Raw genomic sequence first — 72089 nt, 5'->3', positions numbered from 1 at the left:
AGACAGGGTGGCATTATGCCACTGCAAACTGGGCAATAAGACTCTGAAATTGAATATATGGAACTTTGGATAAAGGGGAAAGTCTGAAAAAGAACAGGTGATGGGATCCTGATCAAGAGAGGAAAAATATAACAGGCCAGTTGGATCATTCTTGCAATTCAGATAAGGATGTAAGAACCTAAGAGCAACTCTAGCTTCCATTAAACTCAGTAGCTGTTTTGCCATGGCTCTTAACAGAGCAAGTGTTACAGCCATTAGAGGCCAGGTTTTGCCCCTTTCCACGTTGTTGAGAAAACTCCAACTGACTTTAGATAATGAGAAATTGTTGCTCATTTTGTAACACAGAAATAATGTTTAGCCTGTTTGTTTTGTGTAAAAACTGCTACAAGAGTAGAGCCAAAATATAAAAGGAACAATGAGTTGAAAAAGCAATTCAGTGAAACTGTGGAGCTGCTTTAATATTTATATGTTAAAACTTTCTTTTGAAATAGTCTCACTGAGCTTACATGGGTTGTTTGAAGATAAAAAGAAGACTAAGGGTGGCATTTTCAGCAGGGATTTCCTTCTCAAGTCAATTGGATTTCCACACTGGCAGGTCAGGGAAGTGCTGTATAGAGAAAGCATAATCTAAACCAAAGCCCGTTTACAACCCCCAGTCCAGTGGGAGTCCTTCCCCAATGTCAATTGCTTCAGACAAAAATTTTAAAGGTCATCATTTCTATAATTTTTCTATGGCTGACTGCAGTGATACATCTAATTACTGATATTACTCTGACCAGTAATAAAAACACATTGATAGTTACAGTTTAGTGTGTAAGAATCTTGGAAAAGCTATTCCAGACACCTTGAATTGTTCTTGATCTTGTTTGTTAAAATTATCCCATAAATAATCAAGGCTTCCAAAGACAGGTCAAAACACAATTCAGTTCCAGGCACACAGCTGGACTATCAGGCAACCCTTCAGCAGGGAGATGAGGATCCTGGTGTGTTTCATGGTCATGAAATATATTGTGAACAATACTTTGCCTGATTATTTTTTTAAAGCAGGCATTGGGGTACAGTTGGAGAAATCATCTTATTGCAGGACTTTTCCAGGCCAGTTTGGAATGCTGTTTCATTTATACCCTCGCAGACATCACAAGTTCATTTAAGCCACATACATGTTTCAGTTCCCCTAGACTGATTTATTCAAATATTTTTTCTAAAAAAAAAAGGAGAAATCAGCACTCAAGAACTGCTTGGAAGATGAACTTTTACATAGTAACACCCTTACAGGTGTCTCTGATCCAACTGGAATAGGGGAAACCTCTTTGGAAGCTAGAACTCAGTGGGAGGGTATTACTGAGTTTATCTGAATTAGTGCAGTGAAGAGATTCCTCGGAAAAACCCGGCTCAGAGAACACTTTCAGATATATTTAAAACTTACATTTTCTTATTTTACAACTTGCTTTTGTAGTAGGTAATCTGAGCTGGTAGTCCACATCACCTTGTTTCTCAGGCACACAGAATAAAGAAGTCTGTCAGGCCATGAAAGCATGGTTGTTGGTTGCAGGGTTCATTGGAGGGGAATGCAGAGTACCACTTAGAATGAGAAGTATTCCTCAGAGAGCCTAGGTTCACCAGGAGGCACTTTGGGGGGGGGTGTGGAGGACAGTTACTGCTCTCCCATGGAAGGCACGTAACAGGCTGGTGGGTCTATCTTGCTCTGGACATTACTTGACTGCAGTGCTATGCACACTACCATGCAGACTTGTCCAGTAAAGCTCTAGCTGGGGCTGGAAGGAAGGAAATCAATGAATCACCAAGAATCAGTGCACAGCCCTTCCTGCTTTCTTTTGAGAGGTTTCGTTAAGCTTCTGACTAATGAAAGAACTGAAAAAACACATAAGTCCCTGGTAGTTACTATGGGGCTCTGCTTTTAAGCAAATCATAGGTGGGGTGTTTTCACAATTGTAATAATGTTTGCTGTTATAACTTCCTTTGCTGCAATATTAAACCACTCTTTAATCTCCACCAAATCAGCCACTTTAACAAAGAACAAACTCATCTTGCATTTCAGCTACTGCAGTTATCTTCCGTTAAGTAGTTCTTATCAGTTTACTAACTTTATTTTACCAACAAGGATGGGGAAACTAAAGCCAGGATGTGGCCATCCCTGAATTTGTGATCTGAATTTTGCACACATGACAATGCTCCAAGGGGAAACCTTGAAAATTGATCTGCAAAGTTTCTTAACTTTGTACTTGGGCACAAGTGTGTACTAAAACCTGTGGAGCAACTGTGTATGGTTGAGCTCTTGAAAATACAGCTTCAACAGCACATTGCATTTATTCAATTAATCTTTGTTTTCTCACACTATTGTCCTCATCTTGGTTTCTTCATCACCCTGCTAGTTCTGCTGCAGGGGATTTCAGAGGGTCAGCAGTTCTAGGAGATAAACCCAAAGCCATTCTACAAAGTAGGAGCTCAACTCTCCTCTGAAAATGTTTTCACCTTTTATCTAAGGGATATTTAAGGGATTAAGCTCAAATCAGTTGCGTTTTAGTCTTTGTTTTGTAATCTTTCTCAGACCTGTCAGCAAAAACATTTTCCACTTTACTCACTGAGTGGCTACAGTCTCAAGAAAGCTTCTTCCTCATGCTATTTTTAGTGCCCCTTTGGATTAATTCACTACCTCTCTATGATCAGTCAACATTATTATCCCACAGTCCATGTTGCAATCCTGCAGAGAGTGGTTTACATGAATTCCTTTAGACATACAAGTCTTACATTAAATTCAATTAAGGAATTCAGAAAGATTCTTATTCTTTGTAAAATTATTCAAATGTAATCACTAAAAAAAAATTCCAGGCACAAAAATACATAGTATGTTCACTCTGAGAACTCCAGAGACAAAAGCTGCCGTGGTCTGTAAGGAATGAATTAAGACAAATCAGTGCAAGGTGTTCAGAGAATAACCTAAAAGGACATTAAAAAGCTGTCCTAATGAAAATAAAAATCAGCTTCTAAAAGGGGTTAGTAAAATGGTTACAGCTTTTGCATATAGGCGAGGCTTGAGAAAATAGGGTAATTACATTTTTATTTGAAAAGAGGACTTTCTAGGAATAGAGTTACACATTTGGTTTTGATTTGTGCTTCTGGTTTGGCTTTGGCTTTGGCTTAAGATTTAGCCTAGGCTTTGGTTTCAAGCATAGCTATACCCTGGAATTATGCTTTCTGTGTTCCAGAGGGTCTTGACAAGGAAAACAGAACCTCTTTAAAAGTAGCCAATTAAAATAGTTTATTTTTATTTTTATCTTTCAATTCCCTGTAGGTCATCCTGTTACCAGTTACATAGTAGAGACAAATCCACTTCTTCAGCAGAGAAAAGGCAGGTAGTTTCAGCTGCTGCAGTGTATGAGGTCCCTGGTCAGGGGTCCCTTGTCCTGCAGGAGGTGGGAATGGTGCCACTGCATGGGCTGAAAGCTACGTGACAGCCCGTGGAGCCCTACTGGAGGCTAGGCAGACAGATAGGCCACAAATGGCTTTTGCACAGATTATGAGAGGGAAGGAAGGAAGCAATTTGCCAAATGCAGCAAGACCTGAGACAACTTCACAAGAAGCTGGAAGGAGGAAAGGAAGCAAGGCTGTGGTCCCAGAGTTGTTCTGGTGCTTGGGGCTCTGCCACTGGCCCTGCCATCCTTCCTCTCTTCCACCTACAGCAGTGGTGAAATTTGGAGTTGCATCTAAAATGGAACTAGCAAATTAGAGCCTTTCTGATTTGGTGTTTGACCTGGAAGTAAAACTCTAATAGTAACTGAAAATCCTAGCGCTCTTATTTATCCTTGGTTGAGAATGTATGGCTAAGATTTCAGACTTGAGAGACTAAATTAGGCTCCTAAACCCCACATTTAGGTGCCTAAATTAGCCACTTTCCCAGAACCTGCTGGGTGATTACCAGTAGCAAAGATCAAGCTACTAATCTTGCTGGCTAAAAAGGATTTAGGACTCTAACATTAGACACCCACTTTTGAAGCATGCTGACGTTAAGTTTTAGCTCATTCCTGATTTATACATTTTTATTTTTGTGAAGTTTTTTCCATATGCAAGCCTGAGACTCCTCTGGATGTCTCGTGTTAATAGATAGTGTTTGCAAAACATTTGCCATCCCACAGCCTGTTGTCAAACATTGCAGGAGCTCAGACATATTGGCTGAACTCTGCCAGCAGTTGTCCCTGCTTTTACTGACCAAGGAAATGCATTTGGCAAAAGGTGATAACTGCATTAAGCTGAAGGAGGACTTTAGCAGTAGAATAGCCCCAGCTTTTCCACATCTGAAGTAATTTTCCATAGTAACTTGAGCAGGAATATCAGCCAGCTACAGAAGTGTGAGCACTATCTTCATTTTTCTCTCCTGGCCAATTATTTCTCTTGTTTTTATGATCTCCAAGAGAATAATTTGGCTAGTGAGACCTTAGATATGTAGGTTTGCCAGGTAGTCATATGGTCAGGACTCACTCTAGCTGAGAGTATACTGCACTGCCTGTTGTATAAATGAGGAAAAATGTTACTTGTTACCAGTGCAGGTACAAAGGGGAGAAGTGAAATTTGAGTATGGAAAGATGCAACAGAGGGGGAAAAAACAAACAGAAGCGATGTTGCAGGTAAATGGAAGGCATGTCAAAACCGTTAAGAACTGTGAAACAAAATGTTAGAAGTCTCACAGTACTGAAAGCAAGACAAAAAGCAATTGTTCAGCTGAGTCTTTAGCTCCATGGTATTATGGGAGGTGCACAAATCAGGGAAAACTGGCCGCATCAGTGGAAGTGTCTCCCTGTTAATTACCATGACGAGTTTATATGCAACGGGGTACTCTTGTTACTCTAACAGTTGGGCACTCAGGTATCTGCAGGTCACATTAGCAAGGTCATGTGTGGTTATAGGTGACAGCTGATTCCTGTATAGGAGCAGCTGAGTTGCAGAAGGGCAATATCAGGTGCTTTGGTTGACACGTAGATCGCATCTGTCTTACCTTTTAAAGTAAGTGTGATGTGTGTTTCTTGTTCCATGTCCTGCAATTTGTATTGCCTATACTCGCTTGTTTTCATGCGCAGTGAATGTCACAGGCCAATGATTCAGCAAGTACACAACAACTCGATCCTAGATCTGATGTGATGGAAAATTCCTGTTGTTGGTAGTATTGTTTCAAACTTGCAGGTTCCGTTCTGTCCCATAAATTGGGCTAATGCCCAATGGAAATACAGATAATCCCTATTCCATGTAGTTCCCACTCTGAGTGAGGCCAACATACTAATACATACGGAAATACAATATGAGGCTGGAGTAGGATGCAGGAGATTTGCAGAAAATAGAAATACAGGACTTCTATTCACATGCTACAGTTCCTTCTTCAGGGCCTGATTCTATGAACACTTGCATGTATCACTTTGCATGTTAAGATGTCCAGATGAATTTAATAGGAATAATCATTATGCACTCAAAGTACAGATTCGTTAACCTGTCACTAAAATAAGTGTAGAATAGGTGTGAACAGAATTTTCTAAAGTGATCAGCCCTAATTCTGCTCACTGAAAATGGTGAAAGGTTGGGTTTGGATTTTTTAATTGACTTCACTGGAAGCACAATTAGGCCGGTCTGGAAGGGTTTGAAGAATCTGTCCTGTAACTTTGGCTAGAGAGCAGGCCTGGCCTAGCTTGAGCGCAGATCTGGTCTGGCTGAACAGCAGAAAATATTATTTTCAGTTAAATTCCTCAGCAAATAGTGCTATTTACTCTCCAAAATATGTACTGAAAGGATATATATTGCCAGCTCTGAGAATGATCAAATGTTAAAAAAATTCTGTATCAAATAGATCTTTCAATAAAAAGTAGAAAAACTTACTAAATAGTCAGCTTGATAAATAGTATTCCATCAGCTCTACTGTTTGAAAGATTTTGTGGAAAAAAAAAATCCATTTTAGAAGAGGGAATGAAATAAAAATACAGCCTGAAAGAAGCATATTTCCAATGCAATTGTAAATGTTGTCAGTAACCAGCAATCTAGCCTGGATGAAGACACCTCCCAGTCATTGTTATTCTTGAAGAATTTTGTGACTCTTCCTGTTGTTTTGCTGTGGGTGGCTCAGTGACTCACCCCAGGGCCTCCCAGCCAAATGACAGGATCCCAGGGAAATGAAAGTCTTTTTAATACCAATTGCTACCGAGGGATCGAAGTGCAGGATCACCCCCCTCCCACACCACCAAGAGCAAGGAGTGATTACTATAAACTACTCGATCAAAGTAGGGAGACCACAGAGGAGGGGCTGGCTGTGGGTTGTCAATGAGGTATTGCTCTGCTTGCCCCTTGCTCATCGGTATTCTGCTGGAGCAGTACTAATGTCTAGATATTACTTCCTGAAATATATGTGTGCTTTCCGATGCTTTTTTCTTTCAAGTACTGAGCTGATCCAGTCTTAGTGATAGAGCAGATCAGGTTATATAGTTATTTCCAGCAGCTATAAGCTATGCTGAAACAGCCTCTTGTAAAGCTCTGTTGTACAATGAAGATGACTGAAAAGGGTTATTCCAATTAAATTAAATAAAAATCTTAGGTTTCTTCAATGAGTACTTGAACAATTGCCAACCCTTTAGATTTCTCTCAATGTGGATGAAGCTATTCTGCAAAATTGAATTTTCTGTCAGTACAGTAATACTTCTGCAAAAAAGGAGTTTGGTGCTATCGTTACATTTACTTCAGTAAATGTGATGATGCAACATGTGACTTCACAGCTTTTGGCTGTTTTTGTTAGCTCATGAATTTGATAGTCTGTGTCTGAGGAATTGCCACCTCAGCTAGCCCTTGATAGACTTTGCATTTCATCTTGTTATTCTGATGGACTAACCCCCAGGCTCTTCAGCTGTGGTCTGTGCACTCAGGCTGAAAATGGGCCTCCATATCTGTAGGTGATGACAGAAGTTAGGTAACCAATGGATTAATAAGTTGATAAATGATACATTTTCCATGTAACTCTACCTCATAGATAAATGATAAAATTTCCATGAAATTCTACCTCATAGACTCTCAGGATAGCAAGGGCCCTACAGAAATGGGAGTCAAATCTCTGTCACAAACCATGGTGCGTTATCTCGGACAGATACTTAACCTGTTTTTACATGCTCCTAGTGATGGCGATACTCCCTGTCTTCAGCCAAACTATTCAAATAGTGCTTACTTCCTTCATGAATTTGATTAGGGTACTCAGCCTGAAACTGTAGTTGTGTGGACTGCATTGTCCCAGACTTGCCATTGTTCCTCCCTTCTTTTCCCATCCCTCAAGAAACAAAAATAACTAGTCTGTAGAAGCAACTGATGTTCACCTACTATTCCCAGCACTGAACAGAAATGAAAGCAAAGTATTAACTTCAGTATCTGAAGTGCTGAACTTCAGAGTGTAACTCCAGCTGATTTACTGGAGCTCACTGGGGTTTTGCTTCTCAGCTGAGCCATAAGGATTAACCTGACCCAACTGTAAAGGAAAATATGTTGTCCTAACTTGTCAGGGCATAATATGTAGGTTGTATGTGGTCCTGTTCTTCATGAAGAGATGTAAGAGAGAAGCAATTTTTAAAAACTATTATTTGCCTAGCCATCTTCTCACGGTAGCCCAAACTTATTTGTATAGGTCTTGACTCCAAATCAGCATTCTTTAATGTTAAATTGAGATATGGTATTGTTGCTGCAAACACCCATGGTGCTAATGTCCCAGCGCATAGTTTTTTAACTCCAAATATATGACAGTGTATACAATTAAGTTAATTAAAAAAGACGATTGGCATAATATGTAGTAGTTTATTAACAGCTTTTTGTTACTACAAGCATTTTCCATTGCACTGAACATTTCTAACTACAGTATGTGGCAGCACAGAATGCTGGTAGTCCATGTTTATCCATTGTTTGGTTGGGTTTTTTTCCCTTCAAAAAGTTTTAGTCCTATCCCAGCTGTCTGGAACAAAAATTTAGATGAGTGTAAGCAGAGATGAATGTGAATCGGTGCATTCCTGATGGCAAACTGTCCAGCAATGTAACAAATTAACAAAAGCATGTACATATGAACATTTTTGTGCATTTTCCAGCTATCTGTGGATGATCTAAAATACCTGCTTTTAGCAGGTGCCCAAGATGCTTTTATTTTCAGTTGGCTACTTATTGCCTATTACATGCTGTGGAAAGCATTTAGTCCTTTCTGTATTGCTGAATAAATTGGAAAGTAGAAATGCAGAGAACAGGAAAATGTTAATGATATCTGTGAAGAGGCAGATATGCAGTCTGCTATGAAACTGAAATGCTGGGGGTATATTTTGGCACAGGGATTTTACCCACTTTTCTTGGCAATGTTGTTTCCTTATCAGACCGGACATGCATTGTATTTTGCATGTGTCAAAAAGTGCTTGCCAGCAGGACTCATTCTGATAGCAACAACAGGAAGTCTGAAATACACCAAAGGAATGAAGGCTTGGGAAGCCAGACACTGAGGAACGGCAGTAACAGCTATTCTGGATTAGGAGGTTAAGCCACAAAGAGTTCAAGCCTATCAATGCTGGAAGTTGGATTGGAGGAGACGGTAGATAGCTGGAAAAAAAAAAACAACCACGAGGCAAAATGCCAAGCAGAGAGGAGTCATCTTAAGTTTGAGAGCGGTTCTGGGCAACAAAATGTCTCCTAGACATTGTCTTGGAGCATAACTTAGTCTCAAATTCATAATATGTGAATTCTGGCTTCTTGTTACAAGTTCCAGAAAAAGCTGATCATTATGAATTGTCTCTACCTCACTTTCTTGATGGAGTAAGAGATGCAGGAAATGAGTGTGCTGGCCCAGCAGTTCCTGCATACTCTCTATCTGCCCAACATTAAATTCTGTGCAGCTGCCAAATCTCCTGTAACTCTCCCTTTTTCCAGCCCCACGTCCTGCAGCTCAGCAGCTCCCAGGGTCCTCTAAGAAGTAGCCCAAGCCCCTTACATCTCACAACATTGACAAACAGAAACAAAACTGGGCAATGAGGAATCTGGACACATTTTTCTTCAGTGAATCCTTTTATGAGTGGATGGAAACATAGGTTTGTAATAGATGCTGGGATACTAACACAGCCATAGTATTGGCTGCTGAGATAGCTATAATACTTTTATTTAAGTACAATAGGCTCTTTATAATCAGATATTTTATAATCCTCTAAGATGTTCTTTTCTGGCACTAGTGGTCTGAAAACAAAGCCGACGCTGTTAAAAACTATAGCTTAGACAGATCAACGCAGAGAGTATCCCCTCATGGAACCGATGAGAAACCTGATACATTTTTCCACTGCTTGTGCAGAGGAAACCAAATGGAAAAGAGAAGCCACAGAAACTCAGCTTGGCAGAAGCTTAATGTCCAACAACATCTTGCCCAGGAAAACTGACAAGTACAGTTGGAACAGAAAGTACATCTTGCTTTTCAGTACTGAGGTCCACTGCAGTCTCATACTGCTGCCTATTTTTTAACCAGGCCCAAGAAGAATGAGCTCACTGCAGTTTACCACAACAAAGACGAGATACATGTCTGGATAGATAGTGGCTGGATTTATTCATCCTTTTGGAAAATTAAGGCATGGTTCAAACACATACTTCTGTTTTGTTTCCTCTGAGACAGCCAACCATATAATCATTCCATGCATTTCAAATAACATGAGAAACTGAGACTGACTCACTGTTTCCCATTTCATTAGCTCAGGACAGGATGCAAAGCCTATAAACACATTCTGTGTGAGTCTTTATATGACATGAAGTTCCTTGCTCTAAGTTTGCAAGCCCACTTTTTTTATATCCCTAGAATAACTGTTTATGGTCTCTCTCTTCCAGCTCTCCTGACTCCCTGTACGTAAGCATGGAATATGTCTTGAGGCAGCAGTACCTTTCCCTCCATAGCTTTCTTCTTTCTGCTACTATAGTTATGCTTAAGCTTCTCTCTGACCAGCAAGATTGAAACATCTACGCACCAGTAACTCACCAATACAGAAAGAATGGACCTAGAATGCTGTCCTTAGAAGGACCTTGGCTGTTGAGTAGCACATTGCAACTCCAAGTGAAGATCTCACAAAATCAAGGGGCAATGACAGGGTGACTAGTCAATAAAAACAGCCAAGTACAACTTTTCAAGCACCTAATCTAGATCTGAGTAACTCCTGAAGCCAGTGAATCCAGCTATAGGGTGTACTGGTGTCCTTCCATTAAAATATATTGTCTACTGGATTAGGAAATAAGGACCGAGCACAAAAATGAGATTGCCTTAATTGATACCCAAGACTCAAGAGGTGGTGAAATAAACTGGCTCAGGATGGAAATACAGTTTTGGGAACAGTAACATGAAGCCCATAAGTGCAGAGCCCTCTTTCTATCTCATGTTTTGCTAGCAGCAGCAATGGGAGAGTACAGTAAGAGAGAGATGGAGAGGTAGCTTGGGAGCATAAATTTGCTGCATGCTTTTGACAGTGACATGGATCTACTGAATACCGCAAACATACAACATCCTTTGAGATCTGGCACTCTAGCAGAGTGGCAACTATATTTCTACAAATATGGTCCCGACTTGGTATCAATTGCAAGTGAATAAACATTGAGCCAGTTCCTTCAAACATATTTTCACTCCCTGTAATACATCAATAGAGTGCCAGGTATGAAAGAGTAGGAAAACGATGCTCTGCAGTAGTGGATATCCTTACAGAGTCTGTTGCTATTGCAAATAAACAATATTCAAGCCTGATTAGCTAGAGTTGCAGTAATTCTATTAGATCTGGCCTTGAAAATACGTTTTGTAAAAAGAGTACTCGATACAGACTAAATGCATTTTGGTCTTTAGTGCCTACTTAAAGAGATCTCAGCACTTAAAGATTTAGTGGAATTTTTCACATTAGTGGCTGGCTCTGCATCAAATCAATGAGATTTAAGCATTTCTGTGCTACAAAGAAAAGGTGGCTATTCTGGTTTTTTAAGCACTTCAATACATTTGTGAGACTGATCTTTCATATTTTTAATATTATTGTGTGCAGAGGAATTTGAGTACTGACATTTCTATTTGCTGAGATGTTCCCATAAAAAATTCAGAAAAAAATATGTACATTTAAAAATGTCCCTCAGCGTGAATTCTCAGAGTAATTTCTATACACAACTATCAAAATATCTTGGTTTCGTATTGCTATATTCAAGTTCTTTGGAGTTCTAATGTATATTAAAATTTTAATATATGTAATAGACTAAACCAAGCACTTTTAAAAACAGTTTTAAAAAGAACAGAAAGTGTAACTAAACAATGTATTTCTATGCTGTTACAACTGCATTTTTCAATGTAAATTTACCCTGCTTATGGGAGTATAACCAAATGTACAGGTAATTCATAGACAATTTCTGATAAAATATCACTAGATATATTTGCTGAAATACAGATGTAGCAAACAATGGGAGTTTGAGATTAGCATGCTCTCTCTTTTTCTATCATTCTTCTATAAGAGTTAGAGCAACCATCAGTGGAAGGGCTAGCAAGCATCAGTGGGAAAGGCCAGCAAATTTAGTCACTGTGTTTCTTCACTTTATGAAATCATCAAAAATGGCATATCTTTTGTATCTTTTTACTTTTACTTTTGTAAAGACTTTGACAAATCTGCTCTTTGCACTCACATTGGAAATTGCCAGTGGCCCACAGCAAGGCAGTGTGGCTGTCCATATTATTTCTTGTTTTATGCAGTGGTGCTTCAAGAATATTGAACTATATGTAACATTTTTACATTCTTTAAATCTGAAGGGGATTAACTGAACCTCACAGGAGAACTGTGCATAAAAAGGCAATGTTTTGCTCCAAGCAATGTGAACTAAGAAAGAATATATAAATATAGCCTGAGATGAATAAATCTGTAACTGCAAATCCACTGTGGCAATAAATGGTTTCCCTTTAATAATGAAATACCATACTGGCAAAAATAAATATATAACTCAGGCTACCCCAACCATTATTGGACTACAAAATAACCATATTTTAAAACAGAGAGCCTTTCATTCTCTAGAGTGCACTTTGGTCATGATTCAAATTTTCTTCTGCAACTGGGAGGGCTAAAATCTTACTTGAAAAAATGTGGAAACTGAGACTGTCACACAGTCACTTGTTCTGGGGCTTGAAGTGAAACTCCAGATATTCCAGCACTGTCAGTAATACCACAGTTGGCAGCAGTACTGATGACCAAATTTCTCTTTATAAAACAAAGCACACGTTGGCACTGCAGCTAAGTTTCTTGGTTTGAGGAAAGAAAGAAAAATATTTATTCAATAAAGGAAACCTTATTTGCCGGTAGGGAGGAAAAGAGAAGATTCCTGTTCAGTGAACATGTAGAATAATAATCTTTTGTTACAAAGATTGATGGAATTTTTTTAAAACCTTAAATTATTTCTTTTTAAAGGGAAAAAAATGTTTCCATTGATAAGAGTAGTGAGGGTCTCTCTTCTGCAGCTCAGATATTCCAAGCCTGAAGCTACAACTCACCTTTGGCCAGAGTTTTTCTTTCAGCAAGTTATTCGAGCTGCTCCCCTTCTATTCCCATTATTTCTTACTGTGCATGCTGCTGCTATCCATACTGAGTTTGATCTAGCAAAAGTTAGCTGCCTTTGATGTTGATGTTGGTGAGTATCTTAGAAGGGCACAGTTCTTGCCATGCTTCAGGGAGGCAGTAAGTTGCTTTAGGACACTCTGAGATACAACTCGAGTTGCATGACATGGTGTAAGGCAAGGACACTTGACCCTTTGTCTTTCTTTCCCTCCCAATCCCTTGCATGAGGTTGGGAGCTTTTTCCACACTTGGGTAGCTACTGCAGGGCTGCAGCACTTTGTGCCCTTTCTGCCTTCAGTGAGTTGCAGGTAACCACCACAGTCATCACCTTCAGCAGCAGCAGCACACTGAGGACCCCTTGGGATACTGCTACTCAGATGGACAGCACTGAACTAAATCAATACTCTCTTAGGCATTCAGATAGTTTCTCTGGGTCTCAAAACCCAAGGAAGCGATCCTCTCCTCAGGCCTCTTAGATTTTGCAGAGGTTTCATTTCAGCCAATAAATAATATTCCTTTCTGTATCCTTCTTCAGAATTAACACTTCAGGTGGTGGTTTGGAAATGCAGTAAATAAAAGGTTAGAGTCCCTGTTATCATATCAGAAACAGCACTAACCTGGGATGAATTCAGTCTCCGCGTTCAGATTTATCTTTTTGCTTGAAGGCTTTCTGCTGCAGCAGTTACTGCTTTTCTAGCCCATTCTAACTTTAGGTCCTACGTCGGCACAAAACTAGCATAAAAACAGAGCACTGGCACTAACTCCCTGCCATATGCTTCAATCAACTTGACAAAAGTGTCATTGTGTGGCCCACCTCTACTCTGAGTCAAGTTTGTATTACTGTGTGATCCTTTACAGTGATGGTGAAAACATAGGCTCACTAAGGAGAACTTACATGTTTGCATCTCTCATGGATACAAATACCTAAGTTTGTCCAAATGAAGTGCCAGAAATTGTCTACCATCAGATTTCTATTGAGCACCAGCTTCTGTCACCTGCAATAGGCAGAGGATGTGCATAGCCTTAAGATGTAGAAATATAATTTTAACTAAACAAAAGCTATTCCACACACGATGCTGAGCTGCTACCGGTTTCCTCATCCCATGAATAAAACAGTACTGTTGTTGGAAGCACTGTGGCTTAGCTCCTGGGAGTTCCTGCATGTGAAGCCATTCCAAAACTTTCTCTTATAGCAAGAAACAGTCATGAAGAAAAAAAATATCTTAATTACTGCAATAAGTAAGGTTGACTATTTAATAAGTCAGACTGTTTGTGAGGTCAATTTTTCCACCAAATTTTCCTCAGAGTTGACAGAGAGGGAGATGAGCAAACATACTGCACAACATTCTCATAGTGGTTGAAGTTTTGTGATTCATTGCCATCAGCTGCCTTGAATCGTTAAGGCAGAGAGCATAAGAGTATTACAAGATCATGCTTTGATAGCCTTTAACTCTAGACCTCTGCTTGGGTTTCTTCCACAGAAGTCAGAGAAATGGCTGTGAGAAGGTCAGATACCCAAGTTTCCCAGATCAATGAGTCCTGAGGAGAACAGAGTGATTCTGTACTGGCTTATTAGACAGCCCAGGTAAGAAGCTCACTCTGGGGACTGTATTCCCATCCCATGATACAGCAGGTTCCTATACAGAAGAACAAAAAAACCTTTCTGTTACTAATGGAGCAGACACATTCAAGGTTAGTTGCAACTTTTAAATTTGGAAAAAAAAAAAACAAAACCACCCAGTTTTTGTTTAAAGAAAAAAACTACAACCCCCAGTGCTAACTCTGCATAGCCCAGAGCCTCTCTCTGCTGGGGCGCCTTTCTGGAGTAGCTTCCTGACGCTGTGCTGGTGGTATCTTGCATCCTCTCAGTTGCAAGATGGCAGCTCTCAGGGAGGCTTTCTCTGTCTTTAATGTGAAGCAGCTGTGATTTTCACCAAGGCCACTTTACCCAACACAAAGAAGAGCCAGGTGAGGGCTCCTGTTGCTTGTTTTGCTCCTCTGTTCCTGCCTGCATTATCCCCCACTACCCAGGCTCCTCACTGCTCATAAATGTCCCCTTTAAAAGTATCCCCAGCTACAGTATGAAAGTTGGTGATGTATAGCATATTCTAAAGAAAGATTTGCCTCTGTTCAAAAACCATCCTGACCTCGTGGCCGAAGAAGAACAAAATAATGTACTAACAAAAACACAGTTCACTGCCAAAGAAAAGGAGTTCCTGTAAGGACTGAAACAATAAATCTCCGTACTGAACTCCCAGAGGGAGTATGTTGTGTTTCCTCCTGTTCTTTATCAAAGTCCCCAAAATAAGCAGGAATGGGCAGTGACTAGGCACAGTCTCTACACACCTTTTTCCATGGAGTAATTAAGGCCTGCCTCAGAGTGAGAGAGCACTCCCTGCCCAGCTGTGTAAGGGAGAGCTGACAGCACCACCACCATCAAGCATGAAGATCCTGGGGATTGCCTTCTTTTTCCTAGCTGTACTCTGTGTTTGCACTGTAGGAGGTAAGTTCTTTGGCTTTTTTGGATAGACTTGTCACATCTGTGGGGTGTTTTGTGAGCAAAAGCTTAGCTGTCAGTAGCTGGATGCTTTTTTTTTTTTTTTTCAGTTCAGTGATTGAAAGACTGTGTGTTGGAGGAGAAGAAGGTAGTAACTGGTAGTTGAGTTATATGTGTTCTGTGAAAAACTTTCCTGCCATTGTATTTTTGTGACAGCTCTCTTTCTAGGTGTCATGAAGCTCCTCAATCTGAAAGTTAAAAGCAGAGGTATATTTACAAAGGTTTTCTGTTCTGTTTTTCTTCTTTGAAATAAAGCATCTTTTTTAGAGAGGGCTTTAAGGGGAGGGAATTGAAATGTCTGTCAAATTCTGCAAATAATGCCTTTGCAAACCAAATCTATCCTGATGGATTTCCCTGGCACTATACCAGCAGTAAGTTTGGCCGAGGGTATCTCTCAGAAATTGTCTTAGTTTTGCTCCCAGAGATATAGGGGCTTACAGCATTTATTGAGTGTCAAATAATGAGGGATTCAAGCCTAGGGGTGATATTAGTTAGACTGCAATATCTTTTAAAAATTATTCTCAAATGCACAGATTTAATCAAGCTTTGTGGCGTTCGTATAGTCATTGAACTGCTGTTTTCATTATTCTTCAGCTTGAAAGATCCTGCTTTTAAAGTGGAATTAACTAGTAAAATCTGAAAGGGTGAGAGAAACTGTAATAAGGGCCAGAATCTATCATCACGTTTGTAAAAAGATACATTTGAAGTCAAATCTGCTTTTTATCTGTCATTTCATTTGCTGGCCCTCTGGTGTGAATACTTATAACCAAATCTTCCACAAATGCCTATAAGGGATTTTATGAATCAGAAGTTTAAAAATTGATAAAGCTAGATTAACTGGTCTAAAAAAAGTTAATCAACTTTTGCTCAGATTATGGGTTAAAATCTAAGAATGTCTCTTGTGGTGTAGCTTGTTCTATTGCTTGGGCCCACTGCTGTTAGAAAAAAAAAAATCAATAAAGGAGATTAAAAATAAAATTGTGCCACAGAAAGAACTGCTTTTAAAACTATGTTAAGTAAGTACAAGCCCCGAAAGTCTGTGCTGAGGTACTATTTATTCTCTGTCTGCTACTTCTAGTAAAAATAGCCTTCCTGTCATTGTTAAACATTTAATTTCACAACTTCTGAAAAGCAAAGTGGAGTTGGATCAAAAGGAGCATATTTAGCACAACAGTCCATAAAGCTTATCAGAAAGCAACATGCAAAGGTGGGAGGAATTCTGTCAATTTTATACAATCCTTTCTTTAAAAAGGATTTTCCCTCCTCTGCGTGATATGAACAGGGCAGAACTGATGACAGTGAATAAGCAAATTTTATGTAGGATATATTTGCTCTGAACAATTTTGGTTCTGTAAAAGTGGGGTTTTTTTTAATGCTTTATTGCAAGGTAGACATGGTAGTGAAATTCTGTTGGTAAATTCACATTAGAAAATTAAGAATACGTGTTGGGAAATTTGGAGTATGTCTCTGTTTACCTCATGAAAGTAAAAGTATGTAATCTGGTCAAGCTTCCTCCAGGCTACCCCATGCATCGACCTGTTAAGGCAGAAGCAGTTTTATTGTCTGTTATATGAGACTGGACCAAAGTCTTTGGCTTTCCACTGTTTGTGATCTCTAAAGTGGCCTGGACATCCGGGCTGCAACAGTATCTTATAATCTGAAGAGAGGAATGGATGGTAAGGAGTCTGACAGCAGTCTCCCTCATGCTCAGTCTCCCTTTTCTGAACATTGGAGACAGCAGCAACACATCTCTCCAGTAGCTTAGAAACACTTTTAGTAATTTAAAATTATGCTCAGCAAAATTTCAGAAGGTCAAATCACCCCCCAGTGTTTTAATGCTCAGTCCCCCAGGTTTTGAGGTAGTTTGTCTTCAAAGCTTACTGAGACAAGTAACATGGGGGCTTGCAGCCTCTTCACATAATACACACAAGATGCTTTTCTTTTTATTTTTTCTAAATCATGCAGAAGTGGACAAGGGTGTTTCCATTGTGGTTAGTAAAGAACATACCAAATCTCCTGTGGATCTTCCACATTTCATGCCTTCAGCCTGTGTGCTGGTGGTGCTTTCTTAGTAATTTTCTAATTCATCTTGGGATCTTGCATCCTCAGAAGTCACTAATATTTTGGTGGGATCTACCCTCTGTCAATTTACTAGAGGCTCAGTTACGTACAGATGTGGAGGCCAATAGCCTCTTGACAACTTGTCCCTCCTCTCAAGGTTTTTCTCAACCCTTTGAGAGCTAAATGACATGCTTAAAGCAGGAGTTCCTTTATATTCCTCTCAAGGTGTTCAGTCCTCCTGGCATATTGCCCTTTATTATTACCTGCTCCAAAGCGTACCTCAAATAGAGATGCTTTCTGGGTTTGTTCATAGCATTTCCAGCTTTAAATAACAGACAGCACTGAAATGGGTCAAGGAATATATTGCCAAATGACAGTAATCAAATATAAATGCTTTTGAGTCTGTGTCAAGATGGAGTTACTTTTAAAATGTGTACAGATTAAGTTAGTTTTTCTAAAATATGGGGGGATAGGAATTGGCATGTGCTTATAATGTAAGTGCTTAGAGGTTACATCTTCCTGTGCCTTGGCCTTGTAACACAGCATGGCTATGGCTACATAGCATAGCTACATCTTGTAGCACACTGCAGCTTCCTTCCCACTCAGGCACCCAGGTTTCTTTCTTTCAGAAATGATAGGAGAAAAGAGTGAGGTTGTGCTTCTCTTAGCATCAGTCTGGATGCATTCAGGTTATGCGCTCAGATGTAGGAGCTGGAACATACTGCCTCGCATTGTAGATGTACAGTGGGTGGGTTTATTAACATCTGATTAGTGACCCCTGTTGACAGCTAGCAGTACCTTTCTCCAAGAGTGCTCTTGTCCAAATTGATGGCACTACAAAAAAACAAGGGTGCTTTTCATTTTGGAAAGGTAGGAACAGATCTTGGCATTGAGAACCTGGTCCAAAGGCCACTGAAGCAATTTGGAGCTGTTGCATCAGCCCTAAGTTACGTCCTTCCCAACCCCATTCCCCATTAGGGGGATGCTGTGGAGCCTGAGACATCATCACAACCCTACAACACAGCCGATTAATCCCAGCTCCCAGGCTGATAGCTTGAGAAATGTTCCACTGAACCAGGGCTCCTGTAGTGATTACATACATTTGCCACTGACTGAATTCTGCTCTTATCAATGTTAACTAGAGGAGATGGATAGCCTTTTCTTTTTCCATCTTCTGTGCTCTCAGCTCACAAGCCTTCAAGTCTTTTAAAAAAATAATTTTTAAAATTAAGTGCCAACTAAACCATTTTGAGCAGTTAAAGCTTTTGAGCATGGTCTCCCTTCATTCTGGGTTATTATTCATGGCTGTGCTCTGGGAGAGACAAGCAAGGCACAAACTGTCACAGTCAGATCATTGTCTCATCTCTGAAAATTTGAATAATGTGCATAGGCTTTAGATTACCAGCTGCTTTTTCACACTGCTAGCTTGCTTGAACCCAAGCTTTTAATGTCTTGAGAGTTTGCCTGTTGTGAAAAAAAAAAAAAAAAAGGGGGTTGGGTGTTTCCACTGTTCCTAGCAGTTTGCAAGACTAGCTTTCTCAAAAATCAAATTGTAGTGCTAGAGCTTACCATAGCATTTTACTGAGGTTTTTTTCCTGTACAGATTTTTTTTTTAATTTCCTTTTTTTTTTTTTCCCTGCTGCCCCATTCCTTTCATTCATTAGAGCTTTCTCATATTGGGACAGTTTTGCACAATGGATTTTAAAGGTGTATTTATTAGTGGGCAGAAGAAAACTGCTTGTTCTAGCCCCAAACCCAAATGCAATTTTGCTGCATTTACTGAGCATAGAAGCAGATGGCTCGATACCTGCTTGATAAGGAGATTATGATTTGCAGCCAAAGTAAATGGAAACTGATTTTGAAGGGCAAGCTGCCTGCAGCATTCGGCTCCAAACCTGGGAATATATAATGTCATATAACATGCCCAACAAACGGTTGTCTTTTCTGAAAATTTACCAGAATGTTTTCTCTTTTATTTAGCTGTTTCTTTTATCTGGATTAAACCCTAGAGTTCTTATTAATCTTTACTCCTTTATAAATTAGGATACAAGATCTGCTGAGACTTATGTTTTGGTTTGGTTTTGTTGGTTTTTTCGAAATAGGAAACGACCTTGAATTTGGTCTCCAATTGTTTATACATTTAAGTCCTGTGTGAACAATCTGCAAAAACACAAATTAAAAATAATCTTTAAGAAACTCTTAACCTAGGGAAGGGAGTATTTTTAACTAGTATCTTTCGGTAGCCAGGCTAACTTCACAGTCTAAAGATGAGTAAGGCCCCACAGTAAAATCACATGAGAAAGACATCCTTATTACTTGTGTTCCTCTTGAAGTGGAGGGCAGGGTGTTTGTTTGTATTTTTTAGTGAGACAACTGAAGAAAGACCCTTTAATGGCTTTATTTTGCAATTCTGTAAACAGAGACACAATGCTGGATTTGTGTGTGTAGCAGCTGTTATTTCCAAATACAAGAATTAAAGACCTGGCTCCCCTAGAAGACAAACATTTACTTTTGGTTTCAGCTAGCACTCTAAAAATAGGCGTCCCAGATTTAAACAGAAAAGTCGAAACCCTGAGTCACACTGTCCTGCCATGCAAGCCACTGTCATTGTCCCAGAACCAGAGCTATCAGGTAGCAATACCTTGACATTCATCTTGTGAAAGTGGATCCTTGGATGCCCTAACAGTGGCATGCTGTATCAGCCAGACCTACCTGCAATAGGAAAAGTGATTTGACACAATTTAGTATGATGCTATCTCTATGCTGTGCCTTCTGAATCTACCTCTGCTTGTGAGAAAGCTGCGCTCTGATGATCACTTGCTGATACAATGGCTCTAAGGGAACAAAATTCAGCAGGTGTGATCTTCTGGGGTATTGTCCCGTTGCAGGTGAGGTAGAAAGGGTGTAGGAAGCCCTCCGATGACACCTGCACGTGTACTAGAGGCAGGTCTGGAGGGGTCCAAATTAATTCCAAATAATTTTTTTTTTTCTCTGCAGCCAGGCTAGACAACGACCTCTTTCAGGCCAGACTAACTAGCTAATACTCCAAAGGTTACGTTTCAAACTAATAGCAGGGCAACGATTTTCTGACTGCTTTTATGTGGAAAGTAGATGCTTGCCTGACTTTGGTACAGGTGAAAATCCTGGCCTATTTACCAACAGAGTACTTTTACAAGAATTTTTAATCTTTTTTTCCAATGGCACTAACATGCTTCTAGGTGTTAGCTGCATGTTGTAGATAGCAACGCATCTCAGGTTGCTGAAACCACAGAGCAAGCGGCACATAGTTTTGCATCATATTTATCCGCTGTAACCTTTCTGCCTTGTCTTATCACTCTAATGAAATTCTGCATTTTGCTGGGATGGGAGCACTACACCAGCCTTGCTGTCTGAAGATTTCTACAAGATATGTAATCTCTCTAAAAAGTACATTCAGTTTGTCTTAATGTGTGATTTCTCAGTGTGGTACTTGGTTTGAAGAGTGTCAATGTAATCAAAACTTTTGGGTTAAATCAATTAAATCCCTGATTATATTAATGAGATGTTTATGCTTCCTGCAGATTTCTTCTTTTACAGTCCTTAGCAGGAGATTAATGTTGTATTTGGGCTTGACAGGTTCGGCTGTTGAAGCCACAGCTGATCAGAATGGCAAAAGTTTTGGATTTTAGTTAGTCTGAGGAAAACAGTGCCTGGAGATTTACTAACCTTCCTGGCCAAGGATTTGCATTATTTTCCTGTGTAAAATACCTTACTTATTTGTTGAGGCATGTTTCATTGCATGATGATTATTCGAAGTGATCAGAGCTCCATATATTCCTTCATTTTTTACTAGTTTTCCTACTTCTTCGCATGCTCAACATTGAGTCTAGGCTTTTAGTTTGAAATACAGTGTTGATAACCTTCTAAATGTTAATGTGCGTGGTGTTATCTATCCCAGTGTGAGGACAGTCTGAAATCATCTTTCTTTGACAGATGAATTACCCTTCCCCATCTCAGCATGGGTTGTATATCACAGAAATATAGATGATGTAAATATCAGTGTTTGCAGACTCATTCAAAGGCTGTGGAAGCAAAAATATCACCAAACATTGTTGGGTGAAATAGCAAAAAAGTTGAGGATTGCTCTAGCAAGAAATGAGATATTCAAATGTTTTCACCCCGAAATGCCCCATGTCATGTATCATAGAGAGGGGCGACTTCGGACATGATACATGACTAATGGCTAATGCTTCCACTGCCATTCAAAGTCCCCCAAAACCAAAATCCGGGCGCTTTTTTTTCCCCCCCCCCCCCAGGAATTACAGATTCTCTGAAACTTCTACCAAGTTGTCCGAAACTTATTTCCCCTTGACTCCTACAGATGGTCATAAAGGCAGAAGTCTGTGGCATGTCGAAAAAAATAATTGGGGACAGCATGCAATTTGATTGCAGTTACTAATTTCTGCACAGACCTGTTAAAACCTCTTTCTGAAAACTACTGAATTCTTTGAATTATGGAGCTTTCTGAACATCCTATGGAATTTAACTGTGCTTTTCCACAAAACACATATGTCTTGGAAAATGTAGCGAACACCAAAAGCTGGCTGCCCAGACAAGCTATTAAAGTAGAGCAGCTTTAGGTTCTCTTTAGGAAGTTGGTTTGTTTTTTTTTTTTTCTTATAACAGTAGTGTATTAATATATTTTCTGTGGTTCAGAAGGCAGCAAACATATTTACCAAACTGTTGGTCTTCACTGGCAGCAACTTGCTAGAATAGTTTCCAATATGTAACAAGAAGAAGAGATCTATGACAAATAACCCAATCCCCAAGATGTGGGAATGAGAGCAAGGGAAGGACACAGCACAGGTGTTAGAGGCGAAAACCTCCTGGTGCAAGGACTGTTTGTCAGTTCTCTGCACATTTTATCGTGTCTCGTTCAAATGGCTTCAGAGGAATCTATTATTTCCCTTTGCATGCCATTTCCCATGCTAATGGAGTCATGTGGCTAGTGTGTCTTAATGCTGTTGAATTTAGGTGAACTAGTGCACAATTTATCTTACTGGCTTGGTGATACTTTCTTGTAGTGCACTGTCTGCTTCCTCCCTAATCGCTTTCACCTTGCATTTCCAAGAACTGGCAGAAAACAGTTTTCAGGTGGAAAATGGGGATTGGTCATTTATGGAAGAAATGGCCAAGGGAGAAGAAGAGTAGACGGGTTTGAGTAGGAATGGAACAACTCATTCACAATAATTGCAGTTGTCAAGGGGAATAAAATTACACTAATTGCCAACAAAAGTACAAGTGATGTCTATAGCTGTTCACCAACATGAGATGATCAGCTCCCAGCTCACCATGACTTCCCAGTGCACTGGCTGGGACCTGGGATTTTGACAAGCCTGAGCATCCTCAACATGGTGCACTTTCTGCTCCCCTAGGAAGCTGATTATCAGTGCTGGCGTGGCTATTGCAGCAGTTCCCACTGCTCTTTGATAGTGTAGGTTCTCAGTGGTGACCCTCTGCTTCAAGTGCTCTCCTATTAACAACTTTCGGTTTTTAATAGGAATACTTTGGAACGTAAACCACGTGAGAAAAGCATTTCAGTTTTGCATCTGAATTTAGCAGTTGCATCAGACTGGTAGAAATTCAAAGTAGCATGAGTATTCAATCAGCTTGGCAAGATACTCCCAGACAAGGCGGTCTTCGTCAGCTGTATCTGCCAGTTACAGAAATCGGATATTTTCAAAGTATATCTTTCATCTTTGCGTATAATATAACTTCAGTGAGATTGTACTCCACTTCTTGCAAAGCCCATTTTGGTCTTTCCCTTCGGGATATTCTGTACCATTTAACCTTTGTTCTAGGCAATGTGGAGAAGATGAAGAGGGACCCAATTGAGCATGGGATTACATTAATTATAGAAGCAATTTACAGTGTTTCCACGGAAGTTTTCTGACAGGAACAGGTTTTTGATGCTCCAGAGGCTTTCAGAGCTTTCTCAGGAATAGAGTGGCATGGGTGGGTGTGGCTGAAATGGGTGTCTAGGCTGATCCCGGATGTGCTAAAAATAAATACATCATAGCAGGCACTGCAGTGACCCCTTCCTGAATTATACAATTAGTCATATTGCTGGAGATGCATTTGGATCACAAACGTTGAGCAGAACAACTATGATTTTACTAACTGCTGCAGCATGTTGCAGAGGAGAGCTACCGACTGACCTGGGCTCAGCTTCCCCTCTGGCTGTTTTATATCAGCCCTACCCAAACACACTCTTTCCTGGGAAACAAAAATAGGCTTGCAAATAGCATGGTAAGGAAGAAGCACTGTAAGCATTACCCGGAGAAGGATGTACTTTTCTCTCCGCCTTTGGGTGGGGGTGACTTACACCAACGGTCCTGTTCTTCCCTGTTGCAGGGGAAGGGGCTCTCCTTTCTTTCTTTTTCTTGTTCTACTCAGAAATGCACAATATGTAAAAAGTTCTGTCTATATAAAACTTCACCCATTAAAGACATTTTCAAATTGATTTAACATGACTAACACAAAGGGGGTGGTGGTTTGTTTTTCATACTATAAAATAACCCTTAATAACTCCTACTTTTAGCTTACACATGGACAGAGAAATATATCACCATCAAAAGGTGACAATCTGGTGGTTTAAATAGCTTTAAAGGGTTTAATTAAAACCTATTAAATAGGTTTAACAGGTTTAAATAAAAGGAACTGTGGAGCTTGAAGCCTTTGTCCAAGGCAGGCTGGAGTGCTGATGAGCATGCTGAGCACATTTATTATTTTATGGAGTGCAAACAATGTGCTCATCCCTCTGTAGTACACAGTAATAAAGATATCCACCATGCTTCACATAGAAGCAGAAAGTGCCCTGAGAAAGCTTGTGATTAAAAACCCTTGATAGGGAGTTTGCATTTCTTCTGAGTCAATAAAAGAAACCATGAAGCTGGCTGGTAAGTGCCCAGATTTCGATGTCCACACATGCAGAGAGGCAAAGCATGCTGTGCTTGGGTTATTTCAGATACTCAGTAAAACACGAGGGCACTCATCCAACCCTTCTCGTTACTGTTTTTGTTGAGGGGGAGCCCTCAACAACCCACAGCCATGTTAGCTGAGGCCGGTCCTCTGGCAGCTGCTTTTTCAGTATTTCTCTGTGTGGTGGCTCCCTATGCAAGAGCTGTTTGCTGGGTGCTTTGAACAGGATTTGTGGAAACAGTGCTGTTTGCTTTGGGAATTAGTAATTCCCAGCAGCTCTCTGCTAGTGCTAGGTGTTAGGTCATGTTAGCCACATGCCTGGGAAAGCAGGAGGAGCACTGGGGAAGTGCTGGCACCAAAGCTGCATTTCCTGCCTTTTCCCCTTCCTCTGCTGGAGAAATTGCAGCAGCTCCCTCCCTTTCCTTCCTCTCCTCAGCTCTTGCTGCCGGGTGCATCCAACCCACCCAGTCTGCGTTTCCTCTGCAGAGCCGAAGTCCCACGTTGCCCCAGTTGCTGCTGTCCATTCCCAGGCCACACTGGAGCAGCCCTGTCCCTGTCTCCCTTTCCAGCTACAGGGCTTTGCATTTTTGGTCTCCCTTCCCTAATGTCTTCCTCTGTCTTCTGTTTTCAGGTTCTTTTGCTTTCTGCAGGGAGGGTGCTACGCCCTCTGGCCCAGGAGCTTCTCCTTCCTGCCTTGCTGTCTTCCCCCATGCTTCATGTTTCTTCCCACTCTTTTATAGCAGGTCTTCTCTGTCCTGTGACACCAGCCTGCAAACCAGGACCAGGAGCTACAGTGGGGAAGTAGAAAGTTAAACTTAAATGTAAGATCTCAACATGTAGGATTTGTATAGTATGTTTTTGGTTTGCTGCTGAAGACAGGCATGACTGAAAGGAAGGTAACAGCTTGGCAAACAGGAGGTGGTTTCCCACCTCCCTAGGCAGTGGGAGTCATGGGGTTCCAGCTGGTTGGCATCAGGCAGCAAAGAACACGGCCTCTCTCCCTCTCCTTATGGTTTTTAGCACTGCCTGTAGTATCCAAGTACATCTCACAGGGGTTCACCTTAAACATGACCTGTGTAACTTTGTCAGGGTCCACACAGTCTTTCCACTCGCTGTTGTAAGATACACACAACGGAGGAAATCCTGAGGAGGAACTTAATGCAGAAGGCTGCATTAAGAGCATTTTCAGAAGTGGAAAAGCAATTCTGACTTGTGATGACATTGCAGTGGCGGTAATCCAGCATGGGACCCCCATTAGGGATGCGGCTTTTCTTTCACCAAGTGCTGTCACAGCGTTGAACAGTTGTGGGCAGATACAATCACAAACACAGCTGAATGTATGTGTGAGGCATGCCATACCTTGTATTGCTTTAGCATACTGAAGAAATATGATGAAGACATGAAGGTTGTGTATTTTTGAGTTTGCTTCAAATTAATGAAGTTTGCGAATGGCTTTGTTTAACATCCTTCACTACACACTGTTATCAGCTCCAGACATTCACTGGATTACATCAGAACCTTGATTCCCACTTAAAATCTTGCTGCTATGACTATAGAGGAAAGATTTAACATATGAGTCCTTAAGGATTAAATGTACTATAAGGAGTATTACTTTTATCAAATTAATTCTTTTAGAACAAAATATCTGCAGGCTTTTAATACTTTATTTTTTAAAAAATTCTGGAATGTTTAATTTATAGATTTTGTATTTGTGATTTTAGAGATTTTGAACAGGAAGAAAGGAATTGATGGTTTTGAACAATACTGTTAAAATTTCACTTAAGCCTCTTCTAACAGTAAATCCCAAATGGAAGTTTTAGTGATTCGGAAGCATCTATGCTTCCTCTAAGATTTTTTGCAGTGCTTGCTGTTTTTCTAAATAATTTGCATAGGATGGGTTAGTAATTTTTAGCCAACCAGCAACTAACCTATGACAAAAATTCAACACTGTTTTTTGATTTTGGGGAAGTTTCATGTCACAATTTCAGTCTTAACAAAATACTTGAGATGAAATTGAAAATACCACAGGGAAGACAGTTCTTAAGATTTATCAAAATACTGTAGATAAACTCCTCTGCTCTTAGAAACATACCTGTCTTGAACCTGCAGATTTTCTGGCAATGCATTTCTCTAGGTAGCTCATATTTGTGCAATTAGAATGTGGAGGGGAAAAAAAAGCTGTATGTAGTGCAAATAAAATAAACTGCAGAAATGCAGAGGGAGGACTGAAATAACAACAGTTATCTAAAATTAATCCCATTCCTTGCTCTGTCCTACATTACAGCTTTCTGCAGTATTTTCAGAGGGTTGATTCTGCACTGAACACATGCTTCAGACAAACCAAAATATTGAAAAAGCTGAGATCAGTTGCAAATGCAAACTTTGCCGCTTGTATCCATATTATTATTATTCTATAAAATCCAAATGATATAAACTGCAAATGCAGTTGAGATTTGACCTGCAAATATCTGTTTCTTGCATAACTCTGTTAATGCTGGAGTGTGGTGCCATTGTGTGTTGCAGTTTGTAGTCCTCTAGAAAATAAGAACATATTATTATTATTCTTTTATCAGTTGGAAAATGGGAAACAAGGGGTGTCTGTGTGGCAAAATGCATAGAAATACCCAAACTGATCTGAATGAGGCAGATTAAGTTCCAGAAGCTCCATCTAAACTAATTAAACCGTATTGTTCTACATAGACATTCCAGGGAGGATGGAGTAATCTCTACTCTGCAGTTGTAGCCATTTATCTCATTTGTGATGATATATCCAGGAAAGCGATAAACCGGCAAGCTCACACACTATTTATGGTAGCACAGTACTGCAGTGTGGATGTCACAGACATGCAGGAAACTGGGTAGATCCTTGGAGAACTGGCCAACACTGTATCATTACAAACCAGCCATAAGCATAGGTGGCAGCTACTTTAAACTATCTTTATATGTATCTCGGCAGAATATCATTCTGAAGCTGTTCAGAAAACTGAGCCTGGGTTTTCTGAACACTGCTTGTAGCACTCGGCTTTCCTCGGCTCAGCTGGAAGTGCAACCTGGGCGTCCACAAAACATTACTGAGAAGGAAAGCCCAAGAGCATCTAAATGCTAAACCTCACCAGGTAGAAGGAATTAAACCTTAAGTTTGATCCCTAAATGAATGCATTCAGGTGCACTTGAGTTCTGTTTGGAGGACTTGAGTAGGGTTTGAGCAGTGCCTAAGACTTGGTTTTGCTCTATGCATATGGGAGCGGTATTTATGCAATGACAGGTTGATGGGAGTTGAACTACTCATCTAGGCAAACCATGGTTTTTTTTCTTTGGAGGATGTGTGAACACTTACACAAAATGCATTACAAAAGAAAAAAGAAATTTATCTCAAGGTTTAGGGTAGAAGGTCATGAACTGGGAAAGAAAGATGGGTGAGGAGTGAAAACAGAAACAAGAGAAGTATAAGAACTACACTGGGCCTGGGAAAAGATCAGAGAAGAGAATGAAGAGATGAAGCAGCAATATATGAAAGAGAAAACATAATAGACAACAGAGCTCCAAGGTAAGAGTAAACAGGTTGTGTATATTGCCAGGCAGCAGTTATCTACCGGGAACTCTGAGAATATCAGTACCAGCTTTTCTCACAAGGACAGCTATAACTTTCTCCAGAAGGGACAAAACATCAGATGAAGAGTACAGTCTTACCATGGATACTGCTGGAGCAACTGTTACAGGAGGCTCTGTCATGGTCGTGGGGGCTGGAAGAATTATCATTTTGCTTCCTGGAAAAAGATCAGTATTTATTTCTGATCATGTGGAAAGACAGCAAGAAAACAACTTTGATTTCTCCATGTCTTGTGTATAATGGCAAAGGCACAGGGTCACACAAACAATGATAATATCACATAATATGCAATAAACAACAATATAACAACACCACCTGTAGAGTCTGCTTTATAGCCTTGAAGCAGGGAATGTACAGGTTTCTTCAGGACACGTCTTTGGTAATTGCTCCCAGCTACAGCCTTTTGGGTATTGGTCTGGTTTTGAGCAGGAATATTTTACTTCCTCATCAGGAAAATGGTTAAAATGCTAGTTCCTGGCTGTTACGCCATCAGCTTGACACAGGCATCAAAATCCTGCAGAGTTTCTAGTCCAAATTTCTTTTGTCCATTACCTCTAGTTTCATCCTCAGTGGACTTAATGAAGTTTATTCCTTTGTCTTTGCTGCAGTCAATCACTTACTTGAGTGCTGTTATCATGTCTTCCGTTAATCTTCCCCTCTCTGGGCTAAACAAATGCAATTTTTGCCATCCTTCCTGAGAGGTTATTTTTTTCAAGACTGCTGATGATTTTTATGGTTCTCCATTAACCCCCCTACCTCCAGGCATCCACACTCTTCTCAACACCCTTCCTAAACTGGACCAAGTACTTCAGCTGTGGCCTAACCAGTGCTCATCTGAATGGAGGGATTTTAATATGAACGTATGCTTCTGTCTACCTAGTGCAAGGTCAAGTGAAAAAATGTCAGACAGACCATTTCACTCACTCTTTCTGTAATGATAGTGACTTTTCCATGAAAATAATCTATTTTCAAAATCAGATATTGATGTCAAACCAGACAGCATTTAAATTAAGTAATTCATGTAATGAATATAATCAATGTATATTTTGAACAATCTATTAGTCTTTAAAAATGTTTTTGTTTTGGCTTTCTGGCATCCACTTTTGTATTAGCTGTTTCATTTAGTGTTGTAAACTTAGTTGCTTGTGCCCTGTGTATCCTGTAGTGTATAAACAGAACTACTGATTTAATATCATGCAGTCATTTCTGTTTTTTTTTCTCTCTTGATTATAGCAATAACAGGCACCTAATTAACACAAGGTCAAAACCAGCTTATCTTAGTCTTCCCAGTGTAAAGGTAAAAATAATGAGAGAGAGAGGGAAGAAATTATGAGACCTCCAAGCTCAGACCTTGGAGACTGAAACCTACATCAAAACCTGCAGTTTGAGGACGATTGTGGCTGTTGGTCAGCCCTGGCTGAATTCAGGAACTCCTTCTGAATTTTAAAAAAGAAAGTTCAGTATTTCAGTTCTTTCATTTTTAAATCATGTCTGAAGACCAGATACAAATGATTGTACTGTTGCTTTAATTTTAGAACAAATGTACCATTTAAATCCAAGCCATAAAAGACAATAAAGGGAAATTCTGTGAACCTGAAAGAAAAAAAAAAAAAAAGACAAACAACCCAACAGTTACTGGTTTTTTTCATTTTGGCCTTGTGGCCATGGGTCAAAAGTTTTTCAAGCTCTTCTTAATTCGTTCTTGTTTTTCCCTGCCACCCTTATTGTCTTACTGTCTCTGGGCCTTCCTGCCCTTCCCCTCTCGTCTTCTTCCTGTTCTGTAATCTTTCTCCCAGTTCTGATTTCTTCTCATCTTATCTGCTTTTAGACATTTTTTTTTTTCTTTTTGGATTTTACCACCACCATCCCTTTATTCAGCCCAGTGTCACATCTGAGCACCTTTTAGCTCCATGCATGTTCTCCAGACACAAGGGTGCTACATCACAGGTCACCTATGCTGTTTTGGCTGAGTTTATTGCTAGCAAGCATGGCATATGAGAGAGGTTTGTGTGGGGGAGCAATTGCTGGGTAGATTTTGGCTACTCCCACATCAGAGTACATTGAGGTGCTTTTGTATCAAAGGGATCACTGCATCTAAATTTGCTGAAAACCACGCAATTGTAACTACTTGCTTGTTCATCATCTGAGGCTGCAGCCAACCTGACATGAGCAGAAAAATGAATCTTTCTGTCTCTCTCTTTGTCTAGCAACAGTCTCTAATTGGCCAAAGCTCTTTTCTCAGTCATTTTTGATTTCTTGCTTTTATCCCCCATAGGATTCTCCTTAGTCACAACTTAACATTGCAAATAAGAGCATAATAAGCCACCAGTTCTACCACTTTTTAAAATCAACCAGTTCCCCCCCAAATCCTGGTGAGTTTGAAGCATTTTTGTGTGTTGCTTTCAACTTGATTTTAAAGTATACTTAATTATCCACCATTTTAAGAAAACAATTAATTTATAAAACTCTACTTTATTCTACTCCTAATCAAATTTACCTTAGTTTATCTCTAGCCTGTGATAAAATCAGCAAATTGTGAACATAACAAAACTGTGACTTAAATTCTCAATTTTTTTTAGTTTTGAGGAAATCTTGGCCTATCAATATGGTTATTAAACGGAACGTCTTTAAAGGCTTTATATTCTAAGTATTGCAATGGGCTTTCCACAAAGTCGAGTTACGTAATGAGCTAATTGGCCAGCTAGTGCGTTTAGCTGGTGTTATAGACATGGTAGTTACTGAGAGATGTTATAACAAACCATATGAAATGTAGGCACTGTTGAAAAAACATTCTGTTTTAGTGCTGTGGCCTTGTGGCGTGGGGAATTACAGGAGCTTTGTCAGCAGCTCGTACTGAAAATGAAGAGATGGAAAAATGTTTGTTGTTTAGGGAAACAAGAGTGCTTTTTGGTCTATTTGGATAAAATTTCAAAGTATTTCAAGTGTGGATTGTGAAGAGTTATTCTGACTGGGTAACTAAATGGCAGGAAAACTAGTATTTTAAATGCAGGGTGCAAGGGGCTGTGCCTAGCCCGACTATATTCACATGTCCTGGGGAGTAGGACTGGGGCAGTAGCAGGCCCATGGGGAACTGATTTAATTTGATATGGGATATGCCCATATCAAACTGATCCAGCACATGCTGTGATGAAGCATTATGAAGGCATCAGCATATGTAGAAAAGATATCCAAGAAAGTGGGGTTCACTGGGAAGGGGCAACATCCCAGTTGAGATGCATTAGAAATGCACAGGTGCCAAGAGGGCTGATAACACCTTACACTGCTTGAAGAGGAGTTGTAAGGGCTCATCTGACTAGACCTTAATATGTGCCCACAGAGCTCCTGCAATTGTATTATGTTGGGGTTTTTTTCCAGGTTAGATCTGTGACTCTGGCAGGCCTCGGGTGGTACTCGTGAAATGTTAATCAGAGCGCAGCACGCTGAGCAAAGAGAACAAAGCTGACTGTTCTGCCCTGTAGCCAAAAAAAGAGAGAATGCCAGCAGATATTACCATGAATGGAGTCACACAAGAATAGTGACATGCTGTCCTGACTCAGTTTTGTGATGTCTGTATTACAGCATGATAATGCAGCATGACAGGATGTCACGCTCCAAACCTGAAAGCACTGGGGGATTAGTCTGTGCCATGTTGCTCTCCCATTCAGTCACAGAGCTGATCTTTTCCTCCCCAAATGTACCCATCCTTGTCTCACAGCAGTGTAAAATGGTTGAGAAATGCCACTGTTTCTGATTCAGTGTAGTTTTTGCACTCCCTTCATCACCCCTCCAGCTTCTTTTACTAGAAAGATATGAACACCCCAGAAAGACCGAAAACCTTATTTGAAGCCAAAACTCTAGTTGAGTTATGCTGTTACAACTTTTCAGCACACCCAGAAGATATAGAAATTACTTTGCTTTTGGTTTGGTGGGGGGTTTTTTGATTTTTTTGTGGGGTTTGTTTTGCAATATTGGAGACATTCACCTACTAGCTTGACCTAGGATTTTTAAGACTGGCATCATTTACTGCAGTAAACTCCCAACAGTTGGAACACTGCCTTGAGAGCAATGGGGAAAGTCAGTCATTACTTGACCTGGTGTTTCCTGAGCCATGCTCTGTGAATTCTCCTCTTCCCCTCAAATGCAGGGGTCTGGGTGATGCTGAAAACCCCTCCTGAAGTGCTTGTACTAGTCAAGGAGCTAGTTCAATTTTGTTCCTCCAAGGCAGAAGGGGTGCTTACTCCTGCAGCCAGTGATTTTAGTTAATCCTTCACCCTGAAGACCCAGAGCAGCTGTGGTTGTACTCAAGGAGAGGAGGAGCTAGCAACACACCTTTAACCACTCCATTTTTTTTTTTTCCAAACTAGTATTAGAGATTTTAGTATCTGTCAGAAAACAACCCACAGTCCAAGGGCGAAGGCCATAGCAGATGATCCTCATTACAGCAGTGCAGGCAAAGCTAAGAGATTTAGGATACAGCTTGAAAAGATTGCTAGCAGGGTTATATGATTTGGTTGCTTCTTGTAATAAGCTTCTGAGGTTGGTTTTCCAGAAAGGTTCTTGCTGCTCTCTGCCTTATATGCATATACAGCACTAAATAGTTCTGGAAGGTGGCTGAAGTAATATAATTCTTTCTGTGTTTATTTCAGAAAATGGTATTCTAACCACTACTGTCAGTGAAAATGTTTTTGCATCAACGTCAAAGTCGGGTAAGTGTTCAAATTCACTGTTATCAGGTAGTCTGAAGCTCCCATTGACTTTTTAGCTTTCAACTTTTCCAACTTCTGGGAGGAATTAGGTGAATTATTTCATGTAAGGTGACTGTAGATCAATGTATTTCCCTGGGCCTCTGACAAAACTCTTGGGAAGAAAGGATTGAGGGATCTTAGTAAGGAGAGGGTTAATTTGAGCAGGCTGTAATTTTTGTTTCAGGTGAAAAAGGCTGAAATTCTGTGAGTTCCTATGCTCTCAAGGAGTGGTTCAAGTGTGATCAGATATTAACAAATTAGCTAATACTCATAGTTCAAGAGGTCAGATTGAGAATAATTTGGGCAGCATCAGTTAAGGGATATGGCAGCAGGAAGTCGGTGATTTGATGGGTGTAGAGAGACAGAAGGGGACATGGACTTTCATAGTAATATATGCCAATGTTGGACCTCAGTTAAAAGGAGAGAATACATGTACACAAAGCTGTCACTTGCAAAAATGCTACAGATAAATTCTTGAAGCTACTGATGTTGAGATTCACTTTGGGGGTAAGGGGGTGGCACCAGTGTTCTCAGTTTCAAAAGATGCATTCTCTCTTTCTCTCTGCTTCAGATGGTAAAAGTCTGTGATTGTGGTTTACAACTTCAACTGACACATTCAATTCTCTTTATTGTGTAGCTTTGTAGTTATAAAAAATCAATATTGACCGTACTTCATTCATGGGAGCTAAATATCAACTCCTTTAGTAGTTTGAATATTGAAGACTGCTGCATGTAATAAATGATGCATGTAATAAGTGATGCATGTGAGAGAAGAAAACTTGGACACAGGATTCTATTTTTTGATAACTAGCAATACTAATGAGTCTGGAGCTGAAAACACTGAGATGATTATGAAGTATACACTTGAAATGCTAGTAATGGAGGTGAATAAGATGCAGCCAGGTGAAGTATGCATATGTTATGTTTATTACAGCAGAAGAATTAGTCCTTTTCAAATTGTGTTGCAGTTCTTTTGTGTTTCAAAAATACTGATGTTAATGTCTGCTTCAAAGACATTTCGTAAAGACCCAACACCTCACAGTGAATCGCTTCAAATGTTTCACTGAAATTTCTCTTGAAGCTTTTTGTCACACAGAAGGGAAAGCAGTATTGTTATTTACGCCTATAAAAAGCATCAGAAGTCCACTATGAGATTAAAGCAGTTTGTGGGTGTGGAGCAAGCTCCCAAGGAGGTCCATTCTTTGAGGCACTGCTATTCTAGGTGAAGCACCAGCAAACTGAGGGTGGAAGAAGAGAGTATAAGCTATATTTTAAAAGTTACGGTGTGAACATTGCATTTAGAAGTACTCAAGTCATATGAGAGAAAATGACCTGTCACATCATGATTTGTTCCTACTTTTTCATGTATCCCATCCATGAAAAGTGCTAGAAGAGGTAGTAGGACACAGATTGTTGTCAGGGATTTAAATGAGCCTCTGTAGCTGACAGTAGCACTTTCTGTTTGTATTAGATTACAGAAGTGAAAGCTGGGCTCTTAAAATGATTAGTTATGGTTTTTTTAGCCCAGATTCCTGGGCACCAATTTGGCCAGTCTGTTCCCTTGATCATGTGTCAGGAGCACATAGGACCTGCAGTATGCCATCTATGCACACGCTGATTTAAACATTGCTATTGCCTTAGTGATGTTTGGGCATCTGTGCTCCCCTCTTTCTGTACCAGCAGCAGCTGAAGGTGATCCCTGCTGCCTGAGGGAGCCCTTGCCCCTCCCCTCAGCTGTCAAATCTCACCCCTCTGGAGGAGAGAATTACCAGAAGTCACCTTAAAAAGGGCACCAAATTCACCCAGGGGAATAGCACTTACTAGAGAAAGCTATTCATCTCATCCACAGTGTCCCAAGCTCTGCTGCACACCTCAGAGGAAGGCCTGTCAGGTGGGTTTTTTCCCTTCAGAAATATGGGTGCAGAGGAAGAGGGTCTGGGAAAGCTAGCCAGAGAAGAAGACTCAACTGGGGCTTGTCCACAGGCCAAACCTTCCCTCTGATACTAACCATATGCACTTTGAATCTTCTTTAAAAATGTGTGGGTAAGAAAGCGCTGTAAGGGTCAGACATTAAACAGAATTTCACTGCCTTTGTGAGAGAAGGCAGATAGATGTACGTGATGTCTATTTATGCATGATAAAATAAATCAATAAAGATGTGAATGCCTTTCTTGCAGTAACGGAAGCTGTGAATGGATCAACTTCACAAGCAACAACATTGCAAGCGTCGGTGCTGGCAACAACTGCAGTCAGAGCTACAAATGAATCCATCACAAGCAGTAAGTGAAAATTTCTTTGAGCTAATTGTTGATGCTGTTCCAGTGGTTGTTCAGGAAATTAAGCAGCAGTGCCTCTTGGTTTGGGAATTTGCTTTACAGATAGTGAACTCTTTGGTGAAACCTTGCAGGTGTGCTCAGCATCTTCCTCCTGATCAGGCTCAAGACACATCCAAGCCAGGCCTTGTAACTGCGTTATCACAGGGTTGTGTTCAGTAGGATGACCACTGATGGGACAGAGAGTGGCTTCCTCCACAGCGAAGGGAGTCCTGTCCCTGTTGATCTTCAATTTAAATGAAATATTCTTTTGGTAATGTAAAACTAGGCTGAAAACAGGGCAATATGTGTGTGTGGTGTGTGTATACAAATTTAAGGAAAACATTTTCATTTTGTTCCTTATTAGACTCCACGCCTCCTTCACCTAATGCTACACAACAAATAACACAAGATACAGCAACACAACCACCAGTAAAAGTGACCACTACATCGGCAGATCAAAGTGACAGCACAACAAACAGTAAGTGATAATTTCACTGAGCCATTTCTGATTCATTGTATGCTGTAAAATAGTGTGGAGCAATAAAAGGAGGTTAAAAAGATTAGTTTGGGTTATGGATTTGGAGGTTTGGGAAAGCAGAGCTATTCAGCCTACCATATTACATATCTTAATGAATCTTGCCCTAGAATCTTACACAAAGAATATTATACCTTTAATTTGTAGTGGAGGTGATCTGAAGCCATTACACGGGATTTTAATCTCCCTGTAATTGGGAGAGATGTATTTGGAAGTTTTTGATTTTTTTTATTTTCTTCTGTGGTGTGGGGGTTTTTTTATAAGTATTTCATCAACAATAAATGATTCTATGTGATCAGAGTGGTGTCAGAACAGCCTCCCTTTTTTTAAATTTTTATATGTGTTACAATGCTACAGTTAATTGTGTTCTATATTACTATGAGTCACAGTAGTGAAAGCAGAGAGGTGGAACTAATTACCCTGCATCAATCTTAGGAAATACTTTTGTTGCCCATGAATCTTCAGAATAACATGTGTGTTGGCCAAGTGCATCAGACTGGATTCTAGAAAAATAAAATAAATTTAAAAAAAATCCCATGTACCCAGCAAGTAGTTTGATTAATTTAAACAAGTATAACAACATCCAAAAGGAGCTCAGTAAACTTAAGATGAAATTCAGTCTCCCTTTTTTGTCTATGAACTGCACTGTAAATATTTGCTTACAAAAGACTGTAAATGTCTTTTGATGAACCAGAGCTTTGAAATATTATTTTTTTTTATATTTAATTGACTCAAAAATTAAAAATAAATACTCTAGATATTTAACTCAGCAGTCAGTGGTACACCAACGTTTTCGGAATTGATATTTAGAGCATACTGAACTGTCACAAACGATTAGAACTTGAATTCTCTTCACTTGGTTTTCTTGCCTGAAAAGGGACTCCTATGAAACAGACTGCATGCTTTCTTTGTGCAAGTTCTCCTTTAAAGCCACACCTCATGGACCTGAGCCTGCTAAGCTGCCTGGAGAGCAATCACCAACCCCGTAGTGGTTACATCTTCTGCTGATGCAGCTTTCCTGCTGTGCTTGGTGTAGGGAGTAGTTTGATTGTCAGCCTGAACTCTTCTGATTTTTGGCTTGGCTTTTGAATGCCAGTATCGGTGAGTCACAGAATACAGTCTGGCTGATGCATGAGCTGCTGAAGTGATACCGAAGGCCACAAAGAACCTTTTTAAGCTTGCATTTGTGACCCTGTGGGCACATTGCGTTACGAATGCAATTTGTAGTCCTTTTGGTTTGGCTGAGGTTCCTGGCTTGTGAGTACCGGAGCAACACAGCCACCTGGAACTAAACCTTGGTGACAGGTAGAGCTCCCGGCAGGGGAAGGAAAGCTAACAAGGAAAGGCATGCCTGCCAGTGCAGCTTAGCTCCAGCCACCGCTCTGAACTGATGCCCCGAAAAACAGGTGCTGGGGGTACGGTGGTGCTGGAGGTACAACAGGCCTGGGTGTGAAGTTTCCACTAATGCATTTCCTTTCTATTCCTCTTGTGTTCTCTTCCCACCAGCTAGAGTTCAGTCCCTAGTTCCTTTAAAAACTTATTATTTAATCTAAAAACCCCAAAAAACTTGTGATAAAAATGCTTCATAAATGAACCTAAAAACAGGGCTTACCTGCCTCTCACTCCCCTTTGTAAAAAGGAGTATTAAAGAAGACATTGGGGACTGCCCTGATTAAAAGATTGTATTTTCTTTCAACACTAAGTAGTGTTTGGAAAAACTGTGTATGTGAAAACCAATTTAGTGTTTTTTAAGACTAAGTTCTGGTCTACCTTTCAAGAAAGTCCTAACCTTGGCTTCAGCACAAAGGAGTGGGACAGGACACAAGGTAGAGCCTTTGGGACAGGGCATGGCACAGGGGCTGTGCAGATGTGCGACCAGCCCTTGCAGAAAACCCACAGATCCCTCGACCACCGTCTGGCTGCTGGCTACAGCCATCTCTCCATTTCCATTCCACATGTTGGCACAGCGAGGTGCCGTTGGCTTCACTGCATCCTCCGAGCCCCTGCCAGCATCCCCAGCAGCAGCGCAGGGCTGGGGGAGTTGCGATCCCTGAAGCGAGCTCAGGTGTAGCAAGACTGCAGCTCTCAAAATGGACAGGAGATGAAAGTTGTCTACTCTCTCTTTTTCACTAGCACTCACTGCTCCCCCTTTTTGGACTGGCCATATGGGACTGAGGCAGAAATTGGTGGTACCTTTATGACACTTCAAAATTTACCTTTACTACACCTGATTTTTAATACAAAGCAGGCACCTCTGTTATTTTGTAATAGAGGCCATCACTTTTTCTGCTTCAATTCCTGCTAAAAGCTTCAGCAAATGATTGCATTCACACAGCAGAGATTTGACAGGGCTTCCTGTCTCCACTGCAATTTCTGTGGCTGCTGTCACCTTTTATTATACATTCAGGAAGAGTCCCCAGTGCTCTTTACGCTGTGAAATCATGCAAACGGCTTTGTCTTTTTTTTTTTTTTTTTTTTTTAAAGTCTTCAGTATTCTTTTCCTCTGCAGGCCATAAGTACTATCTCTCCCTCTTTGCCCTCCTGCCCTGTTTATTATATTGGACAACAGCAATTAGACTTGTCTCCTTAACTTTCTTATTTATTAATATAAGGGGTCAAATCCAATCGTTCACATTTAGTCAGAGTGACCTCACTTGTGCAGTCCAGCCCCAAAAACAAGAATTTATATGGTGCCAAACTACAGCAAGTTGCATCTGCAATCAGGATTTCATATCCTAGAACACCTGGAGTTATGAAAGGGAATACAAAATTAAATGCAACAAAATATTGTGTTCTTCCTCCCTTGGATATGGAGCAAGCATCTTATGCAAGGTCAGTGCTCAAGGTATTAAATTACAAGTAAGAGTGGATTTTGGCTGTTGTGTTTCTGATTTATCTCATGCTGCTCTCCTGGATGATGATACATCATGGTGCAATGAAATACTAAATATTAAAAAGTGAGAAAAGGAAAGAGTGGAGAAGATTAACTTTTTTTATCAAACTGCTGGTAATTAAGAAGGAAGCTTTACTTTGGTAAAACTACCAGAAGAGGGTTATGGTAACATGTATTGCTCAATTGTCCTCAGGTCGTTACTGCATGCTATAGGTAAACACTGAGTATAGTTGACTGCTGAGATATGTTAGGCAGAGAGATGTTTTAAAACATATATTTTTAAATACTTGGGGTTTTTTGCTTACTAGAAAATGTAAAGTTGGCAGACAGCAGATGCAATCAGTTATGGGTGTAAACATTAAAACTGAGATCTGCTTGGTTACCTCCCTAGCCAATTTCCATTCCTCTGAATGGGAGTGAAGTTGCATTGGTTTTGCTACACTGGGATTTTTCAAAGCTTTCATGAATGCATTCATTAATGCAAACGGTTTCTCAGACTATTAATTACAGGGGCGAGGCCTATATGTGTGTTTATGCTAAAGATACGAGCTTAAGGGAGAAGGTTTCGTCTTCCAACTGACAAAGCCCTCATGCTGGCATTTTAACATGGTTTGGGTGCAGTTCATTCTGCCTTGTGAAGGTCTTTCCGTGATTCATTGACTGGTCAAGAAGGTTTCAACACACGTACAAATGTCTATATTCTTTGCAGTGCATAGAGTATATGCAGAGTATTTGCTGCTTACTTGAAGCATCTTATGATGTCAAAGCTAGTTAGGTAACAGCCTGCTGAAAAGAAAATTTAAAGTACTGTTGGGAAATTCCAAAATATATGTGGATTATACATAGGTTAAGTAGAAAATCATGCTAAAATCAAGTGAGGATATGTGTCAAATTTCAGCTGGTTAAAGAAAATGAAGGGTTTTCAGAGCACAAAGAGTAAAGAAATACCTGAGGCTCAGACAGCAGCTTTGCAAAGCAGCTTCAGGTTCCCTGTTGTTGATTATCCCTTTGACAAATACGTGTTAACACATAGTCATTTATCTTATCAAAATCTCAGCAGGGAGAGCTTCATCACCACCAGGGAGTTCTGCTGCTGCAGCAATCATCCCCATTTGGACAGCTATTGTACAATCTTTACTGCTTTACCATTTTTATTCATAATCAGCTGTTGACAACAAACCCATTAACCGATGATGTGAGTGCTTTTGCGGCAGCAGCAGCAGCCGCAGCCGCCCTTCTCTGCTGTGCTGCTTTTCTGCGAGCCCAGGCCTCCCCCTGCCAGGCAAGCAGAAATCTTTGCTGCAGCTGGCTGAGCTGGAGCGTGATGAATTACTGCAGCGATGTGTCAGTAGGGACGGCAGAACTGAGTCACCATGTGCCCGCGCAGTCCCCCGCCTGTTCCCGCGCAGAGCACGGGCACTGCAGTGAGGACTTGCACTGTCTCCTCCTGTTAAGATCAAATTAAACCTTGCATAGATATGAGTTATGGGATTTACCAAAAAGGCAGATTTCTAGCAGGCGTACTGTGCTGTCAGTGCTGCCGTCGCGTACGCGAGCAGTGACTGGATATGGATGTTTCTGTTCCCATAGGCTTTTGGCACAGAAGCGATTCGATCTGCTAAATGTGTTGATGGTAGAGCCTATGCTGTGTATTAGGCGAAAAGCTTGGATGCTGCTTACAAGCCACTTCAAAGCCACAAGTCAGCAGAGAATTGGTATGCCAGGATTTAATCTTACAGCACTGAAATTAGGGGAACCTTCCCTGTCAGGTTGCGTTTTTCGTCTTGGAAGTGGTGAAAACTGGCACAGAGACTTTTGCACTGTAGCATGTTTACTTCACCCCTTGACACTGGGAGCAGGGAGCCTGTTCTGCAGTCTGCTGGAATAAATGCAACAAGCTTCACTCCAAGCCCTAGGTAAAGGTGTGAGTCATATCTGGTGCCACCCAAGTCGCAGGAATAAGCTCACCCAGCCTGATATTAAAAGAAAAATTAAATGGAAACGCTATCATCCCTCCCCTCCTGATCCCCCACGGAGGCATATCCAGCGCACAGCCCATGTTCCCAAGAACAATCTGTTCTTGCAGCTCCTAAACACAAGAGGAGCGCCTGGGGCTGGGCTGCTGCCAGGACTGATAGGATGCCTGGAACGTGTGATCCCCATGGGAAAACAGCTCTCCGTGGGGTTACAAGGCAACTGGCTGCCTCCTTCCCCATCTCTCACACACACCTGATTGTTTTGCAGCGTTCACAATGTGTGTTTGTGTTCAAATGTCTCTGCGCTTGAAGGCTTACTGTTATTCTGCCTTACTTTTCATTCTCCCATGCAAGCTTTTACTAACTTATGATAAGGGAACCACAAGATGGTTGCTGTTACTGTTACAAGCCCATGCGTCTTAAAGGGAGAGGGAGGTTCTTTGAGGTTTTTTGCTTTTTTTGTAATTGATCCTAGATTAAAATTCCACATTTAAAAATTGAGCCAGAAGAACCAAAAGTGGAAAATCTTGCTTTTAAACATTCATTCAAGGCTTCTATGATGACAATGCAGGAATTATTTAAGTTCTCAGATCCTTGTATTATATTATAGTAAAAAATGAGCCAGAGGGGCTTTTTACACTCATCTCTACTGCAGATTAGGCTTGTGTCTTGAAGGAGTACAATGCTGAGGTTTCTAGGGGGAGCTGACAGTGAAATTATGCTTCTCATCACTAGAATCCCTGTGAAAGTTTTAGGTGTTTAAACTTGTTTTGCATAATTCTCCCTACGATTTCCTGCCATGCCTTGACATTCAAAGATACCATTCCTGGCCGTCCAGCTCCTCTCAGTTCCCAAAGTTGTATGAACCCCTGACTCCAGGGGCTTCAGCTCACTCTTTCTTAGGTGATCGATTTTTGAAGCTTACCTCTCCAAGGTATCACAGTTAATAAACAAGAGGGGAAGGGAAGGGCCAAGATAAAGGTGTGTGGTGGTAGAATCCCTATTCTTTGGTGAATAGGTGTTGGGTTTTTTTCCTGAAGAAAGGGTTCTTTGAGGGACCAAACTGGTAGTCAGAGTTTCTGAATAAAGCATGTGATGAAGCATTCCTCAGGATTCTTGTGTTGCCTGTGCATGATGTTGCACTCATTTGACTAAAGTGTGTCTTAAACTTGTTTTAGTTCCAGTGTTTGAAATTCATATGAAGAGGCACTGAAAACAGTTTACAGCTCAGTCGCATCTCTGATTTATATCAGAAAGGAAGTATAAGGTTACTCTTGGGCACCTCTATGTTTTATTCAGTAGGCACTGTCTTGGCTGTTGTTATGCTGAGGTTTGAGCATAGACCTAGGAATTATCAACTGTGCTGGAACAGCTTAAATTCTTTCTTGTCATTTGGTGACCTTCAGTTCCACCGGCTCAGGTGGTGCTCTGCACCACCATCTTGAACGCACCTTAGGCTGCAAATCTTGTGACACAGATGGCCTTGATCCTCTCTTGACTGTGAGAGCAGAAATAAGATGCTTTAATTTTTCATACATTAATTTTCAGGGATATATTATTTCCTAGGCCTTAACAGCACAGAATGAAATAATTAACTCTGCGCTTAATTACAACCCCTAAAACTTTTTACAGTATCTCATTATGTGACAGTTGTGACTGAAGCTTGCTTTTTTTTTTTTTTTTTTTAATTAAATGAAGGTTAAAGATAGAGGGCAGTAAGCAAGCTTCTCTCTTCTGCTCATGTTGCTCTTGGTGCAAGACTGTCTAGTTATTCTGGGCTCCCAAGTCAGAGCTCTAGGCTGTCTTCTGGCACAGATGTGAGGCTGTTTCTGATGCTAGCATGAGCTTTAAAGATGCCTCAACTATGCCAGTAGTAACAACTCCATAGGGATGGTTCATGGCTTGATAAGCAGTTACCAGAACCTGTAGTGCTTTCTGACCTTAAGTCTTTGCTATGATGGTGGGAGCTTTGTCTGAGGGATGATCCGGGATCTAAGACAATGCTTATACAGGTGTATCTTACCTGAACATCTGTCTCATTTCCAGCTACACAAACAAGTGGAACACAATTGGCCCAAAATGAGAGTTTGGATGTTTCATCTACTAAGGGATGGTTGTCGTCTTCTACAATCTTTCTACAAAAAACCACTTCTGATCCTGGAACCTCAGGTAAGTCTTGAAAACATATGCTATATTTTCCTATATGAACAGTTAAAAAGATGCAAATAATTTTGAATCTCTTCATTTGTTCTGCATTGTCCTGGAATGAGGGCCACCTCCTTATTCATGCAGGGTATGCTGTGTCCATGTCATCTAGCTATGAAGTTATGATGAGTGATGGATGAACTTCAAAACATTCAGTTGGGATAGTCAATGTCATTACAGGAGGATATAAATTACAAAAGATAATAGCAATCTTTATATATGCTGTATGTGGTCATTGTGTAGCTTTGACTGCCAGAGAAGGTCATCAAGATAAATTCTCTGGCTGCAAAGCAAAGGAGACAAAGGAGAAAACAGCTATAATTTTTACAATTGTTAATAAATCTGGAGGGCAAGTTAATGCATATTACCAATTAAATGACATTGTTCAAAGTACAACATGGTCACATGCAAGGTCAAAAAGATATTAATTCTTCCCAGCTCCAGTCTAGTTTTCTCGTTTTTCTGGGTATGTTTTGTGTATTTATCCACTAAGGAACACTGTGGGAAATGTAGATGCCAGGTCATATGAGTGATCATTTATTATGCTTCTAGCTGGCTTAACTTTCCTCGGTCTTGAAGAACTACTTATTCAGGTTTTCTTTAAGGTCTCTTGAGCCTTCACTTCATTCAGTACTTACTTTCAGCTACACGTGTGTAAATCCAATAAGGACACTGACTTTGTTTGCATATCCCAATTATTATTAATGTTTAACATCCCTCAAGGGATACAAGACTCTTTACCACCTCTGGATAGTGTTTGTGGGAGATAAGCATGCGCACGTACTGTGATTTTTTTGCTCGTAGTGGATAGGGTTGGATATAAAAGTGGAGTAGTATATGCTCAGTGTGCACTGAAATACTTAGAAGCATGCAAAAAGATATAATAATAAACATTTTAAGGAAGTTGGGATTTTTTCATTTTTAATCCAAGGCCACTGATTTAGAGAGGTTTCTTTGCAATTATTTCAATAAACCTATGCCCCATAATGCATATATTGTGAGCTGTAGTTACTTGATTATCCTGTTGGGTTTTGTGTCTTTTGGCAGACACATGCGTGGTATGAAAACCTTACCATTGGTACACTGCAATAAAGCAGTAAATGACAATGTTTTTAATTAAAGGTTCTCTCACACAGGTAAATTCTCCAGGTTAAAATGAAATTGTAATATGTATCTGGCTATGGATCACATGTCTTGACTTCCCTATTACATTGTTTGTACAATTAGATTTTACATTTAAAACTTGCCCAGAAAGTTTTACAATGTTTCTTGGGTCTGTTTGTGAAACTCATCATCTTACTCAGCTCAGTGTGCTGTAAAACCAATAAATCTTCTTGAGCTCGGGGACTACCCATGATTCCAGGACTATAATTGCCTGGCTGAGAAAGAAAGGCCCATCTATCCAGGGGGAGTCAGTCTAGGTGCTTGGCATAGCCAGTATTCTGAGTTCCCATAAAACTGCCATTTCAAAATCACTTCCTCCAGCACCGGGATTTCTATGCTTGCACCTTTCCTGTCTCCTCACAGCACCAGCTCCTCGCTTCTTTCTTGAGCTTAAATATGCAAGAAATCCCATTACTCACCCTGATGAGTTAGGTAGCTTATCCCAAATGGGTGCACCTTTAGACCACACTTGCTCCCTTATTCTCTGTATATGTTAAAGACTTAAGGAAAAAATGTTTTTGTTCCATCTAAAGAGATTTCTTCTCCTATGTGCAAGCGCTCAGGGCCAAGGAAAGCCATATGCTGCATCCTCATAACTTTTAAAACAATACAAGTGTGAAGCCAGTTGTTTCATTCTGTACTGAGACTAGAAGAAATGCTGACTCTCTCACTGCCATTAGATTATTTCTTTCTAGTTCTTTGAAATTTCACATTCAGGGGCTTATGTACGGGCTGGATACCTTTTGTTCACCAGAGCAGAGGCTGGTACGTGCAATGGGGCTGGCGCTGCAGCCCATAGGGGATAGCAGAGCTTGCAAGCTGAAGTCACACAAGCCACAGCTTCTGCGTGGGAGCTCAGGGGAAGACAAATTAATGTGAAATGAATCCAAAACAGAATGTTTCTATTTGGTATGCTTAACCAAATAATTCAGCTGGCTAACCTCAATGCAAAGAATATATTTAGTTTTGAGACCATATTCCATTTTTTAAAAAATGCCATTTGGGTGAAAATTTCCTTTCTTGCTGCAGAAAAAGAAAAAGGCACATTTTGAAGAGAGATTTCCAGTCAGCCATATCAAAAGATCAGGGTGTGGGAGGAGTGCCACAGAGAGCTGGAGAGCAACTGAAATGAGTGGGGGAGCCTAGGAAAGAACTTGGAGAAACATCAGAGAACAGTGTTGCTGTATTAAAGAAGATTGAAACCACCAGCCACAGAGGAGGGGTTGCGTAGTGCTCACCCAGGCTAGAGAAGGCAAGAGGGACTGTTCTTAGCAAAGAGAGCAGCCTGCATGCCTGCCATTGACACATACACTTCTTTAACTTTGGCTGTCATATATAATATACTTCCTACTCATTCTCCACCTCCACAGAGGATTGCTTGCTAATATTTAATTTTCTCCTTTTGTTTAATTAATGAAAAATTGGAGATTTAATGGATCAGTCAGAGTCTAAACACATCTGAGAAACTGCAGGTATTGTAGCTTTTTATTCTGTGACCTAAACAACAAAAAATCCGTAAAGCAGTATGAGCTTAAGTTCACCCAGCAGGGTGGTAAGATCAAATGATCTATTATAATAAACTGTCAGATGAATCAACCTGCTGCATCTATTGATATCTTTATTGCACTCCTCCAATTATAAATCCTACTCACTTGATTCACAGGAGGCATCTCCCTAAGAAAAATTTTATGAGTAAGACGAGGAGGGTTTGACTGTTTCTGTACGCAAACTGCATAGGAACTTTGGATAGTGATATTAGGTAAAAATTACCCACCGTATCTTCAGCTTCTTCACAAAGAGAGACACAAAAATTAAAGTGCTTGGGAGATGGAGAATATAGCAAAGCCTCCTTAACACAATTACAGATCTATAGAATGGTCAGGGCAAGGAGGGTTTTTTAAAGTTCTTAATTTTGCTTTGATTTATATTGTGGTATCCCCTCTGAGTAATCAGCCAAATTTATTCATTTGTTTTGCCAGTGAACACAGTTTCATGTGGCTGCCCTCCAAAAAACAGAAGCAGCAAACTGCAGGGTATCCAGGCTGCTTGGGTAGCAGTCGTTGGAGAACAGAGTGGGGAGAGGTTAGTTATTGGTCTCTTTCTCCATCTGTCAAGCTTCTAATCAGGACTGAACTTACTCAGGCAGGTATTTTCAAATCAAACCATGTGCCAGATTTTTTATCCTTGTCCTTCTTACTGCACAACGAAGAGTCAGCACAGCCAGTGTTGCACACCTCACTTTTCATGATGAACCTGGAAATCTTCCCAGATTATTTATGCAGAGCATCTGCCCCCTAACTCACAGCCCCAAAGGATGTGGTAAGCTCTGAACAGGCAGCTAGAACATCTACGGTAACTATGTTAGCAAGTGAAATTCTGCTTTTCCTTCTGTCCTTCTCTTTCTGTAAAACAGCAGCATGTGACCCCACCACCAGAAAAGGCACTGGATGGTTATTTAGAAAATGCAAACTGAAAGCACCTGCTGAACTGCTCCAGTAAGCACAGCTTTGTTTGTGTGGCAGGGCTGAGCAATCTCTGAACAGAGGGTGAGCTGGCACCTTGCTTGCATACTGGAGACAGGGGGAGAGAGAGAAGGGTGTGAGATTTTTGTATTTCATTTTTCATGCTCTAGCAGAATTTGGGTGAAAAATCTTTGGGAAAGATGCTTGTAGTTTTATTGTGTGTAGATGTGTGCAGTGTTTAAAAAATAACAGGCTCAGGAGCTCCTACAGTCCTTGAAGGAAGGGCAGGGGACTGCTGTCATGTTTCCTGCCTGGGATCATTTCTGCTGTCTCAGTTTATTGAAGTGGCAGGGTCTGGCCAGGACAGCAGCGTGGCTTTTGGTTGTGCCTGCAGGTACTGAACCACAGGTCACCTGACCCTTCCTGTTCACAGAGCCTAATGTCACCTGCATACAGCTTTGACAAACATTAAGTCTTTGGGGTGAACTTGGATATCAGTCTCTGGCTTGACATGATTTTTCTATGTATTTATTTTCTCTAATTTGAGCCAAGATGGTTCACTTTGTTTACAGGAGTGAAGTTAAGGGAAACTGTATAACTATACTCTTGAGGGGAGTTTCTTAGGAAGGCTCAACTCTCCTCAGGCTTGGGAGACAAGATCTGAAGCTTCATAGAGAAGTGACCTATTTGTAAGACTTGACAAGGTCTTCTGCCTTTCTCCAAGAATATGCACACACAGGGCCTTATAGTTAGATTGTTCAACCATTGCTGTGTGATCACATGGTATTTTTTCCATGGGATCCCACTCCTTATAGGCTGAAGGAAAGGCAGTATTTGGGTAACAAGCAATCATATCATATTTGGATGTTTCCTTAATGCTGGATATGTGTCCTGCTGCGTTCTGTGCTGTGTGTCGTTCCAAACCTCCTTTGACAGGTGAGTTACTAACTTCCCAAAAGCTTTTCCTCGGCTCTTGTTGTTAATGTTGCCCAAACATGCTATAAACATTGCCTAATGAATCATCACAGAGATGCTCTCTGAGCAAGGTGACATTGCTTTTTGCAGATGGATTGATGAGATGATTAAAAGCTTAGGAAAAAAGTCTTCTCCGGATCCTAGGAAGCCAGGGTGAGATAACTGTATACCTTCATAGAGTACTTAGCATTACTAATATTTAGTATGTTCAAGAAGAGCTCTTACTGCTGACTTTTAAGTACTTGGCTTTTCAACTTGGGTATGCTTTTCAAGCATGTTTGTGATTAAAATGCAGTTAAAGCTCTGTCACATATATCATTCGCAAAAGTGGTTATTTGCATCCCAACGGCTCAAGTGATCCATGTTTTTAATTGGGTGTAGCGAGGAGAAAAAAGACCAGCCATTCTGGTTTTCAAAGCGTACATTCACAGCAGTAGAATAATGTGCTTCACTCGTGTTACAGCTCTGGTGGTAGGAGCTGTCGTTGTGCAAAGCATCAGTCCACAGCACAGAAAGTGCAGGGATGGCGTAAGAGTGGATTTGTGCTCCCTGGGGACGCCGGTTGGAGGAGGAGCATTGCAACTCCCAGGCACTCAGGGGAGAAGCTCAATGCCTGCCCGGAGTTACAGCTGCATCCATGCTGCTCCCTCAGTGGTCTCCCAGCCTGGCACAGCTGGGACATGGAGGACATGCTGGTGGTTCACGTCCTCCTGGGGAGCTCGTGGGACAGGGTCAGATGCACCACGTTCCCCACAGATGCTGTGGCAGCAGTGAACCCTGAAGAGACCCAATAGGGGGGCTTTTATGGCACCCTCCAACCTAGAGGAAGGTGACCAAACACTGTGATTTATACCTCAAAATAATGAGTGGCTGCTGAGGATATATAGTGCCTGAGGGACTTTTTTCCACAGTAATCCAGTGTGAGAGGCCTCACCAGGAGGGCAAAGTGCCAGTAACTCATCCCTGGCAAGAGACAGTCTGTCTTGTACAAACAGATAAATGTTTTGCTGCCAGTTCACGCAGGTGGATATTCTCAAAGACACAGATGAGTTAGGTGCCTGGCTCTCTTTGACTTTAGAGTGATCGCAGAAGGGATTTAATGCAATATAATAAAAATCACTGTGGGAGCAGTGGTTGTCTGTGGCTAGCCTCCAAATGTGAAGTATTCACAGCCGCTTTAATTTCCAAGCCTGCTACAGTCTAGACGCACAAAAGCAGCAGCATACTAACAAAAAGCTAACAAAAAGTTAGTGTTCTGCACCCGAAACTTGTGAAGAGGCTGCGGGAAGCTGACAGTAGTGGGCCAGTAAGCATTGTGCACAGTGCTCTGCAAGGTCCATTTCTTCCTCATTACCAGTGCTTCTTACCCCTGCTGCTCAGCAGTCTGCTAGCCAAAAGCACCAAGATAATTAATGAAGATTCATTTTTAAAGGGTTTTGTGACACTTGAAGACATGTCTCAATTAGGCATTGAGTTTCTTTTGTTAAAACACTTATTTGTCAGTTAAATGCCAGCTATTCACTCCCAGGCATTTATTTGGTTTTGGCAAGAGGAATTTTTTAGGAATGTATCAATTAATTCAGGATTTTCTTCTCTTGAGCAGAATAAAAACCTAGTGTGGGCTGGGCTTTGGATTCTGCTCCCATCTGCAAGGGATGTCTGCAGACTTTCACAGCTCAGACTTTCTGAGCTTGGGAACAGTGTCAGCATGTCAGTCCTGGGGCAGCATTTCTTGTGGGGTTACTGAGCACGTTGCTAGTTTGTATGATGTGCAGGCTCTGGATATCTAAAACAGATACTAACAAACCTGTTCCTTCTGGTTTATTACAGGCCTTCACGTGAGATCCCCAACAGAATCAACAAGTAAGAGCGATGGAAGAGTGCTCTATGCACTGATGAAAAGGGGTGGTGTGGGGTGGGAGGAGGGCAACTTCAGGGAACAAGGAGGCTCTGGGGGAAGAATGAACCTGAAGCGTAGTACAGAGAAGCAGAGGAGTGATGCTCAACTGTAGCAATGAGTAACTTTGCTGTGATTTCAGCTGAATGTGTGTTGGACTAGCAGATACTGAAAAGAAAACAGGGTGGGAGCGCAAAAATTTCAGGCCTGGTGTGTTGTGTGATGCAAGGGGAAACTGATATAAATAGAGTGTTTACCATGGAGTGTTTTCTTGTCAGTGGCTCTCATTCCTCGTCCTGTGGTTAGAAGCAGCAGGTCCCAGAGTAAGGCAAGAGTTTCCTGTGCTAGGGAACATGTATTGTCCTATTTTCCTTTCTCTGGGCTTATCAGGAAACAGTCTCTTGGGTACTGGTCCCTGCAGTTCTTGCTGCTGCTGCCAGCAAAAGCTTGTCCCCCCTGTTACCATGATGGATGTATTACTCCAATTAATTGTTGTTCTGATCCCAGATCATTCCATAGCTGGAAAATATCTTCCAGATTGACTTTCCAGATCCAGAGAAAGTAGACAGGATGGGCTGGCTTGTGAGAATCTTTACTGAATGAAGTGGGTAACTGTGTTTAAGGTTTTAATTCCTTAATCCATTTTATTCATTCAGTAGTGCTACTTTTTATTTATTGTATTTCTTATTGATGGTCTCAAGTAGTTAAAATGCTAACCTATGGATTTTTCTTTCCTGCATTATTCACCTCTTGGTCATTTAACAGAGAACTAGGAAAATAATCAGTGGATTCGAATCCTCAGTTTTTCTCCTGAGGCGATGCTGCACAAATGAAGGGATACACATTCGTGTTTTTCAGTGTAATTTGTTTCTGTTGACATTTTCAGTCAGTATCCAGGATAGCTCATTGCTGTGATAATTGCCTGCTTGCCCTGTATATCATGTAGTGTATCAGGTAAGGTAGCGAAAAGGGCAGTAGTATTTCCCTGGGAAATCTAAAGCTATCACATGGAATTACAAATTCATAAGAATTATTTCAGTCACTTGATGATGGCTCACATTTTCCATCCTTATATTATCACCCCTCAGCAGACAGGCACCATGGGAGAGAGAACTTCTGCTTTAAAGAAACATAGTGATTTTTCAGAGATAAGGGTCTTGGACAATGACTGTTTCCTAAACTATAGCATCAGAATGTCTCAGCTGTGGCTGCATTGTTTAGGCACTACACAAGCACATAGTAAGTGATCATTTTTCCCCAGGAGCTTTCAGTCTCTGGCCAGACAAATGAAAGGCGGGGAGCGGGGAGCGGTGAAAGAAGGAGAGAAAACAGAGAAGCTAAACAATCTGCCCAAAATTCACACAGCTACACAACAGTAGAACAAAAATGAAAACACAGCTCTCTCAAATCTTTCCCTTTCCACTACCAGTCAATCCACATAAATTTTTACGTAGGACCATGTGGCTCCTAGTTACCTGGAAAATCTCATGTTTGCATATCCAGCAAACCTGTGGAGAAACTGGCCCCTGGCAGTTCTCTGCTTTGCTCCTCTTGCATCAGGAGACAATGTACTCCTACATATCTGAACAGACTAGGATGTTGTGAAAACGGGAATACGGGCAATAGTGGAGAAAAAACAATCATCAAAACATTTCTCAATAGTGGGCCTGAGTTTAAAATCAGTGCAGCAAGGAAGAGGGAGTCCTACATGGTTGGGACAAACAAACCTTGTTTGTTACTCTGATTCAGCAGACTAGAATTACAAGTACTGCCTATACAAAAGCTTCTGTAAAAATAGGGACATGTCACTTGGAGACTTAGCAGAACAAAATTGTATTCAAGCCCTCAAAATGGCCCTGGGAAATTGGTTTTAATGACTCATTTAATTTCATAGCTTCCACCCATCAATTTGAGCCCTCTTCTGTTCTTTGAAAGAGGAACTGTGCACCCCTACTGGTGTGGGGTATGAGTGGGTACCTGAGCAGTGGATCAGAGCCTGCAACAAAACCTCAGTGGCTGCTACCATGTTCTTGCTACTTATATATGGAGCTATAGTCACTATGAGAACCCCTGCTTGAGAGACCACCTTACCCAGGCACCTTGGTTTGAGAGCCATTTCTGACATATAAATAAGCAATGGAAATGCTCAGCCTTGCATTACATTTGTCCAGCTGGTCAGCTTTTTCAGTCACAGTAAACACATGTTTACTCAAGCCTCCGTCCAACACGGAATAAAATCCTGTGTGCTCTATAATGTAACTAGGGAATCATCGATGCTTGCTTTTTCTTTTTTTTTTTTTTTTCTCTCAAAGTTCAGTGATTGTTTTTCCACAGACTGTATAAAACAAGGTAATAAAAATTTTGGGTTGTTGATACCTGACTCAAATGCAGATTAGCCCTTTCATGTGGAAATGCATTCACAGAATCACAGAATCATTCAGGTTGGAAAAGACCCTTGGGATCATAGAGTCCAACCATCAGCCCCACCCTACAAAGTTCTCCCCTACACCATATCCCCCAACATCTCATCTAAACCACCTGTAAACACATCCAGGGATGGTGACTCCACCACCTCCCTGGGCAGCCTATTCCACTGTCTGACCACTCTTTCTGTGAAAAATTTTTTCCTAATGTCCAGTCTGAACCTCCCCTGTTGGAGTTTAAAGCCATTCCCTCTTGTTCTGTCACTAATTACCTGTGAGAAGAGACCAGCACCAACCTCTCTACAATGTCCTTTCAGGTAGTTGTAGAGAGTGATGAGGTCTCCCCTCAGCCTTCTCCTCCTCAAACTAAACAGTCCCAGCTCCTTCAATTGCTCCTCACAGGATTTATTCTCCAGGCCCTTCACCAGCTTCATTGCCCTCCTCTTCACTCGCTCCAGCACCTCGATATCTCTCTCATATTGAGGTGCCCAAAACTGGACACAATACTCAAGGTGTGGCCTCACCAGTGCAGAGTACAGGGGGACTATCGCCTCCCTACTTCTGCTGGTCACACTATTTCTAATACAAGCCAGGATGCCGTTGGCTTTCTTGGCCACCTGGGCACACTTCCGGCTCATGTTCAGCTGCTGGTCGGTTAGAAACCCCAGATCCTTCTCTTCCAGACAGCTCCCCAGCCACACCTCCCCAAGCCTGTAGCGATGCATGGGGTGGTTGTGGCCCAAGTGCAGGACTTGGCACTTGGCCTTGTTGAAGCTCATCCCCTTGACGTTGGCCCATCGATCCAATCTATCCAAGTCTTTCTGTAGAGCCTCCTTATCTTCATGCAGATCGACACTCCTGCTTAACTTGGTGTCATCTGCAAACTTACTAATGATACACTCTATGTCCTTATCAAGATCATCAGTAAAGATGTTGAACAGAAATGGTCCCAGCACCGAGCCCTGAGGAACACCACTTGTGACCGGCCACCAGCTGGATTTAACTCCATTGACCACCACTCTCTGGGACTGTCCATCCAGCCAGTGCTTGATCCAGCAGACCGTACCCTCATTCCTTTAAACCCTGCCCTAAAAAATGCCCCACAGGCTCCCAACAGTCATTGCTGTCCCCAAATGTGGCAGAGAGAGCACACACATCCCTTTATAACACTCAACTCTCAAGAACATTGCTAGCTACTAATATTGCACTCCTTTGGACTTCTTCATCTGTTGTTAGCTCTTTTAATTAGCAGTGAAATATTTTGGTGTTTCTTCTTTTGGAGGCAGGTCTGATTTTCGCTCTCTTGTTTATTTGCTTGTTAAGAGTTCTCTTCTGAAGTTGAACAGTACCTTAACCTCCTACAAGTGAAAAAGTTTGGATCTCATAACCTAAGTGAACAAACAGATGATCCTAGGGAAGGCTGCAAAGTGTGTGTTTCTTCTAGGCCACACTAGATCAACTTTTCCTCCCCTCTTGCCAAGTTATCCATGTATCATTGAGAACTATAGCTGTGAAGCACCAAATGGCTCCAGAACCGGGAACATAAAAGTTGTTTTGGGAGGGTAATTTTTCAGGTGGAGTTGTCTGGGGACTTCTGGCATTACATGTTAACCTGAAAGGCAATATTTCTTTTGCAAATCTAGTTTCTGACAGTCCTGAAAACGATTCTGGAAAGAAGAAGGTGACAGGGATTGATATCCACTATTCTAGTGAGTGTTCCTACTTTATTGTCCAGCTTTTGAGTTTCAGTCAATCAGTTTGGCTTTCAATGAGTGATTGGAGTAGCACAGAAATGAAACTGGCAGCTTTATTTCTAGCCATACCAGATGTAGACCCTATTACAAACCCAATTTGACTGCCTGTTATAAAACTCCACTCAAAGGGAATCAGAGCTTAACAAGTTGACACCACTCTTATTGGAGAGCAGCACAATTATTCCCAAGGACCGATTCCTGATTCAAAGTGATAAAACTAAAAAAAAAAAAAAAAAGTGAACTCAGTCATTCCATGTGAGAGAAGACACAAAGAAACATACTAAAATGTTGTTCATATATTGTTATGAGTACATATTATATGAATATATTGTTCTGAATGTATTATATTAATATATTGTTCGTATTGTCATGGGAGAGAAGGACTAGGAGGGAGTCTTCTGCAGACTCTTCAAGCACTTGATATTTTCATGATGCATGTTACTTAATCTTTTAATATTATGCACCTCTAGGGCAAGAGTGGTGCTGCAGATCTGCTATTTCCTACCCGAAGTACTGGTTTAGCAAAATATGTTTGATGTTTCTCCACTGTAAGCTTGTCTCCACATTCTCCCTTTAGTTCCACAGATGCACACACACATCTATATGAATATTAAATATTAATTGCATCAAGAGCCATTGAAGATGCTATTTCTAAATATCGAACGGGTATGATGGCTGATGCTGTGGAAGGCTGTGGGAATGCAGCCGCAGCCTCCCCAACACAGGGCTTAGGCCAGCAGGCGAGAGAGCGCCTGCTAAATTTGACTGTGGTCGATGGCTGCCAGAAAAAAGATAAATGAGGAGAAGCTGGGCTTATATATTTCCCCGGGAAAGCTTCTCTTCGTTACATAATTCTTTCCTTTTTGCTTCTTGGCTGGGAAACACCTGTCAGGAAATGGCAGATGGTGGGAAATAATAAAAGGAAAGAAATGTCCTCATTTAAAAAGGAGATCTTGTATTTTCTATCCCTGGTTGTAAGTGCTGTGGGGAATGTTACTGAATTATGTAACTCCTTGGTGTCTTTCTGGGTGTACAACGTTAAAAGAGAAATAATCGCTTCAGTTGCTGAATTTCAAATGAGTCTTGTTTTCAAAAAAAAAGGAAAAAATAAATTGCGTATCAAAACTTTATTCCCAAAACATGACTGTTGCAAAACCTTTGGGGGTCATCAACACTGGGGGTGAATTGTGAATGTTTTGGTTGAGATTATGGTGCTCCCAGTGGGGCAGGTGCTAAAACCTCACTCTCCTACAGAAAAATGGGTGAAACCAGATCCGCGGGGCGGTGCGAGTGTCAGGGTAGGACTAAGGGTGGGAGAAGGAAGGTGCCGAAATCCTCCATCCACAAAGGAGGCTCAGTGGGTGCGGGAGGAATAACAGGAGCAGCAGGTTACCCTGCTCCAGATAAATCAGTAACATTTGGTGAAGTGGAGCTGGAGGTGCCTCTTGCCTTTGTGTGTGCAAGTGCCTGTACAGGGAGACAATGCAAGCCAGGCTGAGCAGACAAAATTATATTCTCTCTCTTTTGCAGGTGTTATCTTGCCAGTTGTCATCACCTTGATAGTCATTACCCTCTCTGTCTTCTCACTGGTAGCTTTGTACAGAATATGCCAGAAGAAAACTCCAGGTATTTGGTTTGCTTTCTCTGAGGGGAGAAAAAGATCAATATGTTTTTTATTATTCAAAGATCTCTAGGGTCTTTTCAGATTACCTTAACTATAGCTGTTGCAGTAGTCTGATAGGAAAGCTTCACATATTTCAAAGTATTTTGCCTAAAGTGAGAAAGTAACACTTCATTTTCAAAATCAGTAGGAAAAGCAGAGGCAGCAAAAATGTCTCTGATTTTTGGAGAATATATAATGCCGTAAAGCTTTTTGTTCATGCAGCTACAAAGAGCTAACAAACAGCTGTGCTAACATAATCAGTCAATCAGGTAGAAAAAGACAGTGAAAACTAAGTTTGGAGATATTGTTTAACAAAATAACTATATTTATTTTATTTCTGTTCTAGATGCAGGCAAAGAAATACAATGCTTTCTTTTAGGAAATACCTGATAAATACATACATACACACACATTTACATTATGTATAACTAAAATTTTCCAGTTATAGTATGACGTACACAGGAGCAAAACCTCTGAGCAAACAGTATTTTCAGAAACAGTAATTTTGACAGAGCAGCTAAAGCCAGTAGCTGTTTCACTGCTGTCCATGAAATACTTAAGATAACAGGGTATAATTCCATTAAATTCCATTTGCCAAATGTTTCAAAGAGTTACCTGAGTGGGCCACAGGCAAGTGCAATTCTCTGTTAAATGAAAACCCAGATCTGAATCCAGACTGTGGTTTTTCTCTCCCTGTGAGCTGGCATGAGTTAGGAGACCTGTACAGCACTTCAACTGTGAAATCACCAGGCCTTGGAAATATAAAATCACAGCAGGGTGTTGAAGCTGTAGACCAAGGCAAACAGTGTGTCGCAACCAATTTAGCCAATGACATGGAAAACCATTCCCAGATAAACAGAGGAAGGTGTGATTCTTGCTTAGGAAATTACTGAATAATTGGAGTCAGGAGATAAAGATATGAGGTGAAGAATACTTCCTTGCCAGCCCCCCCCATGCACAAGTGCCAGCAGGCACCATACAAGCAAATTCACTTGGAAGCTAGAGTAGATGGGTATCTGTGGTGCTTTCTGTAGGATTTGCCCAGGGCCATCCAGTGTACTCCCTCTGTGGATGGAGAGCTCTGTGCCCAGTGCCATGGGGATAGAATTGGCTCCATGACTCTGACGTAACACTCTGCCCCCATCCATCTGCCCACACTTGCACATAAGAATAAAATACATTTGGTATATGATTCATTTTGGGGAGAAGCCTGTCCTCGTTAAAGGAGATGAGAGGCTGTGTTCTCAGATGTTGTGCCAGGGTAAACCCCCCAGAGCGTACAGCCTGGCAGCTTGTTCCCTCACTCCCCTCACTCTCTCTTTTAGCTCAGTTGTTATGTACTCGAGAACTGTTGCATGCTCACCTCCTCTGTGCCAGCTACCTGGGGATTTGGGAGCTGCAGGGAAAAAAGTGCTTCTGCTGTCCTCTTGCACAAGTCACATATCATTCCCCCTAGTTTCCAGAAGTGTTGGTTTGAGAAATATCAGTTCACTTTCATAGAGGACATGCCTGTCTTTTGGGAAGATGAACTAGGAAAGTAGCAATTACTATTCAAGCTGGTTGATTGTGCTAATGTACTTAATGTAATACTGCTTTCTGCTAGCAACCACAATGGCTATGTCTAAATGTTTACTTGAGTTTCAGCAGTCAAAATGATACTAACTTTGTTCCTTATTCCAGAGAGACAAGAGAACGGCACTGAACAGTAGGTTGAATCCTGTGTTTTCATTGCTTTGAGATCGATCGTGGGGCACTTGTGAATGCAGCAGATTCTGCACGAGATTTTCTTTGATCTTTCTCTGTTTAAACATAATAAGCCATTGCCACCCCAAAGAGAAATATCATGTTGAAAGGGATGCACTTGCAGTTATTGCACACTTATATGCATGCTATTCCAGCATGGATAGAAGCTGTTCCAGCATGGAGAGAAATGTGATGGCTCTCAACTGTTTTGCAGGGCCCATTCTTTTTTCTCTTTTATTCAATTTTTGTCTCACTTATTTTTTTCTTCCCCCTATCCTTTCCCATTCCCCTTCTTTTGTTCATGTTTTTTCTCTTTTTAATTCTCTTTATTCTGGATTATTTTTCTCTTTCTTTTTCTTGTGTCCCCCATTATTTCATGTTCCTCTGTTCCATTTTCTCTTCACTAGGCCATTTGCAGAGGCTCAGTTAAAACAGTATTGGCATAAGGAGTTTGAGGAGAGTGAAACTGAGAAAGATCTATTAGAAGATATATACTAGAGGCCATTGAGTCTGGCTGTGGCCTCTGTTTTGCATCGCCAAAAGCAACATTTGGACTGCTGATTTACTTGCTAGCCCTGACTCCATGGACATCTGAAGTGGTCCTTCATGCAATTCAACATGGCTAAAAGCCTTGTATTGACAGAGAAAAAAGATGACTCCCTCTTTTCCCACAGATGTACTTCTTCTGTGGAGCACTAGATTGAACTTGGAGTCGTGCAACTTGATTTATTACATATTTTAAGGGAAAGGTGTTTTCAGACATATTGGTATATGATGTTTTCCACCACCAAGGCTTACACGTGATCCCATGCAAAGCCCGTTTGAAGCCACCAGTGTAGACTGACATAGGTGCTGCCTCCTCTGGATCATAATCGTAGAGTTTTGTTTGGCTGATCAACAAGCATACTGACCATCTGCTCAAATGTTTTCTGACTTCAACAGGGCCCAGTCAGATAAAGAAGGAGTCAAACTTCTTTCTGTGAAGACAACTTCTCCTGAGACTGGTGAGTGTTTCCTCTGTGTGTATCATAGAATTATAGAATCGTTTATGTTGGAAAACACTTTTAAGATCATCAAGTCCAACATCAACCTAGCACTGCCAAGTCCACCACTAAACCATGTCCCTAAGTATCACATCTACATGTCTTTTAATTACCTCTAGGGATGGTGACTCAACCACTTCCCTGGGCAGCCTGTTCCAGTGCTTGGGAACCCTTTCAGAGAAGAAATTTTTCCTAAGATCCAATCTAAACCTGCCCTGGTGCAATTTGAGGCCATTTCCTCTTGTTCTATCACTTGTTACTTGGGAGAAGAGACCTAGTGCCTAGGGCATGCTTTCTCAGACCATTTGGCATTATACATAATTTCATTATGTTCAAATCACAGCTCTTACTGTCCTCAGTTGCAGTTATAAATGCTTGAGACTTCTGTATTTCAGACCCTGGGCCTCGTCTATCTTCTTCTCCGGGCCCAGAGAAGAGCAGTTTTGGAATGTTATGTCCCGTCAGGTCAAAGTCACTGCAAACAATTCCTCTACAGTGCAAATCCCCAGGTTGGGAACCTGTAAAGCCGCAGTGCAGCTGCACTGTGTGTGGTATTGGTATTTGTGAGAGAGAAATATGACTAGTTTATGGAAAATAATTTTTTTAATTCACTCATGGTAACTGATCTACAACTAGGCATGTTCAGGAGTAACCATGATCATGATATTTATCAGCTATATCTGGCTATACAAGGAAGTTTGAGGACTGGTAATATCCCAGGGGCTGAAATGTTTGGGAGTCAGTGCTGTATGTAAACAGGGCTCTGCTGGAATTGGTGTCGGCACTGTTCAGTCAGCCCTGTACCCAGCCACCCTTTGCATTCAAAATCCTACTCTCTTTATGAATTCCTCTGTCCTGTGCTTCAACTGATCGAGTTTCTTACAAAATACATGGTAATAAAACCTAAAAGAACAGAGGTTATATATAACATGCACAAAAGAAAGCAAATTCTCATCACTATAACTGAAGAGATGGATGCAGTTGTAGGTTCTGCAAGAAATAGAGTAGCACAAAATAAGACCAAGGCAGAACAAAATTCTGACTAATCTGATTCCCAGCTGTTCAACAAAAAAACAAAAAAATGAAACCTCTCATGGTGAAACTTCCCCCCTTCATCCATTGCAGTTTGCTTCCTCAGCTGTATAGGTCCCACCTTTGTTCTCGCTTCATGTGTAGGAGTCCTCCAGGAAAAAGGGCCTCTTACTTTATGCTTTCTTAGGTATAAAAACCTTTTTTTTAAGGTTTTTGGCCATCTGTTTCCCCTACTGACATTTCAGAGGTTGCCCGATAGCTACTCTCCCTGGAAGTCCTCTGAAACACAGAACTTGATTTGAACTATCCTCTACGTGCTGGAGAGGCGCAGTTTCCACTCTCCAACCTTCTCTGCAGCTCCCAGAAGCTTTTGCACAATCCAGAAGACACAGGGCAGCTCTGGCAGCCCTTGCAACAAAACAGAGTCGTGCAAGGTCCCCGCAGCCTCGCCGACACAGAGCGGCATGATAGGAGGCTAGAGGGGGAGGAGAAGGCCCTGCTCCATTGCAGGACGCATCATTCTGCCCCGCTGCTGCTGAGCAAATGCAAACTACGCTTTGGCACTTAAGTGACTGTGCTTTGGCACTTAAGTGACTGCACTTCAGAGCTTTGTGATTTGGGAACTATTACTTATTTTTTAGTATATGTCTTTGGGAGTAGACTTGTAGCTTTATTTTAAGGGGTTTGGAGTTGTGTGTATGCTTTCATTTAAAATCATAGTATTTTTTTTGAAAGTTGAATTAAATCAGAAACTGGAATTCATAGACATTTTTTGGTTGATTCTGTCCTCATACTGGTTTCAGCAATAAAGTAACTTCATTGGCAGCAGCAGAATTATTTGTGTTTTACAGCAAGGTAAATGAGAAAAGACTCAGGCTCACTGTTTGTTTTTTTTTTTTCACAAGATGAGGTCTGGTGCCTGTTAATCCAGCTACTGGTTCACCAAGTATCTGAATATCTTCCATCCAGAGGATGCTTGATATTCTTTTTTTACTGAACTATGATGTATGCATGCTATAATTGGAAGGTATGAGTCATAACCACTTAGAAGACAAGATTCTTGCCCTTTTCTCATTAATACAATTCATATTTAAACTAGTTACCATTTTCTCTTCAATTCTTACATCTGTATATGTTTCAGAATTAAACATGCTTTCACAGAAATGGAAGTCCTGTTTTTCCCTAGGTTTTTAGAGACACTTTACTACTTAAATTGAGTCTGAAAGAAGAACCTGTTTTCTTACAGAAATATTTGTCACTCATACGGGTATTTTTAAATATGTTAGGATGCCTGCCCATTTGAATAAGATTTATTTGCTTCATTAAAAGCTCGGGCATAAAGGTAAGTGTTTCTTACAGTACAGATAGAAACTTAAGAAATGGCCAACTCGTGGTCCCTCTTACAACCACCAAGAACAATTGTACTGCTTAAAACTTCTTTACATGTGTTCTTTTTCCTTCTTAGACACATAAAATCCAGCTCAATTAAAAGGTGTATTCATTATCCAGCCATTTAGAAAGCATATGTTGTAGCCACCTCGGATTGTACATATCAACAAAGCTACAAAAGGTTTTGACTAAAACTAAAAAGTTCTTAAGAGCAGCCTTAACTTTACAGATAGGCCTACATCATGATAGACCACTATCAAAGGCTGCTCAACTGCGAAGGTCAAGCACATATAAAATGAAGTTCTGCTTTGACATGTATTCAAATTAAGTTTTATTGTAAGTATATATTATATTTTTAAAAAATTTTTACTTTTTATTCCAAACAAAAGATTTTGAGATTGTATAGTTGTGTTTAAAATGTGTAAAAAACATAGATATAAAACAAATAAGAATATGACCTACAAACTGCTCAAGCAGGCAACGTAGAAAAACCCTTTGTCAGTGCTGTGCATGATATGTCTTGATCAAAGGTGATGGTAAGTTTAATCTTGCCTTATTTTGTCTATCTAAAAACTAATCAGGCTGCACATAGTCAGCTGAAAGAGATGTATGTATCCAGAAGGCTATTTATGCCATCTGCCTTGGATGTGTATCTTGGGAATGAACTAACCTGTGGAGGTCCATTGGCTACTGAAGGATCCTATTTTAGGACTTCTAAAATTAGGTTCTGACTATAAATTGAAAGATAAAAGAAAGACTCCTTTTTCAGAAGCATAGCTGAATTACATTTAACCAAGAATATTATTTCAAATACCTACAAATAATGTGAAAGAATACAGGAAAAGAACAGTGTTCAATTAAGCCTGGACTAAAGTAATGGGTTTTAATGGAGCAGTATCATCTGGAACACTAGGTAAAACTGAGCTTTAATATTATCATTCTTGAAAACTCTTCTTAGAAAGATGGAGTTACTGATGGCTATGACCTCTCAGGCACAACTGGTTGAGAATTGATGTAAAGTAAAAAAACAGACAAAGCTAAACACTTTGAATTTTTCATGCCCATTTGCCAGTGAACTGAAACACCTGATGCAAGATAAGTGCCTGTACTTGTACCTTATGTGAAAACTCAGCTTGGATAAAAATGCTCAGGGTACTGAATCATCTTGAAAGTTTTACACAAATGTGCAAATGCAGGACTTATTGCAGCCATTCCCCGTTGACTATACAGGCAAATTTAGGGTGGCTCTTCCTATGGAGAATAAATGGTCTTCTACAGTACAGAGCTCTAGAAAACCTACCTGCAAAAATATTTCTTACTTGGGATTCAATATAGCCCACAGAACTGTATGTTTAGCTTGTCAGTGGTAGATATATTTCCCGAGAATGTAAGATGGAGAGTTTTACTTGATGACTAAGAGATCAACACCATGATGTTAATGGTAAAGTATTGCCTATCTTGAAAACGTCCCTAACTACTTCTTTAAGGGTTCCTGTGTATTTCACTGAAAAACAGAGAAGGTATTGATCACCTTTTAGGACTCATGAAAAATGTTGAGGGATGGAAATTCCTCAGTAACAGAAAGGTTGAGGAATAGAAATTGGGGTAAAGCTAATCCATACAGATGGATGATGTGTGATAGAAATATTGATACCTGAGTAATGACTTGACAATTTTCTTTTATGGCCCTTGCCTAGAGTACCCATTCTAGAGCAGGTAAAATGTATGAAGGGCCTAACTAGTAGCAGCACACTAGTTCGATATTCAATAAAAAGCCTCATAGGAATGTGCAGGTGATATAATATTTCAGAGTTGTTAGGTATAATCCTGGCACCTAAGCATAAGCTGATCCATTAGGGCATGTTTCTAGCCTGTGTGTACTCTTTAGAGATGATAAGGTAGGATATGACTTACTCGGCTTGTAGGGGTATTGTCTCTTCTGCATTGAACTTACTGGAGGGATATTAAATGTGTCAAAGCCAATGTGGCTCAGATTTGGGTGACACACCGGGAATGGAAGGTGGCTGGAGAAAGGTCCATGGTACATTTCTGCATTAGGGCTTCCCAAGACACCCACTGTGGACACAAATGAAAGTTCAAGTGTTGCTACTAAACAAAGCTGGGAAAATGTACCAGGCAAACATGGATATTTGAGGAGACACCTGACCTGTCACATGTGAAACGCCCTTGACTTGTTGTAATCACATTGGAGAAGGGGATCACTCAATATCTAGAGACACTCTCAGATGGCAGTGCAGTACAAGATAGCATGACCTGAGGATATAGAACAGCCAGCATTCCCCATGTGCTCCACATCTCTTCCAAAATCTGCTGTTGGTTAACAGTAATAACAACTTTAGAGCTGTAATCTGCTGCTTCAACATAATGTACCTCCTGCCTGTAGATTTTCATAACATTTCTTGGATGTGTCCCTTGCACAAGTTGAGCTACCTACCTTGAAGACATGTGGGATTTGATGGCATAGATTAATTGGACCCTATAACTTCAGTCACTTTTGAGATGACCCTAGTTTGTGCCTGCAGCATTCCTCTGCACTTCCTGAATTTCCAAAGCCTTCTATCTTAAAGGCTTTGAAAATTCCTAGCCTTCAACATCAGAGGCTGGTGGCCGTACTATACATAGTGACCAAGCACCAAAATCATCCCAGAACAAAGAAAAAAACCTTGTTCTCCTTCAGCACAAAACCTCGCCTCAGTCATTGGAATACACGTGAAGTTCATCACCTGACAAGACACCCCACTGTGGTGCTAGGGTTTGGACCTCAAAAATCCTGTGATCTCCTGAAATTATGTCATTGAACAACAATACCTTCATCACCGCTTTCCATGAATCTCCAAATACTGACACTGTTTAATTGTTCTGCCTCACACGTCAAGCCATAGATGTGGCTGTGGTACAGTGGGATGAATCTGGAGCTGGAGCAGAGGATTAGTCCTTCTTTGTTTCTATTATGCTGAGCACATCTGAGCATGGACCGTGGCATTTAAGGAGGTAAGAAATCTTTGGGTTTTACCTCATTAGGGGCCCAACCCAGGGAAATTTACCCCTGCCAGGAGCATGGTTCCATAGCAGGCCATGGGGTTTCTCAGCATGCATTGGTAATTTCATCTCTCTCTTATTTTGTATAGGATACAGGTGGATGCCTCTAGAAGCAGGTGAAGAAGCTGGGTCTCTAAGTGAGGCACTCCATCACTGAATATTCCCTTCTGTCCTCTCACTTGCAAGATAAGCAGTGCAGGTCAGCGAAGAGCAGTCTGCTGGCATACGCTGCATGCTTAGAAGTGGTAAGAGCGGGTGTTCCTACTAATGTGAGGATATGATATTGATTATTTCTTTTTCCTATTATGAGCTATACTTTCAATGTCTTATTTTTTTTCCCTGCAGGTAGAAAACCTAGAAGCTGCTTCATAGAAAAGGGTCCCTTCATGACAAAGAGATAAAGTACCTGCTTCCCTTTTCTTCTCTTTCTCATTTTCTGAGGCTCAACTTTTTTAAACCTTGTATCATATAATGGCCTGAAGTTGTTTTCTTTCTTCACAGAAACTGAAGAATAAACTTTCTCAGCTTTTTGCAGCTCGTGGCTGGATTCTGTTTGTGTTTACTCGCACCACAAAGATCTGACTGCGCACGCTTCCAGCTGAGACTTTTGGGCAAAACTGTAGTTAAAAACATTGAATAACATATGCTTTCTTCTATATTTCTAATTCAGTTAGTGAGCTGTGCATATTTGCAAGGGTTTTTAAAGCAGTCTCTTACAGTCAGAGACTGCTGAGGGTCAAGTGATGTTTTCATCTGCGGAGCATTTGCTAACGTTCCAGCCTGCAGCTTTCTGAGATGTTCCTCTGTTGGAGGAGCCACTTCCCACCCTTTGCTGGCTGTTCAGCAGCAATTGCCTTCCTATGCTTCACCTGAACATTTCCATATGTGCTATCTCTGCCATGGTGAAGCGTACAGATCCTTCTGTCCTGTGAGGGATCAGTGGTGAGGAACAGTTTGCAGGGGCATGAGTGAAGTGTATGGCACATCGCAGGTGCTGGAGCCCCTGGCCCACACCAAACCCAGACAGTGCATCCAGGCCCTGGGTCCTGCTCAGTGCTGTTCTCCAGCATCAGACATCTAGATTCATGTGTCTGCAATCATATTTTGCGAAAAACTTGCTTAATTCTTTGCTCCAAACCAGATTGCCACTCGTGAGCAATTTCTCAGCAGCAGATATTACAGTGAAATAACAGTGCAACTCATTTTTTCTTACAGACGATGTAATCTGAGATGCAGTACAACCTATTTTTTATGTCAAAGACTATTTTTAATATCCTTCCAGCTTTCCCAATAATGTCAAAGAGGGCTTTGCCCAGGTCAAAGACTTTCTGTATTTATAGTGATATGACCTGTTAACTCTCTTTTATATCATCATGTTCTGCGGTGTATGTGTATTCTGAATCAAATGGAGGGGGGAAAGGAAATTACAATGAGATTAATACAATAGTCTTCCACAAAGGTGAGACAAAGAAATGTTTGTTTCACTGTTTCGAAATTGATTGTATACAATCTGTAATTTAGGCTGATTATGTGCCCATTATTTATTCACGTATACTGGCATCAGGATGCAACATTAATAGTCAGAAAGGAGTATATTTGTGAGAGTGAAAAAACAAATCAAATACTGCACAAGTGAAATTTTAATTAAGAAGGAAACCTTGCATTCTCACTGAAGTACTGTTACTTTCCTGGTTAAACATTTAACTTTGAGGAGCCCTCAGTATCTGTGTACTCACTCTACCTCACATGCACTTAAAACAAATATATTGAAGGATCAGGGGTTATGAATACGAAATTTTTCCTATTACATCTTCCTTATCCTCATCCTTTTTAAGCATGACCACGTTCTAGAGGAGGATGTATGCAGTGTGTATTGGATCGGGCCCAGTGCCTAGACTGCTAATTTACTTGGGTAAATCAGTGATCGGGGCTCCAGCAGAAGTGTTTGAGAGGTGCCACGTAGGAGTCTGTGTGTATGAAAGACTGGCTCAGAAGCTATGATCTGAACCTGCTCAGATCCTGGATCCATGTAGCCCCAAATCCTGTCACTGAGGGAGGCTAGCATGAGATGTGAAGGGAAGGATAACAGATAGGGAAGGAGTCCAGTAATGTGTCCTCCACTGTAGCCTTCCAGCAGTCTGTGGCTTGGAGACATCCTGAATCAGAGGTTATATCTCTGGTGCTTCAGTTCTCGGTGGCTTTTACTTCCATTAATTTTTCTTATCCCCTGTGGCATCCACAGCCTCCTGTGGCAATAAGTTAGTTTAACTACAGATCTCTCTGTATTATATGACCTTAATGTTTAGAGACTTTGTGGTGCCTATGTCTTTGTGTTTACAATCCAACTGCAGACAAAAATCAACAAACAGGTGCAACACTGAAAGATGAGAGGGAGAGTAAAAGGTTTAATGGAGGTGTGCTTGTCAGCTGAAACTTCCATGTCAGTATCAATCTGATTTCATTTTACAAATATTTTGCTTAAGGCCTCTTTCTCAAACTGTGCATCGTTTCTTTCAGTTTTTGTAGAAGTGCGTGATATATATGAGGTTGGCTTCTCACTGCCCTCTGCCAATCTTTCTGAGCCCACAGCTCCTCCTCCATCAGGAGAGGTGTCACAAGGGAGGACCACAGGTAAAGGGAGTCACATTGCACTTGCAGCTGTGCAGTTGACAGTGCTTTGTTAGCTGCACCAAATACTTTCTTCCAGGTGCCTTCATCTCCCCCTTTCTGCAGTTGACTGATTTACTTCTCAAAGTAGACAAATGTGAAATGAATTTTCAGCCCGTTACCAGAAAATTACTGCCATAGTACCTATCAGATTGGATCAACTGATACATTTATGCAAGGTGCTGTATAACTATATTGTGAGAAGCTGATGGTTCAAGTCTCTCTTGATACCTTCCATCTCCTAGTGAACAACACTAGAGCTTGTGTGCCATCCTCCCCTAAATGCATAATCCAGAATCAACAAAAGCCGATTTTTCACTGATGTTGTTGTCCAGCAATTTTGCTCTTGTTGGTATATTTTGCATAACTATACCCTTTCTCTCTTGATGACAGCCTTCAAAGCATGCAGGTAGTCTATCTAGACTGGTTGAGTGCCGCTACTGCACTGCATATTTTCTCCATCAGCAAATAGCTCAATGTGAAATAATTTCTTCAGTTGATTAAAATATCATCTGTTCTAACAAAATACTAAACACAAGTATTCGTTTTTCATTTCCCTTATGGGAAGCAAGGTCTAATCCATTGGTTTTAGTGGGTGATGGTTTGGGAGCAAGTTTGGTTTTTGCAATCTTGGAATTCACCTCTGTCAGTTAAAGCTATTTTGAGATCAATAAAAATGTCTTCCCACTTGCAAGTAAGCTGAATGTTTTTCTTAATTTGCTCTTTGTGTTACAGCTGGATACTTAACAAAACATCAAACTGCTGAGCCACTAGACTCCAAAATTTTTCTAGACAACTCTCTGTGCAGTCTCAAGGCGTGCTGCAGCCCTGTATCTGAAACCATGTGTTACCTTTGTTACCCTTGAACAAAGAGCATTTGTGTTACCATTTCTTCTCCAGTATATGATCATTCTCTCTTCATCACTGAATTGTTAGTTGGCACTGACAATTATAGACCCTATAATGCAAATATCTTCAGACACATTTGCAACCATGGAGTAGTGATAACCTGGTTTTGTTTCAGAATTCTTGCAGGCTCCTGCCCTCATGGGAGTGCAGTAGCAAAGCAATGCAGAGCATCCCTGACTGCATTGAACCCTCATCGGACAATCAGTGATATCATAGGGGGATGTTGACCCCAGCAATAGTTTGTGGCAGTTCACTGTTTCCAGGGATTATGTGTATAGCACCGGGAAATCTAGATAGGGCATGTGAGTGTCTGTGTGCTACAGCCTCAGGGTCTGCAGTAAGGCAAATTCAGCACTCCTGTCCCCACCACTGCTGTTGGCAGGTACCACTCAAGCAGCCTGCCTCCTGCAGCCAGCGCGGCCTCACCCATTTCATACTCTGATCCAAAGCCTATGGACATCAGTGGGAAGCTACCCGGGGAGCTATGCTGCCTCGGGAGCCTCTCCTTAGACATGTTACTTTCCTGTGGTGCAAAGTATCAGTCTTCCATATAAGTCTGCCTAGTTTCTAGCGTAGGCAGAGCAACCAGCTCAGAGTGGATCTGATAACAAAGTATTGATACTTATTACAAATATTGAATATTATCTTCTCCATGGTAATATATTTATCAATTAATTTCTCCTACAGCACCTTTTTTAAACAATCTTGCCAATTTCTCCCATTCACACCCTATTAAATTTTCTATTTCTGTATATTGAACAAAGAAAGTAAGAATATGCAGAAGGAAGAAATAATAAAGGGAGAAAAAAATAAATTTTAAAAGAAATGAGAGTTCTTTAAAATCTCATTCCTTTGTTAGTACAATTTAAACTGGTTGACTTGAGCTTTTCAAACAAGATTTTTATCTAACTAAAACTTTTCACCTACCAAAAATGTATAAATCTTGTTGAAATGTTTCCATTTTTTCTACCAGAAACTTTTGCTTTCCTTTTCTTTAAAAAAAATATATTATGAATTATTGAAGTAGTTGCTGAAGGCCTTTTTAACTAAAATTTAACATCATCAGAACTTCTGAAGCTCTAGCTTTACAACATCTTGAAATGATTTTGAAATAATTTTATCCAAAATTGAACATTTGGGAAGTGAACAGCATTCCAGCACATTATTATTGAACAATTTTCAGTGTTTCTCATTGAACCCCATTAGATACCAAGTTTTCTACTCATCTCCGAAAGGCTGCACTAAATTAAAGAGCCCTTTTTGCTGCCAAGAAAATCTGTCTGAAAACCATTGACAAGCCTTTTCTCTTTTCTTCAGGAGAGCAACTATTTAATTTGACTGCTAATTATTTAAATGCCTAATCAGTGAATTTGTTATAAGCCTAATTTGTATTACAATTTTCAACCCTAGGCTATAGATCATATGCAAGCTTTTTAATACATATTCTCTTTTACTAGAATGTAATACATCTCTTCACTTTCTTGCCTTTCATGTATGTGTCAGGCATTACGTTGTCTCCCACAGGTGAGCAGAGAGGCAGAAGGGAGTTTCCTCGATGCATTTGGGTTTCCCCACCCTCATGCCTGTTTTCATGGGGCTGTGTCCAGTCTGGGGATGCCATTCCCTGTTTGCCTCCATGTACGAATCTCTGGCACAAAGAAGTCCCGCTGCCGTTCCTGGGACATGCATTTGGAAATAGCACAACTGTAAACACGTCCTCATCTGGAGGCTTATTTGTCTTCCTATAACTGCTGGCAGCAGCTCTGCTTCTCTGGGGAAGGAGGAGTGAGAACTGTCTGTAATCCCTGACTGAAGCTGTTAAATGTTCATTTTCCTGCTTTTGGAGGAACTGAGCTGCTGTCAGCAATATAGGGAAAAAATAATTTTATAGTTGCATCTTTTTATAATTTAATGTTCTAATCATAGTTATAAATTAATTAAAGCCTTATGCCTTTTCTAACCCCTTGAGAACTGCCTTGGAAATACTTTGTGGTAGTAACCCACCATTTGAGAGCAAATCATAGGGAAAATAAGCTATAAAACTTGGAGAGAGTAGTAAAAATCTATTGTGTGGACAGTTTTTGCTGGTTAAGTAAATCTGACAAGGAGACTGGCTAGTTTGTACAGCGGTCAGTGATGTGTTCCTGCTAGACTAATTTTTCCTTTTGTCTTTTCATGTTTAACTGATGCAAATATATTTTCTGTTTCTTAGGAGAGCACTCATCTCAGGGGAAGAATAAAACTCGGCAGCTCTTCACACCTCAGCAATAAATACGTAAGTTTTTTGCTTTTGTCTTACATCCTGTAACATTAGTGTTTTGTTAGGCTCGTTAATATTTGTTAGTCTTAGTATTGTACCATGTAACTAAACAAAAGGGTTAAAAATGCAAAACAAAAAGAGCAGTTACTTCAGTTGGAGGCAGCCTCAAGGAGCAATGGCTTAAACAAAGCTCAGCTTGAGGACACCATCACAAACAGACTCCCAGGCAAACCAAGGGACTGAAGAATCTGCCACCTCGCAGAGGTAGACTTTTATGGGCGTAGCGTTTGTCTTTAACTGCTTGGCATTTCTTGGTTGTAATTCCCTAGGTGAATTTTCTTTTTGTCTGTGTGAGAAGTAAGAGATTTTTAAAGGCAGTTACGTATTTAAAAAAGGAACTTTGTACTCAGAAGTGTTCAGCTCCTTTGGTTTCATGAATAATCTGTGTCCATTCCGCATCATGCAAAAACAAGCACCTTTCATTGAGGTGGTTTATTATGTCTTGAAATCCTTAGTGGCTAACATGCAAAAACTGGCAGGTCTTGGACAATATTTTTATGTGTGTGAGGGCAGAGACCATTAGAGCACTTCTGAAACCCACTGATGTGGGTGCTGCATTTTCCTTCATGTATGAAGCTTTCTCAGGCACCACAGTCTCCAGTTCCCATGGAGTTGCTTCTCTCATTTGTGGGGAAATAGGGTCCTTTGCCGAGGATGGCAGAAGGAAGCAGCTGTGGGGAAGGGGTGGGCTGTGGGAAGGGCCCTGTGTGACCAGGGTAGTGGAGGGAGGTAGAGGAGAAGGATGGCCTGAGGAACTAGGTGTCACTGTATATGTGGGATGGAATGGACAGAGGGAGCTATGTTGGGCCCAGACAAAGCCCAGCCTTCCACCATCATTGTAGGATGGAACCCCTCTAGAACAGGTCCCATTGCCCTCCACTGAGAGAGATCCGGTTGACCAGAAACATGGAGAGACCCTTTTGCAAAACATCTTTGATGGTTTTGGCCTATTCTCATTTCCCCCAGGATGTACAAACTGAACTTTCCTGATGCCAACAGTAAGGACAAAATAACCAGAATCAGATTTTGCCTACATTACTGAAAACCCAGAGGTGGTTCTGTTTGTGTGGATGCAGGGCAATGTCCTGGACGATGGATTTACTCCTTATTGTCTATCCCATATTAGATTTACTCTATGTCATCCATTTCAGCTTACTCTTCTGTTCCTGAACAACCTTACCTGGAATAATAACCTTGACATACTGTTGTCATTTCAGATGGGAAACTGTCCTCACAATATGCAGGAACATCCCACCAAAGTTGCAGTTCCATAGGAAATGTGGAGCAGCTGAAGCTTTTTACCAGGCAGGACACTTGTGTTAATGACCAGCTCTTTACTTCTAAATCTCAAGTGTCTCCTGTTCCTTCTGGAATGAGACGTAATTTTTTGATGGCTTAATAACTGGTATATCATACATATTTATTATTTTCACATATAGTAAAAGCAGGAAAACTTTCAAGAAGGTTGAAGAGAATGTAAAAGTCAGGTGATGTTTGCATAGTAGTTACTAAAAAGGTTTTCTGCACGTACAGGAAGGAATATGTTAGCATATTTTGTTGAACTTATGGTAGTATGGTTTTTTTAATTGTATGTAGCAAAATACAAACAGGGCCTGACCCTTGAAACAGTACTGGGCAAATTGCCTCTTTGAAAATTAATTCAGTGACTTCCATGAGACTCCTCATTGTAGCACACACTTCACTTGTCATAAGTGTTTACAGCATGGGATGCCTGGGTGAAGTGCTGAAGTGTGTGCTTTTTTCTGTGAAGGGGGGAATATACCTTGCACTGAGGCTCTTTGAAGTTCTGTAAATTACTGAATATGATCCTTCTAATGTAGCAGGCAACATAGTTTATTTTCACCTGTTCCTTGGCTAATTGCATTACTGTGCTATAAATATGTCTCCTATGTAGCCTGAGGTGCACAGTCGGGATCAGCAAGATAAGCAATTTTACAGATGAACCTTCTTCCCTCTGTTCTGAGCAATGCATGGGATTCCTGTGGGTTATTGAATAACTCTGGAAGTTTAAAGAGTGTTTCAAGTGCTAATTACAGACTCTCTTACTTTGTACAGAGCTGGCAATTCAAAAATATCAAGTAGTGCTTCTACCTGCATGTATCCTACTTTTCTAGAACTATAAATGTTTGAAAATTATATTACTGTGAGCATCTGCTCAGTCTTGATCCACTGACTCTGGTAGCGTGCCAAGAACCTCCATTGTTTTATTGGTGAATGGAAAGAAGACAACTGGTTCTGTAAGTGCAGGACCAGGAGCCAGGACAATGATCTAAATTTTGATACCTATTGATGAAATGCTTTTGAGGAACTTCTCTCTCCGATTTCCCTCTCTGAAATAATGAAAGTTACCTAGCAGTATGGTAAGAGATTGAGCAGATTTGTTAGTTCATGTTTGTAAAGGAAGCTGAAAGGTGTTCATTTCCCTGTGCTTGACTGTTGCTCTTATTTCCACTTTGATGGGTCTAATAATCCTCTGTCTTAGTGGCACCAAGAGAAACTTTTGATGAAGCTCTGTAAAAGACGGGGAACCAACAAGTGTCCTCTATGCTGCAGCTGGATCACTTGGGTTGCTCAGGAGCAGAGGAGTCTTGGATGCCTACTTTGGAAAGGTCAGGACATCTAAAATATGCTAGTCGGCATCTGCAACTTTTCAGATTCCTGACTGCTGAGGTTTCCTATGAAAAAAAGCAATCATTGTGAATTTTCATGTTGATTTAAAAAAAAAAAAAAAAATTTGTAGAATACTGAAAGGACAGTAGAAGAAAGCAGAGAAAGATTGTAAAATATATATATGTTTGTGCAAAATTTGTTCAGAAATTACCATGGTGTGTCAAGAAAAAAAATTTAACTGCCTATTAAAAGTTATTCTCTTTATTAAGTGGCTCTTCTTTTTCACTTTGCAGAAATACAATTCATTACCCATACCTAATGCAACTATTGTTCATTACTCTGCATTCCTGTAGCAGAGAGTGAGCTGAACTCTTTACGGTGAGCCTAGAGAGCAGATACTAGATTTTCAGGGCGTGGGGGTGGCAAGGGGAGCATGAGACCTCGCAGAAGGCATGCTGGGGGTAGCAAGTGAAGGACAGAAAACTCCTCCTCATTACA

At 40.8% G+C, this 72089-nt stretch overlaps 1 protein-coding gene and 1 long non-coding RNA gene across 3 annotated transcripts; both read left to right on the top strand.

Annotated features, from left to right (window-relative positions):
- Nucleotides 1-14946: 14946 nt before the first annotated feature.
- Nucleotides 14947-71855, top strand: EMCN (endomucin). 2 transcript variants are annotated; one of them, XM_074823172.1, is made up of 13 exons: nt 14947-15105; nt 32437-32496; nt 34713-34814; nt 35215-35328; nt 42301-42423; nt 48891-48923; nt 53024-53089; nt 54665-54760; nt 56478-56502; nt 57483-57544; nt 65582-65695; nt 68853-68915; nt 70178-71855. In XM_074823172.1, exons 1-12 carry the CDS (start codon nt 15045-15047, stop codon nt 68909-68911), a joined length of 915 nt encoding a protein of 304 aa, XP_074679273.1. In that variant the 5' UTR covers nt 14947-15044; the 3' UTR covers nt 68912-68915; nt 70178-71855. The 2 variants fall into 2 exon arrangements, with proteins under 2 accessions (XP_074679273.1, XP_074679275.1); XM_074823174.1 differs by lacking the exon at nt 65582-65695.
- Nucleotides 61743-63598, top strand: LOC141922301 (uncharacterized). The gene is made up of 2 exons (XR_012622946.1): nt 61743-63016; nt 63154-63598. It is a non-coding gene; the product is annotated as an uncharacterized LOC141922301 (long non-coding RNA).
- Nucleotides 71856-72089: the final 234 nt, after the last annotated feature.

The sequence above is a fragment of the Strix aluco genome, chromosome 4 (assembly GCF_031877795.1).
Source record: "Strix aluco isolate bStrAlu1 chromosome 4, bStrAlu1.hap1, whole genome shotgun sequence".
In the NCBI taxonomy this organism is placed as follows: domain Eukaryota; kingdom Metazoa; phylum Chordata; class Aves; order Strigiformes; family Strigidae; genus Strix; species Strix aluco.
This window is presented reverse-complemented; position numbering and strand designations above follow the sequence as displayed.

Coding starts and splice junctions, on each gene's coding strand:
- EMCN (XM_074823172.1), top strand. CDS start 15,045: ATGAAGATCCTGGGGATTGCCTTCTTTTTCCTAGCTGTACTCTGTGTT. Junction 35,329..42,300: donor AAGTGACAGCACAACAAACA/GTAAGTGATAAT, acceptor TCTCATTTCCAG/CTACACAAACAAGTGGAACA. Junction 57,545..65,581: donor GACAACTTCTCCTGAGACTG/GTGAGTGTTTCC, acceptor CGTTTCTTTCAG/TTTTTGTAGAAGTGCGTGAT.